Source organism: Nyctibius grandis, chromosome 10, assembly GCF_013368605.1.
Source record: "Nyctibius grandis isolate bNycGra1 chromosome 10, bNycGra1.pri, whole genome shotgun sequence".
Classification (NCBI taxonomy): Eukaryota; Metazoa; Chordata; class Aves; order Nyctibiiformes; family Nyctibiidae; genus Nyctibius; species Nyctibius grandis.
Genome location: NC_090667.1, coordinates 10620998 through 10692314, shown reverse-complemented (window position 1 = coordinate 10692314; position 71317 = coordinate 10620998). Strand labels below are relative to the sequence as shown.

The 71317-nt window shown below is 45.8% G+C and overlaps 1 protein-coding gene across 1 annotated transcript; it reads right to left on the bottom strand.

The window, feature by feature from the left end:
* Positions 1-38228: 38228 nt before the first annotated feature.
* BOD1 (biorientation of chromosomes in cell division 1) lies at positions 38229-44216 on the bottom strand. The gene is made up of 4 exons (XM_068408823.1): positions 43933-44216; positions 42394-42518; positions 40346-40546; positions 38229-39110 (listed from the first exon to the last, which is right to left on the bottom strand). The coding sequence occupies exons 1-3, from the start codon at positions 44161-44163 to the stop codon at positions 40348-40350; spliced, it is 555 nt and encodes a 184-aa protein (XP_068264924.1). The 5' UTR covers positions 44164-44216; the 3' UTR covers positions 38229-39110; positions 40346-40347.
* Positions 44217-71317: the final 27101 nt, after the last annotated feature.

Sequence of the window (71317 nt, the reverse complement as noted above, 5' to 3'; positions counted from 1 at the left end):
TAGATAAATGCAGAGAAATTTGGGGATGCCCCAAATTGCTTAGCTTGTGATTTTTATTATCAGGATTTTTTAACCTTAGTGATTTGCAAATGCCATCCATCACTTATAACTGGTCCTTGCCAGTCAATTGCCAGGCATCTGGGACCTGCTTTGAGTTTCTTTGCCATTGAATGGTCCAGTCTTCACTAGGAAGTTATGTGTCCTTGTGCATAGTGATCCTTCACCCTCTTCTCAAAAACAGGCTGATGGAGCAGTGCTGCACGATTGTGAGCCCATCCTCTAAAGGCTTTAATCCTCCAAAGTAAAAGTGAAATGTTCACCTTGTATCAGCTCCTCTCACCGTGTTATACCTTTGTTTGTGGGCTGCTGGGTTCCTGCTCCCATCCTCTCAAGCATGCTTGGTGAGCTCCTCTAGAGATGGATGTTTCTTTGTCTTCCATGTCTTGATCTTGAAGGGAGTCATTCTGGGGACTATCACAGCATTGTGGTGTTATAATTTTGGAAGAGTGTTAAAGTCAACACGTTTGATGTTAGCTTTGGCAGGGCCAGGATCATATCAATTGATACTGTCCCAAGCTGGGGGAGAGCCTCCACAGTCTCCAGTTATTTACCTTCCACTGACCTGGTGAGTGAACCCATGTTTACACAGAGAGCAGCATGGAAGTGGTTAATCTGAGATGGCTGGGCAGGCATCTCTCTGCCTGTCAGCTTTACATCCCTCCAGATGTGACACCTGATAGGGAAGCCACTGGTGGGAACTGACAAAAGGATACAGAGAAGGCAGATAAGGAATAGCATGAAATTGTCTTTTGCTTCCCTGTGAGTGCAAGGGAAGAAACCAGCAGGTGTTTTCAAGGGGCAAAGGGCCTGAATGGAACACCAGAAACCCAATTCTCATCTCTCAGGATAGTCTTCCTAAGCCTCCTGTGAACCTAACTTCTTGGCTCTGGCCGGCAACTCAGTGTGGTTGTTGAGTAGATTCAGATATCTGCACATCTGTAAATAATGAATGATAGCAATTACATGTTCTTTCTGAAAGACAAAGCAGCACATTGAATACTGTTGGCAGGGAGCAAAGCCCAGGAGGACCAAGCTTAGGGCTGCTGATTTGAACCGTCCCCGCTGTTAAAGGGGCACAGTTGTCACGGTGGACTTGTCTGAAACCTGGTGCTTCTAGCCTTCATGGCTCCTTTTATTTCCACCTCTCCTGTGGCTCTTACTCAGGCAAAGTTAAGGGCTGACTAATGTTAGAAGGATTTGCCTTTCCATTCCCTCCTTCTCTCTTTCGACTTTCTTTTCAGCATGCATTTATTTAAAAAATACAGGCAGCACCTTTGATCTACAGACTTGCAGAACGCAGGTGGGGAAACTGAGGCAGGGGGGAAGGTACAGTGCTGAAAGTGGCATAGCATCAGTGTGGGAGTGAGCAGCAGAACCAGGCAGAAAGCCAATCTCTCCTGATTCCTCGTCCTGTGCTCAAACGTTAGAGATGGATGCCATTTCATTTCTGGCAAAATTAATAAATCCTTGCATGTGTTGTCCCTGGCACATTTCATACTCATTTTCAGCTTGTGAAGAGACACAGATAGCCTTCTGCAGAGCAGTGGATTTCAGAGCCTGGCTTACCTTTTGCACGTTTGGATGCCTTGCACTTGCCCATCCCAGGACCTGTTTGTATTGTACATTTAAACTCAAAAGTGGGGAGTAAGCCTGTGTTGGTGCAATGAGTTCATACATGGAACCATGCCAAAGCTTAATGAGCAATCAGAAAGGTGAAGGAACATTCAACATGCTTATTTGACGCTGCTGCTACTCCCAGGGGTGTCCTTTAACCCTCTGAGTTCAACACTATATTATGCAAGTTTTGTTTTTGTGCTTAGTGGAGTGTGTAATTGTCCCTTTGGTGACTTGAAGAACTCTGAATGTTCAAAGACCATTTGGGGAGCAGGGGGGTGGAGGGGGGAAACCCAAGCAGATAAGTGACCTATTTAGGCAAGGTTCACACTGATTTCACTTTCTGTTTGGTTTGCATAACTACTGCTGATATGGGCACCTCTTCCTTCTGCACCAAACTCCAGAACTGCTGGTTATCTTAGTTCTTGGTTGTTACTGATCTCTGTGTTACGTGGTGGAGCCTGCTAGGCACTGAGCCTGATACACTTCGAGTTACGTTCCAGCTACAATAAAGCTAATAAGTGAAAACTGGCTTTTTTACCCTGAGATGGAATAAAATTCTACAGTTGCTCATTCAATATTCTGCAATATGAAGCGACAAATTCAGAAGACAGTTTGCTTGGGACCATCCGAAAGGATAAAATGAAAGGAGTGCTGTTATTAATGTACATATATAGAAATGTATACGAAAATCATGATGAGACTGTTGCCACGTACTGCTCTTTCTCTGCCCTGCCCTGCCCTGTCCACCAGCAGCGGAGGGCAGCCCCATCTCCTAAGGGGAGCTCCTAGGGGGATACGGGAGGTTAATTCTGCAGTTCCTGGGTGACCTCTGATGGTTATGCAGGTGCTTGGGTGGCAGTGGTGTTAGCCACGTAGGCAAAATATGCAGGGGAGAGATAGGCCAGATCTATGCGTCTGGACACTTAGAAATGTGGGCCATACAAAAATGACAGGTTTGGAGAAGATAGAGGGATGTGCTGGCTTGGAGATTTGGCCCCAGACCAGGAACATTGCTGAAGGCAGGGTGGAAGCTCCCTGTTAGAGACAAATGCAGCTGTGGTTAAGGTGGTTCTTGAGGGCAGTCTTTGTTCAGGCAATTTAAAAAGAAACATGTAGACTTGCACCTGCAAGAAGCGCATTTGTGTGGGTCTGAGCCAAACCTTGTGGAATTCGGGAGGAATCTTTCCACTGACTTCAATGGGTTTTGAGTCCAGGTCCCAGGTGACTGGGGTGAAGTGACATGTAGTGACACGTAGACTGTGATTTTTGTCGGACAATTTTTTCCTTTCTGTATTTTCCAAAAACACCAGTAAAAGAAGAAAAATGAGAACTTCATCTGTTTTGCTAAAGAAGAGCTTAAGGTTGTAGCATTCACTAGTATCCCAGGGCTGTCTTGGGATTGTGGGCTGCAGAGCTGCAAAATTGAGAGGTCTTTTTTTTTTTTTCTTTTTTTTTTTTTCATGAGATAAGTAATCTAAGCTATTTACATTCTTGTTCTACAGATTGAACCAATGGAATGGAAAGATCTCTGGAAACATTAACAAATGTGGTGTTTACTTGCTTTAGCACATTACTGATGGCAGTAGGCGTATGAGATTTTTTTTCTGAATTTGTAGAAACAACTAACAAATTCTGCAATGATCGATGAAACAGGACACTCGCCAGAAGTAGTCTAACGCAATGGCTGGCAATGACTGTGCATTTCAGTTCTGTTTCCTAGAAATTCCCTTTATCTTGACTTTTCTTCTTCACCCATACACGGTGTGGGCTCTCCTGCTGCCATCAGTAATACGGATCAGTGGAGGTCTCCAGCTCTATGATTAAGGCATTAAACATAAAATTCTTCTCTATTGCCTAAATGTTTCAAAGGAGTTCGGTTGCTGGTTTGTGGATAGATGTTGTTTTAAGGGATTTTACAGTTGAATAGCTGCAGATGGGTTGGTATACAAACTGTCCTGTTGCTGTACGAGGAACGTGTAAGAAAGCACTGACTGATGCATCTCTAGAGACATCATGCAAGAGCTTAACTTAGTCCTCTTTTTTAATAGAAACTTGGAACTTGAGCACTACTCTTGTGTAATGACAGGCAAAGGGAAAAACTAACAGGCTTGCTTTCTTTTGAAATCCTTTAGTAGGCTTTAAAGAAGGCTTTGCTAACAGCTCCACATACAAGGGCAAAAAGATGACCGAAATGATGATAAAAAACATTTTAAATGCAGTCAGAGCAACGTGATAGGTGAGCAAGTCATGTCTGGCAGCCTTTCCAAGCAATGTGTGAGTCTATGTTTTCCCATGTCTAATTATTGGGAGTGCCTTTCCCAGAGTCATGATGATCAGAATGACCCGTGAGAGACAGTGGTTCCACTTGAATCCTTGGAGGGGTGTCTGTGGGAGCTGCAACCCCTCTCTCTTGTTCCTCTCTTTTAACCCTGCTTCAGCTAATGTGCATCCACCTGCATGCAGACGTGGTGTCGGTGCCCTCGTGTATGGATCCTGGGAGCAGGGTACAGCAGTGACAACCCTCTTACATGATGGCAGGTCCCAAACCTTTCCTGCATGTCCTACTTCCAGTAGAAGACTGGCCTTTAGAGCCTGTAGCTGCTAAAATCATGGTCTTCCAACATACAGTTTATGCTTTGACAATGCTTTGCAACTCTATCCACAAGAATTTGTCTCTATGTTTAATGTATTTTGCCCTTTGATTAAAGATTCTGCTGACAGCACGCTTGGCTAGGAACGCACCAGCTCACAGAGCAGGGTATATGATGGCAAAAGAAGTGTGTTGTGCTCTGAAAGAGCTATTATTATTGCTTGCATTTCCAGTCACAGAGCTGGACTTCGGCTTGCTACTTCACAGATTCCAAAACCATAATTACTGGCTGCTGCCTCTGCTGTGAAACACTTTATTAAGTCTTTAGAGTCATTAAGGATTTTCAGGAAATTTATGGGAGCTCAGGTCATGTTGCCTGTTTGTTTATATAGCCCAGGATCTGCCAAAAATGTGGCCTGTAGAGGTTCTGTAGTGAAGCCTGCGCTCACCCGCATCTGCTTAAGAGACTGATGGAAACTGCCTGTTTCATCTTACGCTGCCCTATCTTTGCATGAGCTGTCCTGGGCAGCGGGATGCAGCCCTGCATCAAAGAGCAGAGAATGATTCCAGCAAAATTAAAGTGAAGCTGTTGGACTCGGAGCCGATTTCTTGCTGGAGATAGTGACCTCTAGAGCAGCCAGAGTCTGGGCACTGGTGCTATAAGATCAGGTAAAGCTTACACTGCCTGCAGCGGGAGTAAGGACTGAGCTCAGCATGGGTAAGAAACCTGGGAATTGGTCCCAAGTGTTTTAAGGGACTATTGTTTCCTCCCACTTTGGATCTAAGGGAGCCAAGGGCAGTTTGGGGCTCACATGGCTGCTGGAGCCAGACAAGGTACGGCTTTATGTGGGCTCCTGCTTGACTGAGGAGCATTAGTATTCAGCAGGATGGCTCAGAGGTGCAATTCATGACCCCAAGTCCTGTAATTTAATTAATCTGCTCCTTTTTTTTTTTTTTTTTTTATGACTAAATTTACACTTTGGGCTTTCAAATGCCCTGTTGTGTCACAAAAATGTGGCATCAAACATGACTTGCCCAGTTGTCACACAGACTTGTCTGCCATGCTGAGCCAGCTTAGCAATGGAAGGCAACCTACCAAATATATTGTACCGTGATGATGTTGTGTAGTGTTTGGGGGTACGTTTACGGTCCAGTTATAGGGTATGTGTTATTACAGACCTCAGAGCTAGCTTTTTACTCCGCTGTTAGCAATCTATATTTTTAAAGCTGGAATTGGGAGACCAAACTGGCAGCATTCAATGTAAAATAATTGTGTCTTGGCCTGTACAGCATTCATTTATTAAAGGATTAAAAGCACTTGTAATGAAGAAGGCCAGTTACGATTACAGTCTCTCTACAATCATGTGTAGCACAGTCTAAAGATAACTTTACAGCAACCAGCTCACTTCTGACACCAGTCCAGCATGGTCTTTACTAGTGTCAAAGTGGGGGCTGCTGGCTGTCCCTACAGAAAAGGGCCTACCCCATTCTTGTGGAACAGAAAAGCCCAGTGTTTCTGCGAGCAAGCCAGACCAGTGTGTCTGCATCTATGCTACTGTGCAGCTTTGCGACCAGCCTGGATTATTTATCTCTGGGTGCTCCCTGGGATTTACCCAAATGGTCCCCTGGGATGGAGCCGTGGGTCTGCCCTCTGCTTTTAAGTGCCCTTAGCAGCGTGGATATCTGCTGCAGACGGGTTCTCCAGCTGACTTGAAGCTGATAACCTCTGTCTCTCCCATCTGGACTTGCAGCGACAGCACATGTACAGCATCAGGCAGACGCAATGGTCTGGTGTCTTTCCCAGCACGTCTTGGGATTGCCTGCCAGAAGGTCGAGAGCCTGAGCTCAGCTGGAAAGGGAAATGCCAGCATGTGCCTCTGGATCTTGGGACTGCCTCAAGGTGTTCCAGAGACTCCAAAGGTAAGTACAAGATTGTCACTTGCCCGATAATATAGGCAGTTTCCAGTATCCTTGTGTTAATGATAATTGTAGTCAGCTATGGCCTGGAGCTTATAAAGCTTTCCATCCTCATTTGTCTTTACAGACCAATAGGTGTATAATGTAGGCTAGTAATGATACTAATTATTATCCATGGATTTCAAGGATGTAAAAGCCTGTGTCAGCACAGGATTAGATAGCTCCTGACTCTCAGACCTTTAACAGGCCACTAGTTTCTCTTTCTCACCAGTGTTAATCGGAACAGCTTCGCTGACACAATGGAAGTGTCTGCAAAAGCAAAGGCGGCTCTGCCTTGGCAGCGTGCCTCAAAGAGCTCCAGGCAGGGGAGGATGAGATATACCATACGCCTCCATTTCCTGATTTGCAGTATATCAAGATATAGACAGACCTTGATTTTTTGATGTGAAAGCAGAAAGAAAAACTAGGTTAAATCAGTCTTGAGGGATATTAAGCCAGTTCTCAGGAAGGCTGTGCAATTATTTTGCCTCATCCCAGTCTTCTTGATTGGGAACATGCCTTTAAGAACATGATCAGCCCCAGGAGATCTCCCCTGTAGCCTGGGAATTCCACTCTGACTGCTGACGAGGAGGGAGGCTGGGCCACAGAAACTCCCCATTCAGAAGGGAAAGCTTTACTTCCTTTTTTTTATCCCCTTTCTCTCTTTTTTTTTTTGGCAAATTATAAATGTGCACGTTGGATTCTTTTGTCAACCAAATCTAATGGGACTGGCCTGAGCTGAATGGCTGGTCTGTCTGATGCTCGGACTCAGTTTCTTTTCAGGTGCTCGTTGCTTGTTTCCATGAGATGATGATTAGCATCTGCCTTTGGGTTTAGAGCAGCTGTGGGCACTGTGCTGTGTCCCTGGCTGGAGGGTGCTGGTGGGAGATGTAATTTGTCATGTTAGTCTGGCTGGGGTTTGGGGCTGAAGAGGTGCCTCTTCAGCTCCTGTGTTATCACAAGGCTGTGAAAATAGTGTAGGGACAGCAGTGAGGATTTTTTTACTCTTTTAATAGGTGGGAAAGGCCTTCAAGGTTTGGCTTTCATGCGTATTCTCTTCTGTTCCCTGCAAAGAATTAGGCTCCCAGTTCAGCTGGGATGAACTGGTTGTGGGGATGATGAAGGGAGTAAAAAAATTAACCAGTTCTCAAGGATTATCCCTATTCTCAAGGCCAACATGCCTGCAATTTCCTTTGCTTTCTTGTGAAACTCCTGAGCTACCTGGCCCCAGGCTAGCTGGGAATCAGCTCCTGGAATCTGAGTTTGTTTTCCAATGGCATTTAGAGAACAGATTCCCAGACAGAGCATTTTATTGATTTGATATTCTGATAAAATCCACCCAGATCTGAAATTCCAAATGGAGAAAAATAATTCCAGCCACTACAACTGAAAGAATGTGAAACCTTCAACCTGGCAACTGCTGGAGTGGGCTTCCCTCCCGTCCTCCCTGTCTCGCCCGCAGCCCCCAGCCCCAGGGAAACATGTGGTTCATACACACACACACACAGCCTGTTCTGTTGGGAAATTTACAGTTTGCCTTTGAGAGTGACCATCCATTATGGTTCAGTGCAGCTGTTCACGTGAAGACAGCTTTAAACTTTTCCAGCAATTGCTGGCACACATCTGTAGATGTCTCTTCCTCCATCCCTTGCTCAATCCTTTGGGGCAGGAGTAAAGTGCTGCCACCCTCTCCACCCTTGGGGAAGGAGCCACCTTGGCCACCAGGGAAAAGCTTGTGGCTCTGTGCATGTCACACCCGCTGCCGTTGGCCACTTTACCGTGTGCCAGTTCTTTTCTAAATGTACCATCACACATGCACATCTCCATACCCTGCTTGCTGAATAGGACAGGGATCTGCCCCTTGTTATGAACCTCTTGTGCATTTTACGATGTTTAACTTTGAAATAACAGCTTCCCCCAGCTCTGTCCTGATTTCATATTAGACCCTGGATCAGCTATTGTGTAAGGTGCTGAGATGGCATCAACTTTTAGCTCACACTGCAAGATCCCAGCTCAGGGTCTGTCTTCCTCCATATGTCCAGTGCAAAGCTCTCTGTGCACACAAGGACATGCAAACAGCTCTGCACGATTCCCCCTGCCACGCATTGTTGCTCACTCACCTTCCTTTCATCACTGCATTAAGTTACAAATCATCCCAAGCCTGTTTTGATAGGGCCTGGGTGCCTGAGTCACCAGATGGTACAAACATTCAAAGAGGGCATGTTACCGTCTGTGTTCTCCAGGAATAACCTCGTGTCCGTGTAGTCATTCCTCCACCTCATAACTGTAGGAGGAAGGAGGATACATGTATGCTCAGCTGGCTGAATGATGTTTCCCTTCCCACACAGTAATTTTGTCAAAACCAAGTTATTGATGTGGCAGTGAGTTCCCTTTGTCACCCTTGCCCTGCCTGGGTGACAGGATACCCTCCCATCTGAGTGCAGGGATCAGTGCAGTGTCGTGGCAGGGAGTGCAGGGCTGCAGCAGACCTGGGCAACATGAGATTGCTTTTGACCCCTGGGCAACCCTTCCTCCTCCCCCAGGGCAGTAGGGGATGCATGTGAATTCAGAGTTAAGGCTCTGGGAGGGGTCTGAAGTCAGGAATTACACCGCACATCTCCCACTTCCATGGGCAGTAACCTGTGTGGGCACATGAATGGCCAGAGGCTGTTTGGGGTGCTGTGGCTTTTGGGAGACAGAGAACACAGAGCATCTCTCCCTAAGGCAGAGGGTTTGGGTGGCTCTGATCGATATTCATGGCCCGTAGGAGGAACCCTGGAACTGGGCTCATCTTCATGCCTGGCAGCCCAAGGCCAACTGTGTTCTCTGCAGAACAGAGTTCTCTGCAGAGAGCTGAGCCTCCTCTGATGGTTGGCGAGGTGGCACTGGCGTGAGAGGTGGCAAGGGCAGGGGTACTGCAGCCTGTTGAGAGCAGTCAGGATCCCAGAGTGGGAAAAAAATGGACACCCTATAGCCAAGAACTATACTTTAAAATGTAAAGCAATCCAGTCATTTCCAGCCAGCGGCTTTTGCCCAGCTGTTCGTTTCCAATAGAGTATTATGATCAGTAATTGATACTCTCAGATGTCTCTGCGCAATCCCCAGAGAAGAATGGCCAGGGCAATATATTTTTTTTCCCAACTCACTGGAAAATCGAGCCCCAGCTGGGGCTAATAAGTGCTTTCATTAAAATACTGATCTTAATCCAAAGCTGAGAATAATGTCTCCTCTGTGTTGCAGGTCTCCTCAGCTCTGACATGGGCTATGCTTTTTAACAAGAAATGAAAGGAGGATAAATAGACACTTCTCGCCCCAACATCATAATAAGACCAATGTTAGGTCCCAATGAGGTCAATGTTTTTTTGATTGCACCAGTGGAACGTGTTCTTGTTTTTCCATGCAACAAGCTCTTTCCCGTGATGGAGGTGGGGTGTATGGCCAGCGTACCCCTCCATCCTCCTCCTGAATCCATCCTACTCCACTGCCTATGGGTGGTCTCATCAGGAAGAAAATGAGCAAGAGTGCTTGTCTGGGTGCTGTATGCATGCCAAAATGTGTGTGTTGGACTGCAAGGCAGAGGCAAAACTGTTCCATGATTTCCACACAAGGGTTCATTTTGTCCTCCCACCTCTTCATTTTCTTCTGGTCGAGGCAGAGAGATTATTACTAATATTTACTCATTCAGAGCTCCTCAGATGAAGAGGTGATTTGCAAACCACATCTTGAAAGGTTGAAGGATTTTTCCCCCATTCTCACGCTACCTTCATGCAAAGGAAGAGGCGAGATCTCCCCTCTTATCTAGGAATAGGGCCTGTAAATTGCCGGCTACAGTTCAGTAACCAAATGTGAAAGACGAGCATAGTTTCATGTTTTTGGATACTGTCCTGTTCTGATCAAGAGCAGAAGGATAAGGCATGTCTTGCTAAGTGTTCATGTTTTTTGGCAAGCCATCGAGTGTAACATAAGACACAACTCCTCTCCTCCACTTCCCTTGCTCACATTCATCCTGTTATCTCTCCGTTATACCTTTGATTTGAAGATGCTCCTGTCTCTGCTCACATCTTTTCTACTTGTGCTGTTCTGCACCAGAAGGCCACAGGCAGGGATGCTCCATGAGAAGTCTCAGATGTCGTGGGAAGAGAGAGTCTCAAGATATTGTGCAAGTAAGACCAGCTGGAAATCTCAGAAGAGTCTTCTGCACGTGTATCAGGTTTAAAACATATGAAGCTAATGGCTATTTGAGGATGAACTACAGTGTCTACTTGCTGGAACAGGAACATGTATCCTGGTGCCCCTGTGAGGGATGCTCCATGCATGCATAGAGGTATGGGTAGATGAAGTCCTGATAGTTGAGGTGTGTTATAAGGAACAGCTGAACTTTGGGATGCTTCCCTGAAATGACCCCTCTCTTTTTCAGCCGTTCTCTCCAGCCTTATGGCTACAGTTTTTCTTGTAGGGGGAAAAAGGGCATTCCAGGTAGCAGAGTTAGAAAGCAAAGTGCACAAAAATAGAGAATTCATCAGATCCCTCTGAAAACTTGATCATTTTGTCTCTGAGGAGTCATACAGCTCTGGGGAAGACTTTTAACTCCTTTAATGAATGGCTGCTGTGTGATTTATTCTTTTCCCTACTGAATCTTGGATGCCCTCTTTGAACATCAGCACCTCTTTTTCGCACTCGCTGGCCAATAAAAGCAAAGGACCAGGCTTTGATAGTTTCACTGACATCAGATTACACGTTATTTCTTAAGAACTGCCCTTCACTTCATTGACACAATGCATAACTAGTGCTTGTTGCAGGTAGGGATTTCAGATAGATGGGTGTCACCCATCTGTAAAGCAGTCTAACACCCCAAATTCATACCTGATAGAAGGGGCCTCATGTAACACTGGATGCACCTTGTAATGTGAAGGACCATTTCTCCCTGTCCTGCTCATTTCACTGAAGAGGGAGGGTTATCTAATCTCACTGTAGGTTGTAGATTCTTTTTTGAAATCCTCTGGCTTTGTGAGGTTCTATTCAGTCTTAAATGCAGGGATATGACATCTTGTGTGCTGGTTTTGGCTATCCTTCTATGGATCTAAGGAGCTGGCAACACCTTATGTTTTAGCACTGAACCCTCACAAATCCAGTGGATTTTGACCTACACTGGCTGTTCTCAAGTAAGTGAGATAAAGTTCAGGCCTGTTTGACAAAGACAGTAGAACTGTAGTTAAAATTGAAGCATTAGGGACGTTCCATATGGATTTATGAAAACAAGTGGAAAATACAGACATTTCACAGCAATTCTAAAACATTGCACTGCTTAGTCAAAAGTAAAGTTAAGCATTGGGCTTAGAGATCGCAGCTGGAAATTACTTTCTTGAACTGCACTCAGAGACAGACTGCTGGGAGCCCCGGAGCGCTGCCGCTCCTGCTTCCAGGACTTCCCCGTGCTCCGGCTACTGCACCCAGGTCTGGCATCATAACAGCCCTCTAGCTCACAGCATCCTATCCAGATGTTCATCCTACTACTTAAAAATATGTCTGCACATTTATCTTTGCCTGTAGCATCATCTTGCATTTAGTCTGTAGGGTCTTCAGGGCAGGAACTGCCTTGTTTGGTTTTTTTTGTGGAGCACCTGACACTTGTAAACCTGCTCTGCAATACTGCAACACCACTCTGCACTTGCCCGAGTCCTGTTTGGGAGGGCACAGGATGTCTCCTGTTGCCATTACAGGGTAACCTGCAGTGAATATCCGCAGCACAACTCTGCCCCGCTGCCAGATGAAATCTGTTCAGCTTCCCAACCAGCCGGAGCAGGACAAGCCATTCATTTAGATTGCTCGTAACCCTTTATAAGCCAGGAAGACGAGAATAGCAGGGAGAGGGGTTGGCAGACTCCCCTGTGGGTTAAGAAGGAGCTGCTTGTTCTCATAATTACTTGTCTAGGAGAGGGGTCTGTTTGACAGTGCTTTCCTGCAAAGCATCGTGTTTGCCCTGAAGCCAAATAAAACCTTGGTGCAAACTTCTGCCCAAAGAGAAGAAAAGGCAACTCAGAGGGAGTTTATGTGAATAAAAAGGCTGTAGCTGCTTCAAAGCATCTCTTGTGCATCAAGCAAGTGTGATCCCTAATATCTCAGATGCCTAAAAAGCTCTTTAATATCCAGGAATAGGCACAAACTTGGGCTGGTTTCCCTTCCCCTTCACTGAGGGTTTTTAACTCCGTGTATGTCAGTCCCCTCTCCCACCTTGCTCCACTGCCCACCCCGTGGGTTTCCTGACACGTGTTTCAAGAGATACCAGTGCTGAAAACCCGTATATTCCTTTCCATGGGCAGAGCGGCCAGGAGCTGCCTTCTGGGATAGCTGGAGGGATCAGGTGCTCTCCGCTCCTTCTTTCCCACAAATACAACGTCTGGGATGGCTGAGGGAAATTTGAGCAGTGTGGCTGCTGCTTGGCTGGTAATTGTGGCTTTTGGGTTTTGTGTTACCCACTGACTAATCCTGTGCAATCTTCTCAGGTTTCCAAAGCTTAGTTAAAGTCAGACTGTCCATACTCCTCCTCCCTTTGGGCCGTGATGATGAGATTTCACTGTAGACCTGACCTCTGCTAGACCACTGGGCACAGCATCTGTAGTGCTCAAGCTGCAAAAGTGAGGGCTGGGCAAGGGACTCTTGATTTCAGAGGTTTTCTTTTGTTATTTCATCAACTTTTATCACTTTACCATCATCTCCAGTAACAAATGCACCTAATTAATGGGTAGAAGTATTATTGCCCTCTGTGGGATATGGTCCAAATTGCTCAGCTGTGTCCTGCTGGCTCAGTGTTGCTGGAGGCTGAGGGAAATCAGCCACATGGTGAGTGGGGCAGGTGTGTTTTCAAAGCAGGTAGACCTGAGTTCTTGGTGAGCAACTGCTGTGAAATTCAGAGTAGCTGTTCTGTCCTGGTCCGAGGTAAGAGTGGAGATCCTGTTGGAAACGCAGGAAGGAAAACAGCATCTGGACCTCTCTGAAGTTATACTGACTGGCTCTGGGGGGAATCACAAACTGTAGGTTTGCTTTTTGTTGGAAATTTCTGTATCTGTGACTTGAAGACACATAGGGAGCAGGTGCACTGTGCAGGGAAGCAGCAGTTAGCGGCTGAAATAAAGCCCCTGACCATTGAGAGTTGACTTTTGCAGTTTATCAACTTCTTTCTTGCATCCCCTGATACTTCCTACGAAAGACAAGCTTCTTCCTTCCCTTGTGCAAATGCCTGAACTGAGGCTAGCACAGCAGATGCCTGCGGTTGCCCTACCTGCACAGGGGCTCTTCTGAGCCTGCAGTGCTTTGGAGACCTGGAAGGGAAAGATGCCTGGTGACCTGATAGTTGTCTCAAGTTGATATAACTACTGCTTTCCTTGGCTTCTGTGAAATGCTTGGTGGAAAAATAATGACTGGGCCAAATCCTGTTATTTTACATGAAGGTAATCAAAGTGGTCACTTCACTGGCTGCTTCAGAATAAGCTATTTCCTCTCTGAATAAGCCAGTTCAACCTCCAGTTTCTCTCTTCTTTGAAGAGCAAGTGGGTTGGTGGCTGAATGTCCAGATAAAACACCTTCAAATTAAGCTGGGCGTAGACTTTTGAACGTTTGGCCATGTGAGACTTCATCGTGTGCCAAAGTCAAAGCAACTCTAGCAATTCATTAAAAGGGGTGTGTGTGGGGAGGACAATGTAAATGAAATAAAATGATGGACCTCAAGCTGATAGCAAAATCTTGAGGACCTCTGAAGGATGTTTCAAATAAACATTTAAAAGTCTGGATTAACATCTTGGCCACTGACTGTTGTACAAAGCTGATAAAATCCTCTCTGTTTATCAGTTTTACTGTTTCTACAATCTTTCAATCATCTTTTCTGTTTAGATTTGTGAGGTTTTGTCAATGATATGTTGTAAACTGTTTATTTCCGTGTCCAAAAAGCTTTGGTTTCCTTAAGAATGAGTTTTCCCCTTTTCTGCAGGAAAGGGTCTAATTTATCCTGCTGAAGAGACCTTCCTTGCACACAAGTGATTAGGTTGCCGTGCTGGTTTGGTTACAGGATTACGTTTTCAGACACTAATCATAAGAAAGATTTTTGTGCCTCAGTTTCCTTTTCTGTGTATTAGTTCTCCCTCCTGCAGATGGACAGAGGTGGATGCTGGGTGGTGTAGATGCTTAGCTCTCATGAAGTGCTTCAGGATTCATTGATGGACCATTCCTTCTGAGATGGAAGTAATCCCTGGCATATCTTGTGTTACACTCTCTTGTTCATAAGATTTTTCTTACCTTGATATAGGACTCTAAAAGGTGGGTTTACAACCCCCTCTGCCTCTTACTAGAGACCTGTAATGTAACCCGTTTACACTACCTAGGCTAAAAGAAAGGCTAGAGTTGGTCTTTAATATTATGTTTAAAGGTTTCCAATAGAGCTGACCCTAGTCTCCTCTAGTCTGTAAGAAAACCCGGCTTGCATGGAACAGCCATTTTTTGAGTAAGGTCTGTGCTTTAAAACTCACAGTTAATCAGAGTTTGAGAAGCTGTATATGGATAGCATCCTAGCCTTTCAGAGCTAAGGTGTGCTCAGATCAATGGTACAGCTTCAGGTCCTGATGCAACTGAAACCCTTCAAGGATACACTTTCTTCATCCCAACAGATGCTGTGCTATGAATAGGATCAGTCTATACTGATGGAATTTGGCCTTTTGTGAAGATTAATATAACAAAGGAGGCTGGAAGATTTTGGGGGGAGATTTTCTGCTGTGCTGGGCACAGGTGGTGGCTTGTTCCAGTGAGGAGACAGTACAGGACGAAGAGGTGGGGCAGATGGTTCATCAACAATTTGCTACACTCCTTTGTAGAAGAGTTGCTTTTAAGAGGTTCACCGTCCCTTTTGAGGTAAAAACACTCAATGCCCAGGGTCCTTGTCTTTCATGAGAACTAGTCCTTAAAAGACCCTCTTCTGCTTTTCGTGGCTGTGGTCAGATATCCGGCAGTGGTGAGCTGGTTTTCTGTATTTGCTTTATTTGTCACGTTGAGCTGGCAGTGTTGAGTGCCGCGACTGACTGAGCAGCCAAGCTGGCAGCGGAAATGTCCAGACAGCCCATGAACAGCAGCTTAATGCATGTGCAGGTACGGTATGTATTTATATCTGAATGCATAGTCTGTGTGGGTGCACATGTGTTCCTGGGAAAGTTTTTGAGTGAGTGGCTAATGCATCTCAATTACACCCCAGTCTGGAGCAACAGCCTTGCTAAGGAATTGAAAATCTGTAAAGAATCCACTGAAATTAAAAACACCATTTGGTTTTCTTCGCTGGAGGGACACTCATCAATATCTCTTTCTGTTAATATCAGAGGGTTAAAGCCTTGGCAATGTTCTCAGCCGCCAGATGCAGGCAGAGTTCAGATGCAGGCAGAGTGTTTTTGTGAAAGGCGATTTCATTGCTGTTGGGTTAAAGCTCCAATTTTGCCTGACACTGCAAGTTTCTTAAAGGCAGCGAAAAAGAGATTGGTGTACAGACTGCTGGCTTTTTCCCTTTGTATGTGTCCTGCGGATGAACTGGCCTCTTGTTTTATCTACATCAAGATGGTTTTCCTTATAATTTACTCCCCGCTTCACGTGAAATCTTGGGTTCCCTGAAGTGAGAGACTGGTGCTTTGGTGTTTATGCTGCATCTCTGGATAGTGCACAGTACTTTGCGAGCAGCGATGATCTGAGGAACTGAGGAACGGGGAGAAGAGAAGTTCCTAGTCAATCTTCATCAGTTCACACACGGTGCAGGAGGAGGGGTCCTAACTCAGCCTCGAGCTTTTTCCTGCTTTAGATTTAGAAGCAACCTTAGCAGTGCTGAATCCCATTTGTTTCTCTAATATATCTCTAATAATGAATCCCATTTTCTTTCTCTGTCTGACAAAGTACGGTCCCTCGCAGAGCCAGCAATAGAGCAGATTTCAGCGACCCGCTGTGCTGCTCACCCCTGCCTCTTAAAAATTTAAGCCGCTTACCCAAGGTTACGCAGCAACTCTTTGGCTTCACGCTAAGTGACTGAAACGCCCCTGATTGCGTGGTGGTTGTATTCCCATCTCCGCGACGAGGAATTTCCTCTGGTGCTTCTCAGTTCATTAGCGTGGTGCTGTCTGACACCCCCAGCCTCCACCAGCTGCCTCCAGCCCGTGCTGCCGCAGGGGCTGCGCCGCGCAGCCGGGGACACCTGGCCAGTGCAAACCCCCTGCTCCTCGGGGGCTTCGCAGCCCGACCGCGGACATCTGCTGAGAGCTGGCACTTAGAAGGGTTTTGGCCTTGGAAGGAATATATTTACTTTGTAAGGCTTTTCTGTAAAGAAGCTTTGGATGGAGAAGCCCAACAATCTATTTAGTCTAGTAACAGCAGAGCATGCCAGTGCTTCTGGAAGAGCCCCCCCGGCCAGAGCAGCTGGTTACTTGTATAATACTTTCCTATAGGAGGGGAAAAGGATACTTTCTTTCTTCCTCTTTTTCATCCTTGCCCCACAGCACTATGGCACTGTAATTTTGTCTGGCTTGGCAAAGTACCTTGCGGGTTGGGGTGGTGGGGGAGAACAAAACCTTTTGGTTCTGAAGAAACAAAGACATTTTCATGCAGTTGTGGAGAAAGCTCTCTCTTTGGGATAATTTCTATTCTTCTCAACAGGATCTGCTGCAAAAATCTCTCAACATTACTGCCTTTGGCAGTCACGGCTAAACTCGATTGCATACTGCTGCAGGCTTTGCTTTTACAGAGTGACTTTCAGCCAACTAGTTCGGATAGCAGAGCAAAGGTTGACTCGTTGGCATTAAGTATGAGGATGAAAAGCGTATATATGCCCTTTTAATACCAAAAAACATAGCTGTGACCGTTGTGTGAATGAACCTGATGACAGGAACATGCCTGTGTTAGGATGCTGGAGACAAAGCGGGTGTGTGTGGGATGCCTCATCAGACTGGGGAGGACCAGACCACAGGTACTCCATGGAGCTGGAGCCTCCGTCCTGTCATGAGCCCAGAGCAAATCTCTCAAGATTTATGAAGTCCCAGTCCCATGTTATTCGCCCTATCTCAAAGAAACCACTGATCACCGAGGGAGCTGCTGGCCTGTGCTGCAGCAGAGCAAAGGGGATGCCGAGGAAGGTGTTGAACTGGGGAGAAGGACTGGAGAACTGTCCCCTGAATGGGGGAACATAGGGCCAGAGGGGTGCCCTGGGGAGAGACCCTCAGGAGGGGGAGCTTGGAGCCCTGAAAGGACACAGCATTGGGAGTGGGGAGGAAAGTGAGGCAGGGATGGCAGGTGCTGTCTGGCTGATCCATATGGCAAGGCATTCTTATGATAGCTGTGGGGGGGAAAGAGAGGGTATTTTTTTTTAATTAACCTTTTGCAAAGTGTTTCTGTGACAAGCTTCAGTTGTCCCATATCCCTGAGAAGGGGAATTGTCATCTCGGGGATTTCACAAGGCTGGTGTCCTGGGAAGGGGCACGTGTTGGCCCTGGAGACAGGCATAAAAGCAGGGTATGGGTGTCCTGCCAGGATGCGCGTGTGCCCTGAGGACAGGGTGCTGGCCAGACCCCACGGGGTGCCTCGAGGACGACTGTGTTTGGACTCTCTAGAGTCAGAAAGCTCAGAGCACATGTGCCGGGCTTGGAAACCTGACTCTGCGCGCTGGTGAGTGTCCAAGAGAGGCTGTGACCCACCTAAGGCTCCGACACCTCATTTAAACCCGCTAGATGCAGTGTGGGGGGTTTATCCGCTGCGGATGAGCACAGTCGCGAAGGCAGGAGCAGCTTTGCACTGGGCAGGGCTGTGCTGCCTCCAGGAGGGTGGCATGGGGTGCAGGGGGATGTGGCTGGTGTTTATGGGATGGGGAGCGTGCAGTGCCTGCCCGTGTTCGGTTTGGCTCTGCACAGAGCTGACGTCTCCTGGTTTGTATGACATTATGCACTATGTGATAATTATAAAAATGTGAAAATAGGACTCAAAGTACCAAGAAGGCAGCAGGAAGCTTCTAGCTGTCCCATGTGTGTTTTCCTGCTTCCCCTCAGAGTATAACTGCCCCTTTAGAAAAAAGCCTCCTACTTAGCCTAAGTTTCTCATTACTTTGTAGGGGTTCTTCCTTGTAGGGCCCTTAAAGCAGAATTAACTGGCAATGGGTGGCACAGTTCCCTTAGTACATAGTGACCCAGCTCTACATTCAAATGGGCACAGGGCTATTGCTGTTGCTTCTTATTTTCTGCCAAGTGCCAAAGGGGGGTTCATGTGAGCCAGTGTAAATGCTTGGTCCATCTTGGAATGGATGTTATGGGCTGAACTATGGTTTACCATTTGTTCCTCCCTATTATGTATACAATGCCAGTCCCCTCTGAGCCACCTCCTTGGGGAAATTGTTAATTTTCTGTTACTGGGTGGCATCAGTTTGTTTTTTAGCATGGGTTTCCTCTATTTTGCTGGCAACATCCAAAGCCAACATGGAGCGGGAGAAGCGGCTCGGGAATCCTGTTGGGATGTGCTGCGTGGCAGGATGAATATTTTTGTGGTCCCAGCAGACAATGGGACGTGCTGGTCTGTCTCGCCAAGGCAGAGAGGAAGCAGCAGCTGACTGCGATGCTCCAGATACACCCCCAGTGCTCTGTGGGCTCCCTCTCTTGCCACTTAAATGCTTTCAGTGACAGGATGAGACCTCTGAGGATGCTGGGGTCTTGCTCCACAGATTTTGCACAGCAGATGCAAAGCTTAGGCATGAGGTTTGCACTTTCCTTTCTTCTAACTACTTTTTGATCTGGGGGTAAGAAGAACATGGGGGGAAGATGAGTCTGCTCCAAGACTTGCAAAGGTTTGAGCCATCAGCATTAATTCTTACTGATATAATATCGTGACTCGAAAATTTGCAGAAGGATTGGCAATCATGAGGTCAGGGCTGCAGCACAGAATAGTCTGGTTTGCTTGGGAAGCACAAACAGCAGGTTTTAACACAGCTGAAGGAAAGGCAAACATCTGCAAATGTGCTGTTCTGTCCTGAAAGGAGTGCTGTGCTTGGCAAAAGGGGTTAATGGTGTAGATGTGTCTTTGTGTATGTGCCTTATGTACATAGCAGGTGAAGGTCGGACAGTTCCCAGTTATTTCAAGGGACGTCTCAATGGACACTTCTGGACTAACCTGAGGGGATTATCAGAGGAAAAAAAAAGTGTATATGAGACAGAAACATCCTGGGAAGCCATGCAAACAGGTAAGAAAAAGGATCAAGTAAAACTCATCAGATGGCCATTTCTGACCTCAACTGCTTCGTCTTGCAGGTATGCAATCTTCCAGTCGTGGGACAGATGCAGTAGTAGTTCTAAGCTCCCCTTTTGTTTTCCCATAGATTTCTGTACTGGCCTATCAGCCCCTATGTCAACATCATCCTTCTAACCCTCTTTAAATTTGCAATCACAGTCATAGGCTATTTCCAGGATAAGAAAAGGGGTGGGGAGCATCCTCTGGCATTACCAAGCTAGTAGAATATATTGGTGCTCATACTGTGGGTCATTTAATGAGGAACGTGGCCTGACTGTCTGGTTTCTTGAGGAGTATTGACCCGTACAACAGACAGGAGAGTTTTCATTTAGTACTTGTTCCTCTATGTCAAAAACTACAGTTTTTGGCTGTGAGCTCTCACTTAAACTCATGTTCTCTTCTGGATAAATTCAGGATAGTCCTTAGGGAGCTGAAAGTGAGGCACAACTAATTATGTCTTGAATGCCACCCTGTGATAACACCCTACCAAGGACAGTGACTGTGCAGTGTCAAGCAACTGGGGAGAGGAGGAGATCTGAAGGGGTCACAAGCCTTTGTACAGGTTTGTGGCCATTCGGAGCCACTGAGCTGCAATCACCCCTGCCTCCTGAGAACCAAGTGCTAACCTGTTTCTTTCTAAGGCTGACCAAAAGAAACCCCTTATGTTTTTATTCAAGAACAGCAGAGACGAGGAGAGGAGGAGGGCAGATATTCATGGCTGCTGCTGTTCAGGCTCTTGTGCCTTTAGGATGTCCTCCTGCTCTTTGCTGATCTTGTCAGCAGTTCTCACGCTCTGTGGATGTTTAGTTTCACGCGGAACATGCTGCATCCATCCTAGGTCCTGAATCCCATCCTGAAGACAAACAGCTTTTCCATGGGCAAAGCTACATGAAGAGGTTTTAGGTGGGAGGAGTGATCCTTGAGTGTCATAATTGAGTTTCTCCTAAAAACTGGAAAAAAATTGCCCTTTATTCTGAATCTCACTTTGCATTGTTAGGTTTCTGTTCAACATGGGCACCGTGTGCCTTTGCAGTATCAAGAGGAGGATTCCAGGTACAGATCTATTCAGCTCAGCAAATATACTCCCTGATTTTTTTAGCATTCCTAAAATACAGGCAATACATCATTGTCAGGAGACAGCGATTCGCTTTAGTTCCGTGGGCAGACTCTGATTACCTGAAAGGTTTTTTTTGGAAGAAATTAGTTGAGGGAAGGAGAAGCAGCATTATAAAGGATTATAAAGCAGGTACGATCTTCCTACCCACTGATGTAGGAAGCTAATATGTCATATGTGTGAAAACATATGAGAACTTAACAAGAGGAGGGTATAATGACTCCAGAGAAGTTTTGGTTGTTACACAACCAGAAGTCCCAAGACCTCCGAAGTATTCTAGAGCATAACATTTTTCCCTATTCTTTCAAAAAATAAGCAAGGTCTCCTTTTTAACATCCAAGCCAGAGGTAATCCAGTGCTGTCTTGCAATTTGAAACTGCAGCTTATATGTTATCTGGTCTTAAATAGTTGTCTGTTGCACAATATCCAAGCAAATTGAGGGAAAGAGAAATAAAATGCTGAGTTTGGTTTTTTTTGTCTGGGTTTTTAAATTTTTAAAAAAATTTTTAAAAAATATTATTCCATGGCACTGTGCATAGTCTTTGCACTTTCTGATTTGCTGTCACCCTTGAGACACGAGTTCCAAGAAATATGGTATTAGGGCTTTGTGATGAGTAAAACATGACATTATGTTATTCCTAACAGAAAGGACAGTCCTGAAACCCCTGTCCAAACCTACGAAGATGAGTTCAAGTGATAAAGAATGAAACAATGTGTTGATGAAGTGTAATTATGCACTTACACACCATTCCTTTAAAGGGATGTAGCAACGCTGTTGTGACAGCATGCAGGGAAGGGATGTGATACTTTTTTTTTCAGAATGATGATAACTTTTCTTAAAAAAAACCCAAATGCTGTGCTGGAGGTGGTGGATCCGCGATAAGGACCTGTGGGCAGTGACGCTGCTGAAAGTGATAGTTCACAGCAGTGCCAGACCTGATAGTGAGCAGGGTTTGAGACACGTCTCTGCTTGCTTCTGGGTGAAACCCTGCAGCCAGGTGCAAGGGCTGACAAGGTCTCACTTCTGTCACTTCCAGAGACATCTGAGTGTGGTCACTGAAGCTGTCATCAGCTGTGGACCTGCAGACAGCAGGTCGGGCAGCAGATTTCTTAGCCGTTGCTGGAGCTGCTGACTTCTAGCACAGGGAGTGATACGGTAGCATAAGATACTCGCTTTGTGGTGTTGCAAGCAAGTTATGTTTATCCTCTTGGAAAAATTCCCAGCCCACCAGGAGTCATTTCTGACTAACAGGCACCTCTTAATCTGTCTTAATCCCCTCTATAATTTTACACTTATTTAGCCTCATCCAAATAAAAACTTTCATTTGCTTAAGTAACGATTGATGAGGCTTCCCATCTCTGCTGGAAAATAAATATTATAATCTCCCTTTCTAAACAAGCAAACCGTCCCTTGATGAGACAAATAACTTCTCAAGAGAGGGAGTACTAGGTCTGATAACAGATGCGCTGCTGGTGCCCTGAATCAACTAACAGATACCAACACTTCGCCTCCATAAAATCCCGGTGAGGACAGACACCAGCACTTCCCTGATGGGCTGGTTGCAGTGCAGGGAGCGTGCCTGGGCCAACTGTGGAAGGGGACAAACCATCCCTGATTCCTGATGGCGTAAATGTAAGCGGTTCTCGTGCATTCCTGGTGGTGTGTTGGGAAATGCTTGTAAAAATGGAATACTCCAGAGATGCCACTGAGCATGGACTGTAATATATGCAGAATCTGGCATTGTCAGCAAGCTGTAAAACATCCCTGCTAGTTTGCTAGCAGCTGCTCCCAATTTAAAATTTGCCAAAGGTACACAAACACGGGGACCTTGTGCTGCTGCTCGCTCGAGCTGTGTTTGTTCAAAGCAGACGGCAGAGTGGCAAAGCTGGGATGCTCTGCTCAAACATAAGGACCTTGCTCCGGGACTTTTCCAAGCATTTCTCTTTTTCGTCATCAGCTAATCACGATGTAACCGCTTTCCTTTGGCACTGGGAAAGTACAGCATGTATTCTTCATCTGATGCTCTGCAGTGCTCCTGAAATGGGATGTGCTGTGCTTTTGTGGGACTAGACTGTATTATCCAGAACGGGGCTGAGCTTGCACGGACTTCCAGAGAAGCTGGGTCTGTTTCTCACCTGCTGTGAAAAATATGAAGAAAAGTTGCAAGACAAGTCTCTCGTATTGTGTTTCCTGAACACTACAGAGCTGCAGTCTTGGAAGGAAAGGAGTGAAGCCAGCTGTGCTCTGCAGGCACTCACCAAGAATAGCTGAGCACTGGATGGGAGCAGCAGTGTCTGTGTGGAGCACAGGAGCCATTGCTGACAGTCATCAGAAAATTTGCTATTCCCAAGTCCTAGACATAACGATGTTAAAGATAGCTGAGCTTTTAGAGACGCCCTCCGGGGAGGGCTCACTGCTGTGCACTTGCATATTGTTTGCCTTGATTACACAGCAGAACAAATAGCATTGGTTGGGCAAGCAAGGGAAGGGTTTGGGGGCTATCATGTAGGCAACACCTGAACCAAATTCTCCCTCCTGGTTTTATCACCTGAATCCTTGGGCAATAAAGCTGCTTGTGTACAGCTGAGGGAGGAATTCAGTCTCGTTGTACAAAAGTCTTTTCTGATGTGATGGCTTTCTTTCTGCAGCACAGAAAGATTGGCAGATGAAATGGGTATTAAATCGATGGCTGTGGCTGGCAAAGTCATGCTCTGCCTTGCTGGCGTGAGTGCGGTCTCTGGCCATTCCCCCCAACACGGGAGAGAGATGTCAGGATTGACCTGAAAGATTTTCTGGCTGGTGGAAGAGAGTGGAGCTCAGGGTCCCTGCAGGCAGCATGTCTCTCCTGGGGAGCTGCTGGGTCTCACTGTCCTTGGAGGGGGTCACCCCACTGGTTGGCAGCTCAAGGGGACAATGGGGTCCTCTACTAGGCATGATGCTCCCCGGATCTCGATTGCATTGCCCCTCTTCCCTCAGAAGCCCACCAAGCTCTGCTCTTACTGGTGAGCAGCAATGGGGTGGCAGCAGCACTGGCACGTGCTGGGCTGGGCTAGGAACAGGAGCTGCATACTGGGTTTTATGGTCCCTAGGAGTAGGATGGTGTAGCACAGTTGAGGTAGAGCTCCCTTCATCTTCTTCCCCCTGCTTTGGACATGAATCTGCTCATGCCCTTTGCCAGGCTGTTGTCCTTCTTTGACTGGTAAAGATGGCATCTCACGGGAGAACTGTTGTATTGGCTTTTTTTTTTAATTAGGAAAATGGCTTTTTGACTAAAAAAAAAGAGGAAATTTTTGAAGAATTTTTTTTTCTTCCCCTCAAATGTTGTTTCTTCTTATAAAAGTTCCCCAATTTCTATGGAAGATACAAATACAACTAGGAATTATTTGTTTCTTTGGGACCTTTTCGTGGAGAATAACATAAGTTGTTTTGCTGTTTTTTGGGTCTAGCAGCTTCAAAAAACAAGGCAAATCATGGGATTTGAGTTGGGAGGTCAGATTTCCCCATGTTTTGATTCTAAAACATTAGACCTAATTATGTTTGCCATATCTATTAGTGATGCAGAAGAGATGGGCAAACAGCACAATAGATTTCCAGCCAGTACGAAACTGGGGGAGGCACTGCAAAGGGTGGCGAGGAGAGGGAAGCGGTAGGATAAGACTTAACAAAATCAAACTGCACGAGCAGGAAATGTAAAATGAATTTTTAAAAAAATGGAAATACTGTAAAAGAAAAAAAAGGAGAAAGAATCATCCTAAGTTCAAAACTCATGGCTCTGGTAGTCAGGACTACCTAGAAAGCATGAAGAGGAGCAGGAGTGACAGTGTGAACTTGCTGTACAGCTTTTTGGCTGAAGACACAGGCATGAAATCTTGTACAAAAGAAAACTAGCTGCAGGCTACACTTGTGGGTGACAGGAAAGACATGGCTGTGCCGCTCTGTCCATGAACCTCAGCTATGAATGCGGCTCCTTTCTAAGCCACAGCATTCAATATGTGCAGCAGTGTATTGGTCACAGTCTGGACACAGCCCTTGGCTGAAAAATTTGAAAGGAGAGTAGTTAAAGCGGAAGAAGCCGCTTCATATGAACGTCTGGAAGACTGAAATCTAATACTAGCCTAATCTCCTACATTCCGGTCACAGTGTCTGGGCTGGCTCATGCACCGTGCTGGACAGCCATCTAGAGGTATGGCTGTGCTGGGAAAGGGGCAGCGTTTTGGGTTGCTCAGACGTGGTGCAGGACAGAGCGAGGGCAGAAAGGGACCTCGGGAGCATCAGGAGACGTTGCTAAGCAGGGAACCCGCTAGTGGCACAGGAGCATCCGCTGCCAGTGGTGAAACTCAACTGAAGTGTCAACACAGGGAAGACCAAAGCTGGTCTGAGGCATAAACTGGGGCTCTTCAGAGTTATAAGGCCAAGAACTGACCTGACTGAGGTATAAAAGTGATTACTGGGCAGAGCTGGTGCTGCTTTTAGGATGTGTCTTTTGCTTAGGCAAGTGCCAAGTGTGGTGTATCTGTTAGACCTCATAGAAGACTATGGCTGGGCTAATAATATGCTTAAAAGCTAAGGCCAAAATTTCAGGTCTCAGAGAAAGGTAGGAAAACATATGTGGGACATTTTGCAGAATTTAATAGCTGGCAGAAATGCTTTCAAGAAAAGAAAACTTACTCTGGATGGTGAGTCCTGGTCCTCACCTAGTCTCCATCAGGCTTTGGCTCTTCTTCCTTGACAGGAACTTCACTGGTTCATCCCAGAGCCTGGCCCTGGTGCTAGAGCCTGGCTTTTCCCCTTTGCTCTTTGAAAACCAAAGATGTTTGGGAAGTGTAAAAGACTGGTGCGAACCCTAGGAATTATTGTCATCCATCTGAAGGGCCAGATTAGTCCCGACAAATCTAGTCAGACTGCAGGTCCTCTAGAACCATGTGTTGCAGACCTTGTGAAAAATTGGGGATTGGAGCCACCTTGATCCCAGGGCTGTCCGGCCACTGGTGTAGTCCCAAGAGCACAGGGGGGCTGCTGCAGGTTCTTCCAATTGCCAGGTGACTCAAGGGGATGATCTGGCAGCAGAGAAATGCCGAGGGGCAGCTATACTGAGCACAATCCCCAGCCACTGTAACGTGGGTCAGTAGCTTTTTACTTACTTTTTTGATGAAGTTATTTTGGGGATCTTTTTCCTTCAGAAAAGATCTTTGCGGTATTATCTATTGTTCATCATTCACAATTTTTTTACTTTGTTTAAAAATGCTTTAGCTGTAAGTATTAAAAAAAGATAACTCAGGAATGGCCTGGCGTCAGGAGTAGTTATGTGTCCCATTAGTGAGCTGAGGATTTTGCCTTTTCAGTGATATAAAATTTCCTGGAGATAGCTGGCTTATGAGTCAAGGCCAAACATCATCTGCAGATCATCAAACCTGTCAGCCCAGTGCTACTTTGAGCAGAAGGAACTGGTGATTGGCTGGGAGGTGTTAACAGATGAGTGGAAGGTGGTTGTCCCAGCCTGCTCAGAGCGGGGACTTCAGGAGGGCAGTGACTTCTCAGGCAGATGACACGGTCAAATATGCACACAATGTGCACCGCAAGATATGACTTTAGTCTCATTTCAGCCCCACGGAGATGAGGCGTGCATCAGTGCTGTTCTTTATGCAGCTGCAAAAGATTTCCACGGGAACTAGCTGAGGCAGATGAGCGAGCCGCGTGCTGGAAAGGCTCCGTGAGCGGGCACACCAGCACACCTGGAGCAACTGCGAAGACCCAGCTGGTCAATTAGTTACTTGTGTTAATGAAGTAGTTCAGGATTCAGAGATTGTGTCATGGACCTCAAATGAACCTCCACCGTGGGGTGCCTAAAGTCATCCACCAGCTTCCAGATAACCCCCTCTCACGCAGAACATGGTCTAACATCAGGACCTGGCTTCAGCTAGATGCCACTGCTGTGGGACGCTCTCGACTCTCAGAAAATATGGCAAATCTGATATAACTCTTCAAACAGGGACACAATTACGGAAGTTCTCCCCTGGCTTGGAGAGAAACTATTTCTCCTTCTCTTTGAAATACTCTCAGCACAGAGGTTATGAGATAAAGCAGACGTAGACTTGTCCCCAAGCATGCAGGGTTGCAGTTAATATAGGAACTAAATTTCAGGGGCGTTATGTTAGTCTCAGCTATTCAGAAGGGGCTGTCTGTTTAATCAGTGACTTCCAGTGATTTATAGAGGGTTAGTTAAATGTCCGTTAAAGTCAATGGGAGCCTTTTGATGTCAGTAGACTTCAGTTAGGACCACAGTGTGCCCATTCTTGTAGCATCTGGGTACGTGGCAAGCGAAAAGCATGAATGATAAAGCAGGCAGTGAAAGTAAGGGAGGGCTGGAAGAAAAAAAGCCTTCGCTTGAACAAAAGCCTGGCTCAAAGGTACAGTGTTTCTCAGAGCTCTGAAATGCACAAACTGTTGCTTTCTTTTTTGGCTTTTCAATGTTCTATTTTGTTTTTTAACGGACAGTCTGTTCTCGCTGCTGTTATTACTTTTAAGCCCTGCAGCCCTCATTGGTTGGGGGTGTTGTGGAAATGACTTCATTAGCATTTATTTAGATGTCTGCCTTAGGAAGCAGCCTTGATTGATGTGCTCATTGTCTGGACTTCCCAAATGACTCTGCAGCGGCACTTATCTCCGTTATGCCATTCAGTTTTAAGCAACCGTGATGTTTTTGGGTGTGTGTTGGGGCTGGATTTAATCTTCAGAACATTCTTCAAACCGTAATTCTCACAAAGCTGATTTAGGGGGGGGAGGTTGTTGCTGCTCTCCTGTTTTATAAGTTGGGGTAATGGATGCAGAGAGATTAAAAGTGTTACCCCAAGTCAAGCATGGCATCCCAGCTGGAGCTGCAATCAGAACAGCGGAGATCCTGACTCCATCCTCAGTGTTGAGGTTGTGCTTTTCTTTTGTATACTTCTAGCCTAATGAAGCACAGTTTCTAGATGCCATGTGGACAAATGAGCCAGATCAAACAATTGCTAGCTGACACTCTCACCCACACTATTGCAAAAGCCAAAAAAATTACTTTTCCATCAGCAACATGTGAATGTTTGGATTGTCTACATCGACAGCCCAGTCACAGCCCCTTCAACCAAGACATGTCCCTGCACAGCGGACTCTGGGGAGATAGACTGGGCATCTGTGAAAGGTGTGTCATTTAGGGGCAAGGGCCCATTCAGGGGTGGCTTCTTGCAGAAGCCAGGCCTATTTTGGCATTTGCAAAAACTCTGAGAGCGTTTTTCACGTCTGAGTTGCTAAAGCCTGAAAAGACTAGTCTTTTTTTCTACGCTAATAGCAGTAATAACTCTATACCCAGATACCTTTCTTTATTTTCAAGACCCTTTGGTCATTGAAAATAACCCCCTGCTTGAAAACAGTAGATGGCAAGAAAATAAACTTGAAAGGCTTTTTCTGACACAAGAGGTTTGTTGCCTCTCCTAAAGCCAGTGGAGTTCTGGACTTCACCTTTGTAGTCAGCAGAGTTAGAAAACACAAGGATAACAGATATGGGAGTTGGGGGATCAGCTCCTGACTGCTGTGAGTTTTAGGCTGTTGCTCTTTTTTTTTTTTCTTTTTTCCTTTTAAATCCATGCTGCTGTAGTGTTTGTTGACACTGCCTCCTAAAGCATTATGGTTTATTTGTGTTAAATGTCTGCCCTTCTCTGCTCCCAGAGGTGTCTGGATTTCAGTGAAGGATGAAGCAAATTCTACAAATGCAGTCTGATTCTGCAAAATACTGTACGCCTTTGGCCAGCCTTGATTTCGGTGGAGGACAGGGTTATCAGCTGTTTAGCACCTTGCAAGTCTGGAGCTCACGCAGGGCTACGAAAACATGCTATGAAAAAGGAAAAATATGTTGTGTTTGCAAGAACTTAATTTATCACAGCATCTTATGTGGCTATTAGTAGAAATTAGTGCAGGATTAGTACCTAGAGAGGAAAGGAGGAGAAAGTAAGTAGATAAGGGACACCTTACATTAGGCACATGTAGCTCAGACTGTTTCACAGCGGATGGGGACAGCTGAAAATTCTCACTCTTTCCTGTTGCTGGATCACATTCCTTTGGTAGAAAGAGGGCAGGGTGCCCTGGGGAAATATCTCAATAGCCCAAGGCCCCCTCTGACACCAGGTCAAATATTCTGGGTCACATAACTGAAGGCTGCCTGATGAAATTCAATATTACAATGGATCAAGTGCTTCTGCCACATGGAGCTGACGTGCTCCTGCCCTCACGGACTCAGTCTGCTCTGCAGATGCTCGGGGAGAACGGAGGTTCAGCCATGGCTGAGCACAGGGCTCGAGCGGGAATGATGGAGTCGAGGGATGAATAAACCTGAGCTGGACTTAGGTTGGCACTGGTGGTCACCAGCTGCAAATGGAAGGCCAGTGGTGGTAGCAGATGAAACTGTGGCTCAGCTGAGATGGAAGGGGAACAGGGAAATAATGTTGTGGTTCGGGGAGTAGTTTTCTCTGCTCTACATAGAGCAAGAAAAAAAAGCTTGGAAAAAAACTAGAAAAAAAATGTGAGCCCTGATGTGCCCAAAAAGGAGAAAGTCATCTTGTCTAATGCCAAAGTCTAAAATTAAAGCCTATTAAATGTCTAGGTCCAGAGAGTGAAAAAAGTAAATATTGCGCATATTCAAATGTGACTCACAGGCATTCCAGTGAAGAGACTGATCCTGCACCAAGAATGTGAAGTGGCCTGTCCCCTCTTCCAGAAAAATAACGCCCAATGAGTTGCCTCCAAACCCCATTTTGAAAGCTCAAATCACTTAAAATCAATTTCTGCTGCAGATGTCCAAATAAGCCCTGGTTTCTGTCATCCTTTTTTTCAGTAAAAATAGCTTATCCTCTGACATCTGGGAAAGGTGAAGGTGTTGCCAAGCACTGAGCTGTCATAATTGCTGTCATAATTTGCTTTCTGATTGTTTCAAGTCCCATTAGTTAGATTTTGTTCTTCTTTTATGCTTATTACCATCTTCTGCTAGAAATGAGAGAGCGGGGCTGATGGGAAGGACTCCCATATTCTGCAGAAGTGGCACATCATGTTTCACAAACTTATTCCCTGCCTGCAGCCCAAAGCGCATTGCAGGCTGAACTCTTTAACATCTTGAAAGCTCAAAGCAATGTGGAAAAGTAAGACTGAAGAACAATACCCAAAGCTATTTTTACTGCAGAATTGCTAGTTCACCTAATAAAATGCTCAGAATTCCTAGAACTTTTAAGACCTTCTGAAACTTTATTGCCGCTTCGGCTTGCTTCTGATTTTTGTATAAATAAAATTCACATCTTCAGGATGATACGGTAAGTGTCAGCAGTATTAATATGTGTTATTTTGCAGAGTGAGACCAGTGCTGGTGGGAAGTGCTGGATGGGAACAGACCGGTCCCAGGTGAGGTGCTGCTGTGGCACGGGCAGTTTCAATCTTCTTGTTTTCAGTCTCCTCCACCTCATATTCCTTGGACTTTTTTCTGAAGAACCCTATCTAGGGGTATCTGTGCCCATTCAGGCTCTCTTCCCTCCACTGAAACTGGTAAAAGACTCTCCAGTTATTTCTGATGAAAGTCTTGGTGTTTTGACCAATTCTTTGCTCTATATCAGCTGCTTTTCAGTGAGAGTGATTTAATTACTATTACGAGCCAGTATCTTGTAAACTTGTTTCTTTTGGAACCCTTTTCCAGTCCCCAAGAACATTATTTCCATGCCTTTATTTCTCTTGGATGGGCTCTCGCATTGCAACTGCCCTTGGTTAACGCTTGCAGAAGTTTGAACTGCTGGTTTGGCTGGGAGTATTCTCCATTGATCACCTTCCGATAACTCCCAGTGACTCGGTGTCCTGCAGGCTGGTAGCTGAGCTCTGCCTTCGCTTCAGTCCCATTTCATTAGTATCCCTTTGATTTCACTCTTTGCAGTCAAATAGAAAGCTCTCACAGAGGTAAAGGGTGGCATACATATTACATCTACGAAAATTACAAATTATTCATCACATCTAGATTCAAAGCCATAAAGGCAGTTCTGTGATCTGTCCTCCTGCTGCTTCTCAGAGCTGCCCTCTTCCAGATCCTGAAGCCTCCAGAGTAAAGCTGCTGTTCTGGCTAGGAGAGGTTTTTCATCTGAGCATAACAGAAGGAGCTGAGTTTGAGAGGGACAGACTGGGAGGTTTTAAATGTCCTGGTAAGACTGATGTTCAGGACAGCTAATCATCTCACAAATGCTTCTAATGGTGAGATGACAGATAATCAAAGCAAAACCCAGATTTGTCCTTAGACTTGGACTAATCCTGTTCAGAAAATCCTACAGGGCCACGTTTCTTTATTATAAGCTTGGAAGATTTCCCTGACTTTGGGATAGTGAGCACTTCTCTCAAATGTCTGTTTACTAGGGATCAACAAACTGCAAAGGGACCTAATATTTAATTGAAAACATACCCAAATTCATGCTTCCGTGAATGTCCTGTGTCTGCAGTATTGGCCAAGAAATCAATTGCCTCTTTATACGGGTGCTCTCAGAGGTTTCATATAGGCTTCAGTGTGCTTTCTGCTATGCTGCAGACTTGCTAGCCCTTGCCACTGAGGATACCACAGGGTGAAGATGGTTCTTCCACACATGGCAGAACTGCATTCATGTGCTTCCTTGGTTTTCATGCACAAATTCCCCCTATAACTTATTGCAAGCAGCTCTGCAAGACTGTGAGGCTTTGGCAGACCAGGCATCCTGGTCTGCATGCCAGCCCCAGTGCTGCCCATGAAACCCTGACAGCAAAACCTGGGGTGATAAAAAACTTATAAAAACTCAGCCTAACTGATTAGGACCAGGGATAAGTTTACCTATCAGGCTTCCACTTTTTCTTCTGTTTTCTGCAGAGGAGACCAACTTCCCAAAACATCTGATCTGTGAGGAAATTTGATTTGAAAGTCAGTAAGTCTCCTAACCAGGTAAATGTTTTACTTTCCACCCAAAAAGCACCACAACTTTTGGGAGAGCTGTGCTCTGGGGCAACCGACCCCATTTCAGCCCCTCATCGTCCTCAGCAGCCCCACAGTGAGGGTGGTGCCAAATGGCAAAATAGCAGCTTCTTAGGGATGGAGTTTGGTTTCCATCTGAGAAACTGTGATTTTATGGCCCTCTGAAAAAAAACAACCCAAATCGCTCATGTCTTGGTTGATGTCGTCTTTTTCATAAAACTCTCATTCACCTGTTTCCCTGCCCTTTGCAGAGGGCAACCTGCAGGCTGGGGAAGCTGCTGTTTGCCCTGGAGCTGAGCTTTGCAAACCCGTCATCTCAGGGGGCCGCTGGCAAGGGCGGGCAGTTGGGGACATCCCATAAATCCAGCGGCTACAAAATCCCACCCTAATAAAAGCTGTACCCTCGGTCGCGCACGTCGGCAGTGGCGGGCGGGGGGGAGGGTGAGATGGCTTAAATAACGGTTAAATAAGGCATGCTGTTGCCTCAGCAACCCCCTCCCATGCATGTTGGAGCGGGTGTCTGCCGGACCCCTGCGGCTCTCTGACAGCGATGGGGGTCGGGGAGGCTGATGTAAATCTGTTCAAGATGGAGTGACGTTCCCGCCTGCCCTGGTACCCTCCTGGTACCCCAGAGAAACAACACTGGGTTTAGTCCTGTTTAAAAAGGGAAAAGAAATCTGTCCCCATAATAAGGTGCTGAGGGTGGCTGCTGGACACCCCCCACCCCTTGCACATTCCTGGAATCCCTGGAGGAAGCGGGTGGGATATTTTGGGGAGCAGTGTCAGCCTCAAGGACCTGCCGATTCTGCACTCTTGAGCTGGAACTGGCAGGTATCACCTGTGGGGCCAGCAGCTGCCCAGTCCCCCTTTTCCATGCTGTTACATGATGATCATGGCTACAGCCAGGCTCCCCCGTAGGAAGCGGAAATTCAGGCAAGGTTGGAGATAGCTTGTTATCACTTTTTTGCAGGTGAAGCAGTGTGGCTTTCCCCGTGGGAGGAGGTTGGGGTGGGGAGGGAAGGTAACGGCTCAGGTGTGCCCTGGGTACAGGTGAGCTCAATTGCTCATCAGAGCCCCTGCAGCCGGGCTGAGCCCATGGGGAACACAGTGTGTGCCAGAGCCCAGGGGGAGCGGAGCGGATGGCCCTCCAGAGCAAGGTAAGGTTGAAGTGGACTTTATCTGGGTTTTTCTTGTGAAGTCTGGTGTTGGTAGGGTGCTTTTTGCAAGGTCTTATATTTGTAGTGTGTTTTTTGCTGGTTGGAGAAGCCAGTGAGTGGAAGGCAGAGAGCTCAGGCTGGTGTTGGAGGAGACCAGCTCAGGAGCTGGTGTTGGTGACCTTTGAGGCTGCTTGTTTTGGTCGATGCAATCCTTGTTTTGCTGTATTTTGCTGGTAGAACTTACCTGGAGGACTAAGGCTTAGCAGGAGGAGCTGGTGGAAGTGAATGGTGTTACGTAAGGAGATGGAAGGGGGTGATTAATGTGTTAGTGTTTCACAGGGAGTGCTGTGGGGGAAGTTTTATGGCTGGATTTTCTTTTTTTGCTACAGTTGTGCTGCCCCCTTGTAGAAAATGTGCAATTTACGAGTGTTCTCTGAAGCAGGATTATTTTATCTCTCTTTTGCAGAGTTGCAATGAAATATGAAACTCGTGGATGTCACGGTTTTCTATTTCTGTTACAAATCCCTTCCAAAATGGATGTATTTACTGTATGAAGTTGCTTGGACTTCCCAAAGGCCGCAACTCTGCAAAGCAAACTGAAGCTGTCTGTCCTTAGGTGAATTCTTTGTAGAGCCAAGGCCTGAACTGGTTTAGGGATTTTCTTTTCTATTTTTTCCAAGCGAGCAGGTATCTGTTATAAAGACACTAGTGCAAAAGGCACTGATTTCTTCGTATGATAGTCAGCAAGATGAAATCAGTAAAATGCGAGGTCCTCGCATTCCTTCAGCCTGGACAGGTGGGCTGGACTAGTTATGTTCTGCTATGGTGCCATTCCTTGGGCTTGTCCTAGGGCTGGAGGGAATTTTTGGTGGAGCCAGCTCCCAGTCTGATGGCTGAGGTAGTGCATTTCTCTGCGCTGTGGCTTCTGATGGTGTCTAGACGAGGGCAGTTAGTGCTGGGCCGGTTACTGCCCAGTCATGTTTCCGAGGCTGACTTGGCGCTGATGTGGGCTCAGCACTTGAATCACAAAAATGCAAGAACTGAAGCTATGGTTTTGATACGATCTCGTGGCACTACCATCTGGGGCCCCAGGCACTAGTGCTAGTGTTTTAGCCTCAACCTCGTCCATGCCAGACCAGATCACTGAATTACAGATTAGGGAAGGTCTCAGAATTTACTGTTTCACATCTGAAATCTGTGGTTTTGTCCCTGATCATTTGGGCTGTTCGCTTTTCTCCGCAAACTCTCCCTAATCCTAATTGATATTTGTTTCCCACTATTAAAGCTCTTGAGAAGTTACAATATCTGCTGTGTGATTTGCATTAGACAAGTACAGTCAGAGTTCACGGAAACCCTTTGTGAGAGCTGTCTCCACACCTTGCTGAGTTGATTCACTCAGGCATCAGCAACGGCTCTGGAGCCCTGTATCTGCTCGAGTTTTGCAAGGAGGCATCCAGACTGAGAAATGAAGCAATGGTTTATCTCCCTCTTATGGCCAAATTGAGAATGGCTGCTCTGCACAAGCTTTGGGGTATGGAAGAAAGGGAGCAGTGAGTCCCTGCACTTGTGAGCTTGGGTTGTTGTGGATATGAGGGGCCCTGACTGCTCACAAGGAATTAAGCTGACTTTAAGGAAGCTGATTGATTAAAATATATTTTTTCACTACAGTGTAAACAGGAAAACATCTGTGAAAGAGTTGAACTGCTCCAGTTCCTTGTGGGTTTAAACTGGGAACTGGAGAAACTGGTCTCCAGTTTAGCAAAAAGTTGGAGAACAGGATCCTGCTCAGCGGCGATTGCAGCTGTACCCTGTGTGCTGAAAAAGAAGGTGCTGTTAGAAAACTCAGCTGGTACCCAGTGATGCCCATGGTCCTGCAGTAGTGGTGTTCTTGAAGCAGGTGGTATACGAGCAGGGTTGTGACAGTGGGTGCTGCTCTTGCTCTTTCTATTGATGTGGTGAAAAGAGAGTTAAAAGCTCCATTAAATGTTCCTGGTGTGATTTCTAACCCTCCTGGTGCTCCTTCTTCTGGCTGAGATCAAAATAATATATTGAAAACTCTCTCTTCCAGGCATATTGGCTGTGCCTCATTAAAACCAGTCATGCTTGTCCTAAAAACAGGAGAGGAAGTGGAGCTGGATGTGGTTTGGGTTCAAGACCCCATGTTGACTCCTGTGTGGATTCAGAGTGTTTTGGCAATGACTAGCTCAGTGTTTGGGGCAGGGGTTGGTTTGACCCACTATCCTGACAGGGGCCCAAGTTTGCTCCTTCTCTGTGCTAAGGATTCAGAGTTGTGCTTTGGACTTGTCTCCAGTCATGATTATTCTCCTTTCCCAGAGAGCGGTTTTGTTGCCTGATAGGCTGGGAAGCTGGTGTCTCTTTCATCTGGTATCAAGATTCAAAACTGGGTTGGTTCTGAAGTCTGTAATAAACTTTAAACTTGGAACTGCATTACCATGATGTGGGAGTACTTGAGGCATGAGTACTGGTTGGGCTTGAGTCTTTGTTCAGGGAGTTACTTTTTCTATGTTACTTAGTAGCATCACTACCTGATGGTGAGATGTCTCTTGAACTGATTATGTTAAGTTCATGTTATGGTATTGAGCCTGAACCAAACGACCTGCTCAAGAACCTTCTTTGTAGTTGCAAAAGGGCTCGAAGAATGCATGTGTCTGAAATCCAGGCTCAGGTGGAACTGTGGTCTTGCTGATGGTCAGGAGCTGTGGTGACTATCGGTAATCAGTTTCAGGTTAAATTGAAAGAAGTGTCTCTGGAGTTGTTGTCACAGAACAGCTACATAGCGAGCGTCTCAGGGGGCATCAATTTATTTTATGTAACAGTTGCATGAGAAGTTTCAGAAACAAAATGATAAAATGCCTATTAATCATTTCTAGCAAGAATCAGTTTTACTTCAGGAATGTGTTATAAACACATTATTCCTCACCTAACTCCCATTCAGTACTTGTAATTAAGTTTCTCTTGGACTAGAATATGTTATGTTCGTAAAAATAACATCATTGTGATTCCACCTAGACTGCTTTGTGTGTTTGGTGGTATGCATTACATGTACATTTTTCAGGAATAATGGGGGAAAGGCAATGGAATTCTGCGCTTAGTTTTTCTAACAGGACAGCATTTGGGGCACTGTCAAAGGCAAAAAACATCAGAACTGTTGTTCAGGTTTTGACATGAAGGGGGGAAAATAGATGGTGGGAAAGTAAGAGAAGTTCTGCAGTGCTGAAGTAATGTTTGAACCGAGATGTCTGCATAATGTGAGAACTCTCAGAACAACTAAGAAAGCCTCCCCTTCTCCATTTTCTCTAGTAAGACTGTAAAATTTAGTTGGTTCACTCAAGAGAACCTGATTATACTTGTTGACTGAAGAGCATTAGAATTAAGTCTGTGAAAATTTTAAGAATTATGTATCCAGTGGAGTTTTGGATTATCTGGAGTGCAGGACATGGGGCATTTTCTGTTTTGCTGGGACTTGGGTCCGGAGGTTATAAACCCACCAGGACACTCAGCTCTGCAGGAAAGCTACAAAAACCTGGGTCGTATAGTTGGTGTCTAGACTAATTTCTCAAGCCTGCTTTTGCTTTTTGCTATGCTTCGGTCAGCTGGAGAAAGCTAATGAATACAACCCGCTTCCTTGTGCTCTGGCTTAAGTGACCAAAGTGATCCATCAACCCCAAAGGCAGCCCAGGAAAGTGCAGCAGCTGAGGCAGTGCTCGAGGGGAGTGTGCTATCTGCTCCTGTTTCTTTGGGCAGCCATCATTAGTGGCACCCTGCTCTTCCCTCTTCTTCCCCCCCACCTTAAGAGCAGGGTGTTTTTTTGCTTTACTGTATTTTAATCTTATGGGATGTGTGATAATTCCTTTAATAGCCAAGCAACAGCTAGGATTTCAGGCACTGCTTTATATGCCACTTGGGTGTGGTTGATAAGTGCTGGGATGGTTGACTGATGCATGCATACCGGTGTGTATGTATACTGATGTGTGTGTTCCTTTCATTCCGTATTTTCATTGTATTGGGCCTAAATATAGCACCTGACTCTTTCCCCGCTCCAGGACTTATGTAGGAGGGTAAAGTTATCTTCACTTTACAGGCAAGCAAACAGGTACAACAACTAGCTGCAGACATGGTTGTGGGCTAGCAGGACTCTGCAGAGGACTTGTACATCCTAGTTCCTAATCTAGTACCTACCTGCTGAGCTAGGCTGGCTCCTGCAGGCTTTGGGCTCCAGCAGTTCCATAGGGCAGAGCAGCCAGGGAGCGGCAAGGCTGGTTTTCCAAGAATGCAACTCAAACTCCTTGCATGTTTTCTTTAAACCGTAGCTGGTCTTTTGTGACTGGGCAGAAGCAAATGCACAGGGTTGGGACAGGCAAAGCCAAAGAGGCAGAAAATCTTTAAAGCTCCTTCACACTATTAGTGTATCAGATGAAGAAATGGTGCAATCTCTTGAAATTTATTAAAAGCATGAACATATTCATCCAACAAAGCAAATTTGAGGTAATAAATGACTGTCCAGGAAACAGGAACAATCATCGTGAATGTGAGAAGAACTCTGAGATCAAAGAGAAGGCCCATTTGATCCACCGAGGCTCATCCTCCTAATGTACGGTTCTGCTCCTTCAGCTCCACAAAGACATCTAATTGCTTCTTGAATTACTCAAGTGTCTTAGACCTGTCCGCCTCACTGAACTCTTTAGACTATTTAACATATCCAGCATAGCAATGTAAACTGCTAATATGCTGACTTCAGTCTGACATCCTACTACACAAGGGTTTGAAATTCCACATGTCCCATCATCTCAATTTCTGCATATAACTGTGATGAGAGGAGGTACTAAGCAATGTAAGTTAGCTACAGGATTAAACCACAGCATCAATCTTCCCTACAAATTGCCTGTTTTGAAAAGGGAGTGGAGTATAGCTGGAATTGAATCTGTTCACATACAAGGTCTAGGGATAAGGCTGTAGTTGAGGTATTCATATAGCCCATGAATAGCAAGGGTTCAAACATTATAAAGTGTTATTCCATGACATAAGAAGTTATTAGCTTCTTAAAAGACTGCTGTCTGAAAGGAAAAAAAAAAAAATGGAATAGCTCTAGCCTATTGCCAGAAGTGCATTGTATTCACAAGGTCGAACATGCCTTCACCATCACTAGCACCAGACTGAATTTATTTAGGATTTATAGCTCATAAATGATGTGAGGTAAGGTCAGTTCAGTTCTTTCATACTTTAGATTTTTTGAGAGAGACCTTATATGGAGAGGAATACTAATATCCATCTTATTTCATGATAACTTCTACTAACAACCCCATGTTGCCAGACCTGGATTAATCTATGAACTGTGTAAGGTCACACTTCCATTAGGGTTCCAGCAATCGGGACTCCTGGATTTCTTTGAAGTAGTTTTTCCTTAAGAAAAGAATTCTGAAAAAGCTAGGAGTCAGAGATGTTTTTTGAAGTCTTTTATTGCAAAAGGTACGGACATTTGCTGGCAGAATATTTGATCACATTCTCTACTTGACTGTCATCCAGAGGACACTGCATGCATTCAAGCTGAAAGCATAGGACAGTTTCCACTAGGCACCTGAGAAATTTCATGGGAAAGAAGTGTCTTTGAAGTTGAAAGACAAAAGTTTCAAACTGATCACCTACTCTGGTGCCCTTTGCTTCCCAGAGCTACCTAGGAAATAAGAATTAAATCAGCTATAGTCATAGCCAACTGTAAACATTTTCCTGCGATGCCACAGAAATTATCTCAATAATTGATCCTGAAGTGTTCTTTCCAGTTTTAAACAGGAAATGTCCTTCCTAAAGCACACTGTGCAATGAGTTACACCTGACTTGGCATCTACTAGTCAATGCTGTTTTGGGCAGCAGAGGTGTATGATGCTTCTTCTCATCTGGCTTATATCAAAGAAAATCTGTCAGCTCTTACTCGGTCTCCAAGAGACTATCCCACCCCCTAAAACATCTTTTCTTCCTGCTCCCAAGTCTACTATCAGCTCAAACCACTTCCCTGCTCCTTCCAGACAAGAAGCCAAGTCCCTTTTTCTTCCTACCCCCTTGCCTGAAGGCATGACTAACAAGAATACATGCTGCTCTCTGTATTGCTGTTAATAGCAAAAACATCTTCACATTTTGGCTGTCCCTCCACACGCAGAACTCCGGGTGCATCTGAATTTCATTGCTTTCAATGCCTTCTCACACGTCTGATAAAGGTTAATCATCTTTGGCAGACAGCAATCCTGCACCAAATGGAACAAGTAATCCATTGCCAATCTAACAGGACACTTCGTTTGCAACTGCAGCTGCTTAGTATCAGGAACTCACTGCAAGAAAAAAAAGATAGTTTAGAGGATGGTACCTTCACGAGTAAATGCATTTGAATAGAGAATAGATTAGAATATATTAACTAACAGCTGCACTTAGCTGCAGGTTATAATGGACTTTAAACTATTTGAACCGGACAAATGCAAAGATCTACCAAGGCATTAAGGCTGCAAGTCACAGATAACTAAATAACTCGGGATGATACTACAGGCACTTTAACTGCTACTATTAAATTAAAAGTCATGCTAATTGATCTCATAATTCCAAGCATACGAACAGCTATTGTAAGTTACTTATTCCTTCTTAATAAATCAGCTGTAGATTATAAGGAAAATTTTTGCTTTCAGAGAGCCCTAGCAGATAGAACAATTCACAATTAACTTCCTTTCATGCAGTATGGTTTTAAGTTCCCCAGCAAAGCTGCAGATTGAAATTTTCCATCAAGATAGTGGTTCCTCAGTAATGTGAGCACAGGCCTCAATATTCAAATCAACGTTAAGATACAGGGCTTTAGCAGAGATGGGTGCATAGTCATTTGTGTTAAGACAGAGTAGCAATTATAGCCCCCTGAGGCCCCTTGAGTTATTTTAATCACAAAAGCCAGAATGAACTTGTTTGCAACAAAGACACCCTCAGTCCTTTCAGCTGGAAAGATACAGGTTTCTCTATTTAAACCAGTCAGTTTGGAATGAACAGTTATTCACTCCCAGAGCTGTTACCCTTTCTCCAGCAGTGAATATTTCAGTCACTAACAATTCAACACTCCAGTGTATGTTCTAAAGAGGAGCTATCTAAAACTTTCAATGCTAAAGCACAATAACTTGTCACCACTCTACTTTCAGCTGTATTTCAGTAAAGGATATGTATTTTTAATCCATTTGATATTGTTCTGAAAGCTATCCAGCCAATTCCATGTCAATCACTGCTAGATATGCTTTTACAGGAATAAAAGGCCTTTTGGCCTGATTCAAAACAAAACCAGCACTGGCAGAGTCCACAGTGTTCCTTGATAGCTGTTTTACATCATACCTATGTCTTCAGTCCTAATATATTTTTAGCAGACACTTAAGTGGAAGCAGCTCAGATGACTGTCTGACATTGACAACATGCTGATGATCAAAGTGTCCTCCCTGTTAAGCCAGGAAGAATACAAGGTCTTCTCTGTCTTGCATTATACAAACTACAGAGATGAGGTACATGAAAAATGTAAGTAGTAAGTGCAGAGATACAAGACCTTTAGGAGGCATCCTGAGATGGAGCAGGAGGATCCTTATTCTCAGGCTCTGGAGGAGGAGCTGGCACACTTTCCTCTTTCTTTTGTGCAGCCAAAAATTCATGAATCGCCCTCTCTATCTGGGGCCTGAAGATGTGGTTTAGTTTTGGATCCACCACCTGAGAAATAATTCTGTCCACTCCAGCTTCCAGCATTCCTGACCTTGAACAAAGACAAAGAAGTCATTCAGCTCCTCTGAAAAACTTCTCCCCAATCTCCTCCAGTAATTCTCCAGAGCCCTCCTGTCAACTGCAATTAGCATTAACATGGTGAGAACTGCAGTCCACTCAGTAGATCCTTAACAGGGAGTTGTTTCAACCACCTATTTCCCCCCACCCCCTCTCACTTCTCCCTACAGAATTAACAACTGACATCTGGTCTCCCAGGTACTTAAATGACATGTTGGACAAGAGCGACTTTAATAGGGCTCATGCGGAAATGAGGTCAACATGAAAGCAAACAAACATATTTTTGCACAAACAAGGGAAACAAGCTATTCTGAGGAGGAGGGTAGGTGAGAGCACAGTCTTTTTTTTTTTTGGCTGACTTGAGGGAGAAGAGGCCTTCCCCCTAATAACATTACTGTCACTCATCCCTTATAACTGTTAGTCTAGACAGATGGGTATCAATTATAAAAACAAGCACATGTAGCACACAGCAGCATTTCTGGAACTGAACACTAGTAATTGAAGTGACTTATTACTTCAGGGGCTGCGTCAGACTCTTGGATTGTGGGGCACAGGCTGTCTAGCAGGCTTAAGTCATGTCTGCGAGGGAGTGGGGGACAGGAAATGGAGATGTTGCCTGGCACTCGGAGAAGTAGGCACAAAGCTAACAAGGCCGTGAATGCTGGTGAGCGAGGGGGTGCAGGGTCACGGCACATCATGTCACCTCCACGTAACAGCACACCTATACGTGCATGCAACAAAGGACATGCACATCTTGACACCCTCAGCGCTCAGTCTTGCAACTACAGGAGTGACAGGGACTCCTCAAACTCCCTAATACTGTGTTTCTGTTCTTTATACGAATAGCCTACTTAAAGGGAGCACTTTACATTCTTCTCATTACAGGCTGATATAACAATTATCAATTGTCCGCTTCATTCCCGTGGTAGAGTAACATGAAATAAGAGGAAGCATTAGGTGACAAACATGTCTCAAGGACTCCAAATAAAGACAGGAAATTCTGTAGTTCCAGTGGACACCCCTTTTTCTAATTACAGATTAAACAAACAAATGTTACATACTAATGACTTGGAGGTTCTATCAAGTGCTCTGAAATACAGTTTCTTCTGTGTGCAAGACATTATAATAGCTTTCCTTATAAGCATAAATGCCATTATCAAGTTCCCTACTGCCTCTCTCCCCACAACTTTATAGTAAAGCTTTTATCCATGGCTTTTAGTCAAACAAGCTGAGGCTCATGCTGCAGACTGCAATGAGTCAGCAGCAAGAGATACTAAACCTAAATCTCTAAGCAGCACAGTTTAAGCTGGCTTTCCTGTCATGCTGGAAATGTACTGTCTTAAATAGCTGTACAAAAGCTACCCTCTGCTGCATGAGATCAGGCTAGCCCAGGCTGACTACTGCCCGCTAGTGGTCAGAGTCTACTTAAACAACTTTGGCATCTTCAGGATTTTTTCTTTGAGTGATGTAGGCCCTTTTCTGAAAATAAAGGTCAAGGTCATTGAGCTCAGCACATCAGGTACAGTTTTGCTAGAAGGCACAGCGCTGGCTATTTGCAGCAATAACTTGGCTAGACAGCAAACATGAGTACTTCACCATACTGTTCAACTCATGAAAATACAAATTTCAGGTAAAGCAGTAATGTAAGCATTTTAATGCGAGTTAAGACTGCATCTACTATTATAATGAAACTCAGGAGAGCACATGTTGTGCAAAACTTAATTCTGCAAATTCTTATTTCACTTAGGTGATGAGATAAGATAGTTATATATTACTTATCAAATAGCATTACCATTATTTTAGAGAACGTTGCTTACTTACTGAATTACACTCTGCCTTAGGCCATTTCGTAACTGGTTTTTGTTCATTGCTGGATTCCATTCCTGTTTGTCCAGGTGAGTTGATACAAAGTTGTCTACTTTCTGTCTCAAATTTTGATAGGCTGGCTAAAAAAATAAATACATTAAAATCCGGTTAAACAGCTGAAAGATCTCAAAACTATCCCCTGCCAGTCCTTCATAGTACATCTTTTTTCATGTACGATACTGTTCTGTTGTCTATAGTCTCCATCCTTTCACTTTCTGAACAAAGGTAAGCTTGTTTTACCCAAGAACACAACTCGTAATTGCAAAGAACGGTTTGTCAGTGTGCTATTATAATAACTTAAATAGCTGGATAGATTGATTTTAAAATTGTTACCTGCTCGTAATAATACTTAGTGAAATGCAAACTGCCTGTACAGACAGGAGTTGTTTAAGCAGAGTTCTTGTTGTCTGGAAACCCTCCATCACAGAATTCCTAAGAAACTGGCTGAGTAATACTGTCACTAACAAAGTGACAATTATTTGCTTCTGTGACACTAACACAGAAGGTAAGAATTACATGGGTTATATCAGTGGAAACTTAATTTCAGTGAACAGGAATTGAACTAACAAACCCATATAAATACAGAGGACCATCCAGATCCTGGTACCATGCAAGAAAAGGACAAGGCAACATTTAAATTTCAGAATTTGATATGCATAGGGGATAATGAATGAAAGAGGTGGTAACAGAGATGCAGTGTCTGTCCTGGGCAGCAAGATCAAAGGCTAGGGTATGTCTATCCTGACAAAGCCGCTCTGACCGATGGCTGCTCTGAGCAGATGATCTGACAGCTTCAGGAATGGTTTTGCTACAGCTGCTGGGGTGGCCTAGAATGATGATTGCAGGTCCCAGAACAGGACTCTTGCTGAAAGCGTAACAATTTGGGAAAGCAAAACACCAGTTTAATTTTGACATGGCAAATGTGAACAACCGAACTTCAGTATTGCCAACAAATGCTCAGGAGTTCATGTTGTGACTGAGGAAGAAATTAGTTTCAAACAATAGTCTGAGAACATCTACTCAAGAAAGAAAAGTTAAATGTTTGTTTTGGAAATGTGGGAATTATGCTCACGAGGAGCAGCGTTCTTATGGGACGCTGTTTCCCTAATAAGACCTGGGCTAGAAAATGAAAGTCTGAGCCTGTTCTCTGGCCTGTGGGGTGTTGTTATGGCTTCAAGCCAGGACCGTCTCCAGAGCAGCCTGTCTGACAGATGCCGGTCGCTGCGGGGGTGGGAAGCTCCACCGACGGAGAGAGCAGCCCCGCAGGTGCCGCACGCCTGGCCGGCCTCTACCGGTCTAGAGTGCGGGACACCGGGGCGAACCGGGGGGGAGAGGAGAAGGGAAGGGATGCGGGTGCCCCTTCGGCCAACGGCAGCCGGGCTCCAGGGACCGTGCCCGCAGCTCCGGCCCGGGGAGGAGACACCGGCCGGCCCGCCCCGCCGGCGATTCCTGGAGGCGGCCCGGGAGCCGGCCCGCCCGGTTCGTCGGCGCTACCTTGGTGTCCACGTCGGCCAGGCAGTCCCGGCGGAACCCGTCGAAAAGGCCGCGGCTCTTGAGCTGCTCCACGATGATGGCGATGAGCTGCGCGTCGCCGGGCGGCAGCGAGGCCGGGTCGGTGGCGCCGGGCCCCGAGCCGGAGGTCGCTCCGCCTGAGCCCCCTCCGCCGCCCGCTCCGCCGCCTCCCCCGCCCGGGGCGGCTCCGCCGGCGCCGCCGCTTTCGGACATGGCCCACGGCCTGCGCCCGGGGCCCGCCAGCGGCTGCACTCCGCTCGCCCGGGGCCCCCGGCGCCGTCACCGGCGGCGCGCAGCGTTTTGCGTCACCCTGGCGCGCTGCATCACGGGGAGCCGAGTCCCCCACGGAAGGAGTCGTTATAGGCCGTGGGGCCGCCGGGTGGATCGGGGGAACTCCAAATCCCAGGGTGCACCGCGACGGCGTCCCCACAGGGCAGCGGGGGCGGGCGCCTTTGCGGTGCATCTCGAGAGCTGTAGTTCGCGGGGGGGTGGCGGCGGCCGTGCTGGCCTTTCCCCGCCAACTCCACCAGTCCGGGGCGGGGGCTGCCCCGGCGGGCGCTGAGGTGGTGGTGGTGGTGCCGTTATAAGCCAGCCGTGCGGTCACAGGACGCTGAGCGCGCCGTGCGCTGCTCCCAGGGTCCGCCCGCAGCAGAGGCGGTCAGGCCTGCCCGCCACAGGAGCTGTGGCTGGGGCAGAGGACGCCGCTTTACCTCAGCTCCGCGCAGGCCCCTCGAGGCGTGCGGCTTGGGGCTCCCGTCCCGGGGAGGCTCTCGGACTCCTCAGAGGATATCGGCCAGGTTGCGACTTCAGAGTGTTTTTCAGTGGTGCAGTGAGGGCAGCACTAATGTAAATTCAGAAAAAAATCAATTTGCGTGGGATCATCCTGGATTTCCACCGGGACCTGAAGTTTCATTCGTTACACGCTGCTAGCAAGAGGAAGGGCAGCACCAAAGGCCTACCCCAACACCGGTCCCCGCAGAGTGAATGAGCGAGGGGGTCTCTGTTAAAGGCGCTTTTCTCTGTTGTGTGTGCTTAGAGTGTTGGTGTCATTTATTGTTCTGATTATGTATGCAAGCTACAGGGTACAAATTCTATGCATTAGTTTTATTTATTTCCTAGTCACATTGTAAAGAAGAACCGAACTCATTAGGATATTCCCACCTTAACTGCAGGAGGACAAGCCGTGTGTGAACGTAATAATCCAGTCCTCCACAAAGATGCACCGCATGGGTGCATCCGCACCTTTCTTTTTTCATACTACTGAATGAGCAAAAAGATGGCGATGTTTTGTGGACAATACACTGTCCTCCTCTACCTGATTAAAATGCAGCAGCTTTAAGAAGCAGCGTAAGCTGTCCCTTTCCATCTGGCAGCTTTGAGGAGGGAAGAGGGAAAAATGGTAGTGTGTACACAGCCCGAGCTTTCCACTGACAAAAGCATCTTGTGAAACTGTCGTATACTGCAGAGATACACGAGTGCTCTTCTGCTGGAATGAAAAAGCTGTCCCTCCAGCTGGATGCCTTGTCACTGTCACTAGTCCATGTTGGCTATCTCAAAGTCAGATATAAAACCCCTACAACTCATCCAGGCACTTGGAAGTATCCGTGGAATTGCATTCCTGCCTGGCAGCTGCCAGCAGTCCTTTCTCCCGACCACTTGTGACCAGCTCACACCAGCACGGAGTTTGCTGGCATCGTGCTCGTGCAGGCACTGTCCTTTCATGTGAAGATAACCCCAGCTAGGAACGCATTAATCTAATTGTTGTAACGTCCTGCCCCAGTGACATCCAGAGGGATGTGTTGCTTGCTGTACGTTCAAGCACTATGCTGATGCAGTACATACAGCAGCATCGACAGGAGACTTTTCTAACCAGCACGTAAACACGTCTTATAAGACAAAAATCTCGCATGAGCCTGCACCTCCTCATTCTGTATATTTTAGGGGATACAGCCCTGACCCCTCCCGTAGGCTGGGGACCCCAGGGGGATCTGATGGGGGGATTCATGCAGGTGGCTGCTGGCAGGGGCTGGGCCCCGGCAGAGGGCAGCCAACAGTGTTGGCTGCAGTCCCAGGGACAGCAGGGCCTCTTTTGCTGTCACCCCACGAGGCAGGGATGTCATTCATCCATTAGTGTCATTAGGGAACAAGCAGCAGAAGCCAGGGGGGTGGTCCCTCTCTGTCTGCATAAATCGCAGCCGCTTAGGCAGCAGCAGAAAGGGAGGTAAGGAGAAGGTGGTTATTTTTTCCACGGGTTTCCTGCTGTCCTGGGAAGGGTCTTTCTGTCTGCAGGGCTGAAGAGCTGGGCGCGAGCAACCTCAAAGGAAAACCAGCTTTTCAACAGTACGCTGCATTTAGGAGAATCCAGCCCAGGATTGACTGGGGATTGCCACATGTGAAAATTCCTCCCAATTAACAAATTATTCAAAGAGACTGTGAGCATCCGTGATGCAGGAGAGGTAAAGCCTTAGTGCAAACCTCTCATACCCAGGATGTCTTCCAGCTGCAGCACCTGGAGTGGCTTCTTGCTTCGGTTAAATGCTGTCACCATCCCCAGCCATGGCAGCTTGTCTGGAACTGCCTCGATGGTGCTGAGATGGGAGAGCAGTGCTGGTGCTGCCGTATTAGCGTAGCACTGCTCACAGTCCCGATGTTAGGTCTCTTCCTTTCTCTGTAGGTGGATGCAGTGATCCGTTTCTGAGCATGGCACAAAGGGACACGCAATTGGTGTTTGAGGGTGTGGGGGAAGGGGTAAACCTGGTAGTTGGCAGGGACAATGAGGATTCATGGGTTCCGCTTACAAGTTGGCTGGTTGTGTGACCTAGTCAAGCAGTGTTTCATAGTTTTGAGATCTGTAGCCGGGGCATGAGAAAAACATAGTATTTAATTTAATCTAGCTGGGTATTTTTGCCCAACATCATAGCACGCAGGCAAGCGTATTAAATCGTAGGTTGTTAGATAAAGCAGTCTGTCCCCCAGAGAGGAGAACTGTGGACCTCTCCTTGCATCAGATCTCTAGTACAAAATTTGAGAGATCTGTGAGGTCTCCCTATATCCATGCCCTCAAGGAAAGCTTTAGGCAGTTTGCACAGTTCAGGTCAGTAGGAGACTCAGGAAGGGAGAAATCTTACCTGTTTGCTCCTGCTTTTGAAGATGCAGTTCTCACGATGGGATAAATGCTTAGGCTGTGGGGGAAGCAAGCTTGTAAACCTTAGGGAGACCGTTTGTTTCGGGAGGAATAAATGGAAAAAAATTGCTTAGAAAGTTACTTGGATCAAAACGGCAATCCAAGCAATGATTTTTAGTCTTATTTTCCTATGTTATGATCCCCCTGAAGCCCATTCCTTTGGTTGACCAGGCAGATGAGGATACTTAATCGTAATTTCAATTTGTAAAGGAACATCCCTCCAGAGTCACACTTTCTATCACAGATGATCAGAGCCAGAGCTGAGTCCTTTTTTTGTCCGTGTTTGCCACCACTGCCTTTCAGGTTTTGTCTTTCTCAGCCCTCGTTCTCCACTCCCCCTCCTGTCGCCGCTATCACAAGAGCTGTAAACCAGCACCTCTTTCCATGGAAATTCTGATATCACAGGGAAAAAGTTACCCTCTGCTACAGCTGCCTACGAAGAGTTCATGGACGTTGCAATTGGCTGACAAAACCAAGTTGCTCCATAAAAGTGGTGTGAATGAATTCTGATTTTGTGGGTGCTCGAGTCCTTTCTGCTTCTTAAAGCTAACACTAAAAACCGCACCGTTGTGCGGTTCCTGTATGATCCTTCTGTCTTGCATGGGATGGTGTAGCTGGCGGCAGCCTGGTGCTCGCTGTGCAGGATACATAACGCAGGCAGGACTCCACTGCTTTCCTCAGTGACGACATTCATTTGGGTCCCTGCCCACCCAGCTTCTGATTTTCATTAAGTGTCTAGAAATGCAATTACCGTTGAGGGGTGTATCCTGTATTCTGTGTTATTGCTCTGTGGAGATGTGAGTTTGTTCCCTTCCTCGGCAGTCGAGACCAGCTTTCTACCTTTGTTCATGCTTTTGCCTGATACGAGGCCTGGTATAATCTGCCCTTCTACAGTGCTCGGGAACAGGTCAACTGCTGGAGAGGCAGAAAAAGCCAGAGTATATTGTAAACCCTGTTTCATACAGCATTGTTGGCTTTTGCATATTTTACAAGATTTCTGCCTTAGATGACGTGTGTAGCTTTCCCCTACAGAATGGTTTGAGATACCAGCCCCTGACCAGGAGGATTTGGGGTGGGGGCAATCGCTGTGGCTGGGAAGAGGGGAAGGTTCATTTTCCTCTCTCAAGGTTTTCCACCTCCAGCTCCTGTCTCATTGTTAAAAGACACAGCCTTGGCAGTTTTCTCTTCCTTGTCCTGACAGCCTCTGGCCACAAAATAAAAAAAAGCCAGTTACTGAGTGTAGTTTCTAACAGCTTTGCCCTTGTCCATGATTACACAGAGAAACCTGGACTGTGTGGCTGTGGCCAGGCACTGTATGTGCTGAAATGCGGATGAATTACCATGGGGACCATTGCAGAGGCGGAGGGTGGACCTACACATTCACGCACTCCCAGTGCTCTCTCATGCACGCATGTGCACACACATTCAGATTGCTAGCAATGAAATGATGGAACTGGCTATTTTAACTGAAAAACTGTAGTGTTCTAGCAACAGAGCTGAGTTTCTGGATAGACTAGGCCACAGGGACTATGATTTTTGCATTGCCTGTGTGTTTTGGGTTTGGCAATAGGGTAAGGAACTCAATGCGTTTGGGAAAAATCAGATGTCAAAGCTGTAATAGTAAATTACAAGCTGTATCAGTAATTTGGGAGTGGTGTCCAGGAGAAGAGGCTGCTGGGATGGTTCTGAAATTGCAGGTAATGCTCTCGACATAAAGGCTCGGATGACCATCTAGAGACAATCAATGGAGACTTGAACTCTTCGTGCTCCAAGATGTCCCTCATTACCAGTTCTGCAGAGCTTAGCACTGGGAAGGATTTGGGGCAGAGAAAGAGAGACAAATCTCCTCTTCTGAATTGAGGAATCAGGGTAGTGTGAAAGAAAGTCCAGGTTAACCTCAAGAGGAGATAAGACAAAGCTCAGTAGATATGCAGGCATTCTTTTCTCTGAATGGAATTTCCCCTTTGTAAATCCAACCTATTCATAAATAAAGAAGGTCAAAATTAATTTTAAAGAGTGCTTTTCTAATATTCATGTAGGAGAAGCCCCCAGGGAATCTTGTCATGCTATCAAAAAATAAAGGGGAACCATTTCAGGGCCTTACTGAAGTTGCACTTTGGATTTTGTTACCCAGCCTAGCGTGCGCAAAATGGACATCTGACAGAGGCGTATTTTTTGCCAGGGAAAGTAACATCAGTGCTAGGTTTCTTCACCATCTCCTTCCATTTCCTCTGCAGGAAAGGCTTTCTGGGATGGAAATGGGGTTACAGGAGGCGAAGAAGACTGTGAGTGGGGCACACTTCTGCTCCAGCAATTTTGTGTCGCTGTGAGATGCTGCCGAAGGTGGGGTTGATACCAAGGCAGCCGTAGCTTGTGCAATGCGAAAAACAGCTGCTCCTGGGTAGGAGCTGTAGAAGCTGCCTTCCTTTCTCCCTGCACTGGGACCTCCAGCAGTACAGACCCAAATCTGGTTTGCTGTTATTAGCAGGTGAGCTTTTTCCCTGGTGTGTTTGCAACCTAGATACTGCCCTGATACATCTGTGCATGAGAACTATACTGTGCGATTTAGTATGAGCTGACTATGAACCAAGGTGAATCTGGCAGCAGTGTCGATGAGACTAAAATTTGCTCTTCTCTTCTCTGTTAGGAGCATCCAAGTGATGCCTGCTGGCTTTGGGCCAAGTTTGCCTATTTTTTGTAGGGTTGTATCATTTTGCAGAAGCTCAGATTCTGCTCCTTTCACGTGGTAGGATGGAGCAGTGTTCAGGAATACAACCCTAGTCCTCTGCACTGGGGTGGTAACTACAGAGTAGTGCAGAAACCTCTGAAGTAGAGCAAATCCGTGCGTGAGAGCTTGGTCCATTTGGTGTCACCCGTTCCAAGCTCTCTGTTTAATCTTTGTGTCAAACTTTGAACTACTTAAGGCAGTATTCACCGTGTGTTTGGATGGATCGGGGTCAGTGCTGTAGTGAGCTTTCTTTGGCAGCCAGAGGAAGTGCCAGAGTTTTTAGATCCTGTAGATTTACAGAATGAACAGCTTGGCTACACAGGTGGCAAATTATTGAAAGAGTTCGAAGTTGGAGGAATGTTCCCCAGCCCATAATTCTCTCCTGAAGAATGTGCACCGTGCACCCAGCCTGCCAACCTTTCAGAGGATCCAGACCCCTGGGAGAAAATGTGTATTCCCTGCATGTTTGCCATTCAAGCTGGGCAATGTATTACCTATGGACCAGATGCTGTGTATATGACACACTTTCTGAACTGGCCTCAACTCAGACTAAGGCCCCAGTCCTGCAAATGTGCTAATGGTAATGATTCCAGTGCAACAGATTTACTCTTGAGCTTCAGTTTTTATGTACTGCTTTCAAGACTGGGCCCTCTAGCATTATAAATATTACTGGTGCAAAACACTACATTGCAATTTATATATTGGTTTATTTTATATGTAAATATATATATACACTCATGTGTGTGTGTGTATGCATAATACAGCTTTAGAAGTAGCTGGGTGTTATAACAGCAGGTGTATAGAGACTTAAGTAGACAGAATTTGTATACAACATGCCTATCTCCAGAATGGTGTTTTATTCTCTATATTTTTGGTGGTTTCTGTCTTGTAATGGAAACAACTTGGAACTCAAAGTACTGTATCTTTAAGTACCTAAGGAAAATGTATTTGTAAAGCAGAGTTGCTGCACAACTTTTCAGAGGAGATGCATGCTGTGTCCTCAAACAGAAATGTCAGTTGTTCATTCTTATATCATTGTTTCCATTATTATGAAAGACTAAAAGCATGTGGGAAAAATAATATAAATATTATTGCCATATATGCAGAAGGGGGTAATTTTCCATACTAGATCATCAAATGAAACCTTGTAGCGTATCTCTGTAATATAATACGTTGGAATAATTGGCTTTCATTTGAGGTTTTCACATGTTTTATAAATGTTTATTAGAAAAAATTGCTAATTAAGCTCATAAATTCAGTAACTGCCCCACTATGTAGGGAAATACAGGCTTTTTGGTGGTAAAATGAATTGCTTGTGATTGCTCTGGAATGCAGTATCAGAGATGGGAATAAAACTGAGAAACTCAGACTATCATGCAAACTGCTGGACAAAGTAATGTTTCTCAAACTGCATTTACCTTTCTTGCCTGAGCCTAAGAAGTCTCTCACTTTCTATACTGCAGATTGTACTAGTGAGGGCAGTACTGCTATAAAAACCACTATGAGGAGTGATGTACACGGGATAAAGTGCAGCTTATTTCTGATCTTTCCATTTTAATATCTGTGTCAGGATAACATACTGTGACAGTCAGTGGTCCCTTGCTTGTTTCTACTGCATCATCTTTCCAGAATTTCTTCCCTGGCATTCTCTATAGTTTTGAACTTGAACCGAGTTTGACCCTTTTCTTCTCCTTGCCCTACCCTACCTCAAACTGGGGAATGAAACCCCATATGTAGAGTGTCTGAGTGGGTGGAAAGCGTGACACAGTGTAAGCATTTAGGGACCTAATGATGCCTGACAGCTGATGGGAAATACACTGGTGTCAGAAAGGAAACCAGCTGTTCACTTACCTTCTGCAGAGAGGCAAGGACCAGCCTCTGTCACATCCTGGAGTAGAGGAGCAATTACCCTGACATTAGAGGATGAAAAGATGAAAACAAGTAGGCTGAAAATTAATTTATTTTGCCCCTCTGTTTCATGCATCCATCAGCAGTACATCTGGGCATCATGGCTCTAATTTAAAAGTGTAATTTCTGTCCCAAAAGATCATATTCGCTGTACTTCCTGCTCTCAAGTCAAGTTCAGGGGGGAGCAAACGTGGAGTAGAGGTTATTTCTGCCTCTGTATGCTGGTTCTGGAGCTTTCCTTTAGCCTATTTCTTTGTGGATATGTGCACATGTATATCTATGCGTAGCCTCATAACACGTTTTATGCTCCACATAAGTTACTTGTCCCTTATTTACAGCTTGCACTTTTCTTTGCTTCTCTAAGGACCTGCAGCTCTTGACCTTTTAGCCTAGTAAATTATTTACACATGAAACAGTGAATCAAAATGATGGGTCTCAGGAAGATGCTGCTTATTCTCAAGGAACAAAACCACATTTCTTCATGAAGTCTCCTTCCTGAGGCTTTCATTTGAGGCTTGTGTGTCCTGTCCTCCTCATTCCTTCCCATTATGAGAAGGAGAGGCACTCCTTTTTCACACGGCTGTTCCATTTGCAAAGGGAAATGGAAAAATGTTTTTCTGCCTCTAATTTTAAAATATCCCCTTGATATTTTGGGGATGGGGTGAGAGGACGTTAGTTTGATATCTTTCTGGAACTGGAACACAATGAAAGAATGCAAAGAAAAGGTGTGTGTAACAGCCCCAGTTGCTACGGAAATCCCAAACTGAGGGAGATACCAGCAGAGTTAGAAATGCTTAAAGCTCTAAACCAAAAACCGTCTGCTCTGCGGAGCTCCTGGCTGCCCAAACGCTCATTCTTTGTATGAACAACTCCACCTGACATGAGGGCTGGTTGGCTCTGGAGCCCTGAACATTGTGTCTGGAGAGCATGGCCGTGGCCATGATTTGACACACTCAGCTGTGCACTCATCTGGGATTTGAGAGGCCATCTGTACTCCTGTATTTACTCATTGTGGGGCCTAAGGCAGCACGCAGAGGAAACACCTTCCAACAGGTTTGCTTTTTAGGCACATCAGTGTCTGGCTGGCCAGGTGACATACTTTGGGGTTAGTTTTAAAATTGTCCAAAGCCCCCCAGTCTATCTTAAGTCTGTAATTTGCAGTAACTTCCCACTTTTAAAGTCTGAAATAAAAATGCTTCATACTGGATATTAAAAAAAAAAAAAAAGCAAAGAAGTTATTTCACATCAAGGGCTTCTAGAAAAGGTTATTTTTAATACACTGTAAAGTACACATAACACTACTTCTCGGTAAAGCTCTTGCAGATTCTTTGATGAAAGGCGCTATTGTAAGCGAGACAATTATGCACACAGGGTGATGGGGATTTTTTTTTTTTTCCCAGAGCTATATTAATCAAATGGAGAAAGTGGTGTTACAGTCCTTGTAGCAAATACCTTGTTGATACTCACACAGTTTTATCTGCAGTACAGAGAAAACATACACAGAGAAAAGTGAACCCAACAAACAAAGTGGATTGAAAACAGAAAGTTATTTAAATACTATGATTTCTTACCACAGAATTTTGCCCATTGAATGAATGTGGGAAAATAAATAAGAAGACAACATCTGAAAAGCGAAAGTTTGTTTTGGAATTATCTCTATCAGCTTTCTGGTTTTTTTTAAACAGTGTTTCCTGTCACATTAAAAGGTTGGAACATGTCAAGCACCTCCTTTTCTGAAACTGCCCTGGTTCTGAGTCAAAAAAGGAAAAGAAACCATTCTGACATTATAAACCAGAGCATTTTCTCAGATTAATTTGGTTTATTTTCTCAAGAGCATAAGAAATTTTATATTTCATGCGTATTTCATGAGGAAAGCGGCCAGTTTGTGGATATTTCATGAGAAATGAAATTTCTACATCATTAAATGGCCAGAGAATAAAGTGAAAAGAAACACATATAATTTTTATGAGAGCTTTTAAATTAATTCGTTATAGTTTTAGAAACTATAATGTGATTTGATAGTCCTGCTATTGCTACCACTCATGGAAAGGTGAGTTACACCTGTCATATAGTGACGTACAGGGCCCCAAATGTTGTACTGAGGGAAAGACAGAGTTGTGTAAAGGGTTTTTTCACAATGTGGCTCTGAAAGGAATATCAGGTTGGTAATTGTCTCCTATAAATTTTACATTAAAAAAAAAAAAAGCTGGGCTTGATCTTGAAATCCTTGGAGTGAAAAATATCTTATTTCTTTCTTCCTATATATGACTGCATAAAATTGCTGCCTTCTGAGCTTTGTAATGCTCAGCGCTCATCATTTGACTAACGCAAAGTAGCCAAACACACTGCAGCTGGTATTTGAGATCCTTTTATCCATCTTTCTTCATACACACACACACGCAGACAAAAGTTAGTTTCCTTTAGGCAATCCAGAGCCCTGGGAGAGTGGCAATTTCTTTGATTGCTTATTGTAGCTGTAGCACTGGAGATAAAAGTTTAATGCATGCTTATTGTCTCAGTGCTTTTAAGTATTCAGCTGCACTGAGCAATGCATCTTCATCCATGTAACCAACTGAATGTGGTGGTTTAAGATTAACAGATACAATGACAGCGCTGTTACCTGTTTTTGTTGGTGCTCAAGAAACCATTTGCATTCGAGGTAAGCGTCGCTGTAATAGTCTCTGGCAGATGGGGAACGTACAGCTCAGGTACAAGACGATGCAAAGAACCCAGTTAATAGAGGCAAGAGCAGCAATTCACAAATATATTACTGTAACAAATGATGGGCAAATTGGCTTGGAAAAACTGGGACTGACCCAAAATTCACCTCTGGAAATCTGCTGCTGTTGAGCTGCTGGGCTAAGCGTGTTTGTTGTGGGTGAGTGCTGGGCCACGAGTGCAGCTCGGCTGAATGCCCGCTCCTGAGAGCGGAGGCTTTGCTGAGACGGATCCCTTGTCTTCACCATTCCCTCCATTTTCCTAGAGGGATGCGAGAGAACTGCTTTAACCAAGACAGAAATTGCAAGACTGCTCCCATTAGATAGAAACAAAAGAAGGCAGAGTCCAAATTTTAGGCTGTCCTAATTTTAGACCAACATTTAAGTATTTCTCTTGTCTTCTGTCACAGCACCGGTTTTCCCCTGCAGCTCCTAGGAAGATGCTTATTGTGCTATGTTCCTGGCATTTCCTCTCCTCTCTCCTAACCACCATTCAGCTCCTCTTGCAAAAGGGAGGTCAGGAGAATAATGCCCTTTTGCTGACACATGGGTAACCCAATCCTCAGCCCTGTTGGTCTGCTGTGCTGAATTCCAACTCATCTGATTGCACTGAGGGCTATTGTACCGTCCCTGCCATCAGAGCTGGGTAATTGATATGCTTGAAGGGACTTTAATGAGGAAGAAAGCTAATTAGTTAATGTAAGGAGTGAAAAATAAGTCCGACAACCTTGTAGTCCATTTTGTTCCATTGCATCTTCCCACAGTGCTTAGCATGGAACCTAATTTTGAGCTGAGCACTACTGAATGGAAAGCTTGGCAAATCCTAGCAGCAACTGCAAAGAAGAACTGGGGTTAAGTTCAGGGTTTGGGTCTTAGCTGTGCTTGGAGGGGATGGGGTGTGCGCTGGCACACACTAGTGAGTCTGCTCTGGCGAGTGTATATGAAGTGGGGAGGGCTGTGGGGCAGCTGCTGTGCAAACTCTGAAATTAGGAGCTTCCTCTAAAGGGGCTGCTGAGGACAAAAGTCCCTATGTTGGCCAACCAGGCTTACAGCAGCAGGGAGGAAAGGGCCAGTGTGGAGATGTGGTACCTCAACATGGATAGCTAAATGTTTCCAGTAACCTCTGCTATCTTCAGGCATCTCCAAGGCCCACGTAGTTTGGTGGGATACAGCTTTATCTCTCCCATGAGGAACGGAAGGGGATACGGAGAGGGAGAGCAGAGCTGTAGAAGTTGTACAAGTGAGCAAAAGGGATTAAAAGAAAATAAGGCAGAGAATGAAAAAGCATACAAAACAGATGTTGAATCTGAACTTCACATACGAGGTATTTGCAGAAATTTCCTAAAGCTGGGTGAGTGACAAAGCTTCTGGTGGACTGGTCTAGGCTGGAAATTGTGTCTTTTGGGTAGTGTGATGAAGGACTGGAGGTGTCATGGTGGAGCTCAGGATTCCAAGTGACACTGGTGTGAGTGTCTACCACTGTTCCCTTCACTGTCATTTTTTTTTTTTTTTTTGGAAGTTGACATTAAAAAAATTACGGTCAGAATAGTCCACCCTCTCCATCAAATGGATTGAAAAGAATAAGCTCAACCTTCAAAGGTCTCTCATCTGTGCTTTCCTGAAACCTCCCTGAATCCATCCTGGCATAGCACAGTCCTCACTTTTTTTAGCCCTGGGAAAAAAAAGTCTGAACTGGATCAGAGAGATTGACCTAGATAATCTCTCATGCCCTTCATTTTGTTCACTGGTTTAATGCTCTCCCCATACTTGGACACGGTGAAACTAACTGAGGTGATTTGCTGGCCAGGGAGGAGAGGTCTGGTGGTTGGAAAGGTTCAAAGACCACCAAAGTCCATGGAAGTTTCCTCCCTGGCTTCGATGGATACTGACTCTGTCCTTTAGAGAGGAAAAGACAATGAGGAAGGAGAGAAAGAATGGGAAAGAAGAAGGAAAAAGAAATGGGATAGGAGTAAGACAGCAAAGATATACATAATGAAATACAGCTGAATAGTGTTTGTTCTGAGTAAGTTGTGTTTCCCACTGTGGCCTTCAGATTTGTATTTTTTTGTGCAGAAATCCAGTTTCTTCTAGCAAGTCCTGTAAACACCACCTGCTTCTGGTGCTTTAGATAAGGGGATGGGCTGGAACTAGACGAGACCTTGGGCACAACTGGGGCTGAGGCCGATCAAAGTGGGACGGCAGTAAGAGCTTATCAATTATTTGAGAGAAAAGAGTCAATAAAAAGCCTTTTCCAGTACAAATATAATCTTGCTGAATGTGGTGGGACTCTGGGGAGTAAGCTGTTCACACGAGATGAAACTCTTCTAGTTGTTGATGATAGGTAATGTTTGAAGACATCTTTGAGATATTGATCTAATAGCTGCTGCTTTGTCCTTGCTTGCCTCAGCCGTGTCTTGAGCACCTGGGAATGGTGCACAGCCAGGTTCTGTAGATCCTGGTTCCTTTTCCCTTTTCCCTGTCACCAAATTCTTCCTCCCCAGGGGCTGTTCATCCTAGAGTCATATCAGAACAGGAAGGCAATGAGAAGGAAGTCTCCAGGTTTAGGAAGAAGGTATTCACAAAACCAAATGCCTGCCACTCTGCTGTTGGTACTGTCTCCCTCGAGAGTTCCTAAGGCACTCTGGATTTGTGCTCATAAGCATGTCTGGAGTATTGTGTCCAGTTCCGGGCTCTCCAGGACAAGAGAGATGTGGAGCTACTGGAGAGAGTCCAGCAAAGGGTCACTAAGATGCTTAAGGGAGTGGAACATCTCTCCTATGAGGAGAAGCTGAGAGCTGGGACTGTTCAGCATGGAGAAGAGAAGGCTCAAGAGGGGATCTTATCAATGTGTGCAAATACCTGAAGGGAGGGTGTAAAGAAGACAGAGCCAGGCTCTTTTCAGTGGTGCCGAATGGCAGGACAAAAGGGAACGGGCACACATTGAAACATGAGAGGGTCCATCTGAACATTAGGAAATGCTGCTTTGCTGTGGGGGTGACTGAGCACTGGAGCAGTTTGCCCAGAGAATTTGTAGACTCTCCATCCTTGCAGATATTGAAAAGCTGTCTGGACATAGCCCTGGGCAACCAGCTGTGGGTGGCCCTGCTTGAGCAGGGGCTTGGATCCGATGACCTCCAGAGGCCCCTGCCAGCCTCAGCCAGTCTGTGACTCTGTGATGTGTGTTTGCATGGGCCTGCTTTCTCCTGAGCGTGCTTGTTTCCACATTTAATCACGTTCTGTAGCAAAGACCAGATGAGTAGATCAGGTGCACTGGCCTTGTTGCCTGTGCACCCACGTGCGCCATCTTTTGCTCAAAAATACTTGTTAGCATGCACACACACAGGAGAGTGCTCACAGGACTGCAGTATATTCACAGGTGCATCACACCTACGCTCTCCCTGTGTTGCTAGTGCTGGTGCAGCTGAATGTTTGTTAGCAACCATGAGAAATTTTCCCAAAAAGGTCCTTGTAAAAGGAAAGCTTGAGAAAGGGAAGGCTACTTACTCTCTGTCTTGTAGAAGAGGTGCAAAGCTGCCATTAGCCAAGTGGTCAGCTTCAAGGCTTGGGTTTCTCAGACCTTTTCCGTTTGCTTTTGTGCTCTGGACCCTGGCATTTTAATGGTATCTGTGTCATTTAAATTGCAACATCCTGATGTGTGAATATTCATCACATCAGTGTTCCGACAGTCACACTTGCCAGGTCCTAGGTGTGTTCATTAAATAGTCTGTGTCAGAAGACTCATTATCAGATACGGCTACAAATATGATACCGAGTATCTGGGACTTAATGAGATTTTTTTTTTTTTTTCCTGTGTATCTGGTTGCAAAATCTAGGTAGTTCTTTACTCTATGTGCTTTCAGCCTGATTTCCAGCTTGTGCAGCTTGACTGCCTGCCTGTCCACTGCTCCCTTTTCCCCTCAGAAAAAGCTTCTGGCCAGATTTCAGCTAGACTCATCAAATCACAAAGAGAATGAAGTTCCTACAAATTTTATGAAAACTGATGACTGGATAGTAGAAAAAGTCCAAAATTAGTCCCCCAGTGACAGCAAAATAGGCAGAATTTAGCAATCAGCCACTGTTCGTAGCTCCCAGCCAGCCAATAAACAAGTTTATAGCTTTGACCCAGCTATCGCTTCTGCTCCCTCTTGCTCTGCCAAGCAGAAGGGAGATGTGGGAGGGAGATCCTGGCTTTTGGGAGAGGGAGCGGACATGCACTGGGAAAAAAAGTGCAGGGACAAAGGATACAAAGCTGTAGGGAACCAGGCTTCATTACTTCTGGTGCGCATGGAATAACTTGTTTTGATAAGTAGTTCAGAGGCCTTAAAAAAAATCAATAATAGTAACCAGTGCTCCCTAGCAACCCTACAAAAACAAAGCAGTCTGTGCAGCTTAGTTTTCAGGAGCAACAGTGTCTGCTTCATTGCAGTGACAGATTTCAGTTTGAGCCTTTCAAGGCGTTCCCAGTAAGCAGAGAGCATGGGAAGGATACTGGCTTGGCCCTGCGTGATGGTGTCCAATCCCCCCTTCCTTGCATAGAGAAGTTAATGGAAGAACTGGGTGTACAGGGAATTCTGACTTAGGGGTTTGTGTTGTGCTATTTAAGAACTGAGCAGCAGTAGCAGTCGTGTGTGTGGACATGAGACAATTATAAAGCCCCTCTGTTTCCTTGCCTTGCCTCCTACTTTGTCTGTGGGGTACAAAAGACACAGGAACTTAATCTCATATTAAACTACTTCTTATATAATAATTACCGCGAGCATGCCCATGAGATGTTCTCGTTAGGATTCAGCACAGACTGCTTATCTGAGCACGGCGCGCTCAAAATCCTTCTCCTAGGGCTGAAACTTCCTCAATGGCATTTACTTAGAGGCAGATTTATCATTGTAGGAAAGTTAAGTTTAGTGAGTCAAAGGAGCAGGGTTTGACGATGGATCACATGTGGTGCAGGGGTAGAAGAGGCAGAATCCCTTCTGCAGGATTTACAGTCTGGCCTTGGGTGGGAGCAGCAGCCACTTGTGCATCCTGCAGGACTGAGATACTCTGACATTTATCCTGTAAACAGCCCTCATGCTTTCTGTGACCTGACATTTCTGTCCATCCTACATGTGGGTGCAGTTAATGCCAGTTTGCTTCTAATAAGGTGACGAGCAGTACAGAAGTGTCAGCCTCCTCCTTTCCATCCTCCAGAGCTTGGGTCACTGCTGGCTGACTGAAGAGGCACCCCTTGCCCTTTCCCAAGAAATAAGCTGTTAGCTTTTAGCTCCTTTCTGGAAAACGAAACCAGCGTGTGCCACAGCAAGAAACTCCTGCACAGAGGACAGGCCCCTGGCACACAGGAAAAGAGCTGCAAGAAGTGCTGAGCCTGGATTTCCATGGTGCACCTCCCTCGAGGGTTCACATGGCATTTGGGAGGTAGAGCCCTTGGAGGGGAGCACTGAGGTTGCAAAACAGAAGCTTTCCCTGTGCTGCTGTGGCAAAGGTGTCAAATACACATGGGTCTGTGCTCCTCTGCCAGATGCTTCATGTTAGGGACTGCCTGGGTTAAAATGTGACTAAATCTGATTAACTGGGTTTGATGCCTCCTTGCTGGGGTTGATGGCAGGCAAACCACTTGCATTTCTGTTATCCCTGTGTGGCTGGACCTTATAGATCTGCAGTGCAAATTTTTAAGCCTGTCCCAGATTGCAGCCCTGATTCAAGGGCTTGGGGAGGTCTGCAGGACCACAGGGTAACCCGGGCTGCTTCTGCTTCTACCATGCACCTGCTCCACCTCCTCTCTCCTCCAGCCTATCTATACCCTACTGTAGCCCATCCCCCGAATGAAAACACATCCCGTATTTACACGATGAATATTCAGTCAGAGGCACGCATGGGGATCTCTCACTCCATGAGAAAGCAACTCACTCACACGCTGCATGGGATGGACCTCTTGGCATTCCCGCACCAAGTGTGCGACTCGCACCGTTGGCTCCTGCCTTGCCTTCCCCCTTCGCTAACTCTGCCTCTTGCAGCTCCGCCGCGCTCAACACACTGCCCAGCTGCCTCCAGTGTGTGGGGTTATGCACAAACAGAGTCGAGTGTGCTGTGCTGCAAATAGCTGGTGAGCCGTTCAGCATCCCCTGGTCTCTCAGGCTGTGTTCCTGAGCATGTGCTGCAGCCTGTCCCTGGGGTCCCCTGCCACATCCCAGCATCGACTTGCCAAACACAGCCCTTCATCTTGTATGTTGGAGAAGAAGCAGCTTCCCAGGTCTGACACGCTGACTGTACATGCTGTCTTGCAAGTGAGTTTGTTAATATTTGCTAACTTTTGTAGTGACCTCTGGGATCCCTGAACAGATTTGGGCAAACCCTATGAGGCTTCTTTTTTGGCTGAGATTTATTGTGTGCAGAGCAGATTGAAATCTCAGCACAGAGGAGTTTGCAGAGTGGGGTAGAATTGAGCAACACGTGGAACAGACCTGAGGAAACTGCTCCAGCTCTCTGCAGAAAGAAACAGCTGAATTTCACATGCGCTGAGTGGCTACCGATGCGGGCCACGAAGGGTCCCTGGAGTTGTAGAACCTGCAAATCCCATCTCTTTACCCCAGCACGACTTTTCAGCACCATATAAAGATGCTGCGTCACAGCATGCCTATGTGCCGCTGTCACACTACAACATAAGCACTGTTGAGCTGTGGCTTCGTAACCTCCTTCCAGCAGGCGAGCTCCCAAGAGGAGGCATCCCCAGAACACACTCCAAAACAGGCAGCCGGGAACAGAAAGTTCAGCTCAAGCTTCAAGTGCCTGCAAGCTCTGCTGCAGTGTCCTTGAGTGCCCTCCCTCTGCCCCAAGCCTTTGCCTCTAATGCTTTCGGCTCCTACAGCTTAATCCATTTTACGAAACGTTCCCCTCCTGTTTCTCTCTACCTTGTCAGCTCTCCAGCTCTGCTCCATCCCCATCTCTAACAGCCTTTCCTTTCTTCCTTGCTTCTGCCTTTTGACATCACTCTTTCCTATGAGGGCTTGTGATCCGAAGCACAAATCTGTTCCTTGTGTTGTGGCTCTGCATCAGGGTTTTCTCTTATTTTACTCCCTTGGTTGCTTTGTCGTGCAAAGCATTTGGGACAGTGTGGTTGTCAGATGTGATTAAAAATAGCATTCCATCTATCTTGGCACACAGGACTATCAATCCCCATTAAAGCTTGGGCAGGGCAAGATTTGAAGGTGAGGATATTCCAGTTCAAAGGTACAGAAAGCCAATTTGCATTTTAAACTGTTTTTCCCTAATGCTTGCCTCTCTGGAGTAACAAGGTGCTGTTTGCTTCAGTACTTCCTGCAGTATTTATACTTCCCATTGTTAAAATGTAATGAACTCAGCATGGCTTTCAAGGTGAGGATTTCTGTGTGTGTCTCCTTTGTGGTCACTGCATCACGTCATCACAGACTGAAACAGAAACTTAAGAGTCTGAGAGCTGATTTTATCAAGAGTTAGTGCAAAATGGGCAAGAGCAGATATTGGGGAATGCCGCTTAACGCAGTGTTTGAGCATACAGGAACCTCTGTATTGCAGCGTTCAGGAGCTCCACGTGTACTGTTTAGGGAATGCTGGGTTCTGTGGGCTGTGTGTTTGAAAGTGCAATGCAAATGGAAAGCCATCAGTTGGAGCAGTATGCTTTCAAAATTTTCCCCAAACTAGAAATAGGAAACCTCATAGTCAGAGTTTTCCATGAGGGTAGAGATGTGCCAAGCTCTTTTTGATCCTCCTCTGTTGTCTGTATTAAAATGAAGCCAGATTCTGATTTCATTTGCACCACTGGAAATCATGAGCGCTGTTAATTCTGAATACTTAGAAAGCTTTCGAATAGCACATTGACAGTTCTAGAAATTAATACTACTAGCAACTCAACTTCAGTGCAGTTGCTAGTTACTCCAGATTGACACAGGTACAAGTGAGACAAGATTTGGCCCTTATTAAGGAAACGTTATTATGGCTTTGTAGCACACACAAAGAGAAGAGTCTCTTTAGCGGACTGGAAATATTCTTTTCCAAGGCTTCCCCAGGTGGACTTCAGTGCACACATCCCAGTCTAGCTGCACCTGAAGTGGGATCAGTGAAGATGAATGGTGTATGACAGGAAGAGGAGAAGTGAGAATATTAACATGACAATTTCCCTTTTATTGCACCTAAAGCATCTGATCCACAGCAGCCATCTGGACACATAAGCTCTGAGGAGCTCCAGTGTTGTTGCCTTGGGCTGTGCAGACCTTGGGCATTGCTGACTCGGAGGATTCCCCTCGTAGGGACACTCCCCACCTTCCCTCCTGCCTCGCCAGTGCTGCAACCAAGGATGCTGTAGCTGCTTGGGAAGGATGCCAAAGAAACCCTACAATATACGGAGAGCTGACCTTGGGCTGTTTGGCTGTGTGCCATAGGCCAAGACACCATCATCCTGTAAAATAAACACCTCCTCATCCTTAGCACAGCAACATCTGTGAAGGATAAAGGCCAATCTGACTGCTGATGCTGCCAAACTGTCACCCCATTACAGCGTTGGGGGAATCTCAGCCACTCATCCCAGCCCTGACTGATGTCTCCCAGCCTGAGTGATGAGATGCAAACGCTTTGATTTGCACGCCCGCAGCAGACAGGCCTGTCCCAGTGGAGCAGCCATATGTGCAAACTTCAGGTGTCCTCGCCATGGCTGCATATGCTTTAACGTGATTTATCTTTTTGGAACTCTGTTGCCTTTGCTACCAGACTGTATAATGCCTTTTCAGCTTGTCCCCTGGTATCCTAGATTCCATTTTAATGGAGTTTATCTTGTTGCCCTCTAAAATGGGATGTCACTGGATGGCTCCTCACTTCTGTTAATGGAACAGTGACCTCCCTCACCAGCCTACAGAATAGCCTGGCAACACTGGCTGTAGGTGGTAGCTGGGACTCAGCCTCTAAAACCTGGTCCTGTTGGTTTAGATTGAGGAAACACCTATACTTTGATGTTGATTCAGATCCAAGTCATTATGTTCTGTGTCAGCCTTCAAAAGCTGTACTGGGTGCCCATAAGCACAGAGAGTGGGTGTGGGGGCAGTTCAGGGTGGAAAGACCCCAGGTGGAAGTGGCTGTACCATGATTTTTTGCTGAATTGAAGCTTTTGTTAAAGCCAACAACATTTGAGGGATCTTCAGTCCTTATGGCTTGAGGAAGGTCTTCTACAGATGAACCTCTGCAGGGCGCTGCTGTTAGTCTGACTAAAGCAACAGCTTGAAGAAGTGGCCCTTCAGCAATGGCAGGGTATAAATGTCCCACAGCTGCTCTGGCTTTTGTGTGCATGCGTGTATGGCAGGGCTCAGGAGCTCTGGAGCTGCTGGGTTTGCCATCACAAGGACTGGGGGACACGTGGCACTCAGCATTCCCGGGCGATACTGAAAGGTCACGGATTGGAGAAGGGACAGATTGTACACAGCTGCTCCAAACCTGGGCCCTGGGCCTGGATACTGACTTCCTTTTCCTCAGGTCCTCCAAGACAAATCTTCAACGTGACGCCTATGTGTTTTCTGGTTTTACGGGACAGCTTCAAAATCAAGACGTCTAACAGGGGCATTGAAATTTCTGTAGGTTCATTGCCACTGATCCTCCTTTCATGTGGCTGTTCTTTGAATGAAGGATGTTCTATGAATGATGATATAAAATGTTGACATTACAGATTGTTACATCTTTGTGAAGAGTAAAACTTGTGCCTTGGTAACCTTGCCAGGAACTTCAGTTTGCCATATTGTGTGGGTTGCGGTGTCCCTTCTCCTTTAAGTAGCTATGTTTCTCATGTGTTGTGAAGGACTCCGCTATTTTGGAGGACAAGAGAGTCATATATATTATTAGCATATTTATAGATTATGTAAATATTAATATAATTTATACCAAAGCATTGTGTGCTGCACAAATATAGTCTCTGCCACCCCCATCACATCTCATGTGACCCATATGCGCTTCATCACAAAGTACCTGAGGCTTTACTGCAGCCTCAGATATCCCAATCCATCACTAAAAGGATTTGAAGTGCAAAAAAAGACACAGAGCATCTACCAGAAAAAGTCACATCTTCTGTTTTTGATTTTTCCTAAACCCAAACCTCCCCAAACTCATAAAACATGTCAAAGTAACACCTACAGAAATGTTTGCTGCATGAGGGTATGTTTGTGTAAAGTTTCTATCACTTGGTACTTCTGCCTGTCACCCAGTTACAAAGTCAATGCAGAGGCTGGTATCGTGGTGAAGGGTGCAGAAGATTTGTACCTGTACGTGTGTGCACACCATTCATGCCCCCATTAATTTCCAGACATGGTATTTGCAGTGCAAAGTGCCTAGGCAGGCACGTACTACCAGTGCCAGCCGTGCGACATGTGGCCAGACACGTCTTTGGGTTTTTTAATTTTCTGCTGTGCTGGGGCTGTCAGCTTTGTTCTTCTCGGCTGTTTCTGTGCAAGCTGAAACTACCCTCCTGGCCGGTTAATTCAGCTCCTTAATTCAGCCCTTACCTGGGTGGTGACTTCTGACTGGGGGGCCGTTTGCACAGACCTGGGCTCTGTGTGTTCAGTGGAGTTGCTGTTATCCACTTCCCGGGGATAGAATAAGTGCGAGTGATGCATGTTTTGGGCAATCACGGGAACTTTAAGTCTATTGATAGACTGTGGGTGATACAGTTCTGCTTCAGATAAGTGAGGGTCATCCAGTAAGTACTGTGTGAGCAAATGTATAAACAATTCAAATGTCTGATGTGCCTCAACCAAAGGAGCATCATCTTTGACTTCCAGAGACCGTTATACGGGATGTCTGAACACGGAGGGCTTTTCATCCTGGCTTGTTCAGTTAGGTGGAATCAAGCTAGTTAATGAAACCTGGCTGCGTATTTAAATCGCCCCTTGCACATTCTGCTGCCATCTGAAACTGTGGACGCTAATCTCGCTGGAATTAGGCAGGCTGGTTTCCTACTATCTGCTGTTGCTGCAGTTGACAGCAATAATGTATGAAGCAGGGAGCAGCCTACGGTTTGATATTTTTTTTTTTTCCAGGGAATTGGGTTCTTAGGGCTGGCAAGCCGAACACACAGTCCTTCAGATGCACCAAGACATGTGACAGGCCAGTCACGCAGGCAAGAAAGCTATTTGCTGCCATGTTTCCATGCTTCCAAGGTACAAAGGATCAAACTCGTGGAGGCTTTTTTAAAAGGGGGTTACCCCAGGGATGAATTTGGCCCAGGGAGGAAGCTATAAAGTGACAAGAAACAACACAGAGGGGGGAAATGAGAGCAATTAAAAAAATGAACCTGCTTGACCCTAATTTTGCAAATCTCTAGCTGTCAAAGAATGTACCTCAGCTAATTATGTTTGGATGTGAAATTATGGAATCATTATAGCTCTGATTACACAGGTCCCCCAGCTCTTGCCTGCCACGGTGTCTGGGTGTACGTGCTTTCTAATGTGATCTTTCATTTTACATTTGCTTTCTTGTTTTAGCCGTCCAGTTCTCCTGCAGTATCCAGAAATAGGCCTCCAAAAAAGAAATAACTATACGCCACATCTGAAATGTGCTATCCTCAGCTGTCCTCCCACCTCCCTCCTTTCTCCTTTTGGCCTTTGGAGACCGAGTCACTGCTGTAGTTGGGCAATTAGGCTTCAAAGCTGAGAACTGCACTGAACTTTGCCAAAAACTGCTGAAGCAAGCGAAGCACTTCGGCTTTGAACGCATGGTGTGGAAGTGCAATCGCTTCCCAGTCAGATGCTCTTGGGGTAAGAGCAGGGCAGCTAAATTTGAAATATTAAGTTAATATGAATGTTGGGTGGTTGAGAAACTTTGAGGTCAGGTAGCAAATTAAGTGTAATCTCTCTGATGCAAAATGCGTCTTCGGTTCCAGGATAAGGTCTGAGGTACAAAGACTCAAGATTTCTGGGTGTTTCTGAAAAAAGCATTTTCAAATTTGGTCAGCTCAAAATATACCCCTGGTTTTATTTTTAATTTTTTTTTCCATTCTCTAACACAGCTGCTGGCAAAGTCCACTCTCTTTTTCCTTTAATAGTCAGACTGCCAAGATGCTCTGCATTGTATAAGAATAATTTAGGCATCCAAACCTTTATCAGGGACCTTGCTCTAAGAAATCAATATGAACTGCCATCCCCAAGCAACTCTGAAAACAAACTCTTGCCTGAAGCTCTGATAATCAGGAGCAACTCTGCAGCAACAAATTAATGGGTGCAGCCTTGCACTTGCCGTTCTGAGCCTCTGCGTCCTTACTCCAGAGAGGACAGTGGAGCAAGGCGAGCCTGTCAGGGCACAGCATCTGTAACCCTGTCCTTGTCAGCAACTTTACAATAACGAACCAACTTTCTACATTTGCAAGGGAACAGTTGGAGAAAACAAATAAAACAATGGTTTTAAACAGAAAGAGGGTAGATTTAGATTAGATATCAGGAAGAAGTTCTTTCCTGTGAGGGTGGTGAGACACTGGCCCAGGTTGCCCAGAGAAGCTGTGGCTGCCCCCTCCCTGGCAGTGTTCAAGGCCAGGTTGGATGGGGCTTGGAGCAACCTGGTCTAGTGGAAGGTGTTCCTGCCTGTGGCAGGGGGGTTGGGACTAGATGATCTTTAAGGTCCCTTCCAACCCAAACCAGTCTGTGATTCTATGATTCTAACCCTCTGCTGCAAAACACCACTCCCAAAATAGATTTTGGAGAGATTATTACATGAAACAGCAGAGAGAGGAAAGGATGATTCAGAAAATAGCTTGCAACAGTCCTTTAAGCAGCTTGGGACTGGACGGTAAATAATGCAGGAAGGAAGGGAAACTGCAGACTCTAAATGGATGTGCTGGAAGGTCTCATCAGCACCTGAAATGTCTTTGGAGACCTTCCAGCAGCAAGGAAACACACCGCAGACATAACTAGTTTTTCTAACACCCCTCTTGGCCTCCCTGGCTCCTTGGAGAAACTGAGTTTCTGAGCATTTAGGAGAGAGTAGGGCTGAGTCATGGGCTTGAGGGAAACCCTGAGCTTCAGTTCAGTGAACCCGTCAGCCACAAGCAAATGCAAAGTGAAGGCTCAGGTATCTTCCGTGCAATTCCCACTGCAGATAGCAGAGGTGCACGGAGAGGAACAGAGGGAAGGATTTGGTCGTTCAAGGCTCAAAGGTGAGGAGAAGTTCAAATTGCCTCCCTGTTTCATGCAGACCGGGATCCTTCATAGCTCTCTTAGACTTCCTGACCTTCTCAGCGCTCCCAGGAGCACCCTTCGCAGGGCGGCTGCTGGTCTGTGCAGCCGTGGCTCTGCCGAACGACAGGCGTGGGTCTGCAGCTGGTGCTGGACATTTCTTCTCTGGCACCCAGAGATTGCCACTAGCTTTCCAGGATTTTGCCTTCCTGCCCTCCCCAGCTGAGTGATCATATCTGTGTCCCAAAATGACGTGATCTGGCAGCATGGTTAATTGAGTTAAGTGAAATGATACAGAACAGGTATCTTGTACTGTAACCACCGCCTCTGAGAGAGACATCGCCCTTTCTAGCTCTTGTTTGTTGGATGTTTTAGATTTTTTTTTTAATTTTATGGCCATGAATTTAAAAATCCCGAGCTTTATTCAAGAAGGAGATGAAGACCCAGAGGGTGAGTGTTATGTGATAAGAACATAGCAGAGTTAGGAATAGGGCCATACGCCCTGACCTCTGATCACCTAGTACAACGACATTGTAATATGAAAGCAGCCCTTCACTTGCAACGACAAGATGACTGAAATGGAGTTAAAACTTTTCTTTCAAGGCCTCTTTGTCCTTCGTTTGCCCCCTTCTAGAAAGTGGTTTTAAAGCAGTGCCCACATGAGCCTGGAGACCTGCTGTGTTGCTTTCCAGAAAGAATTTGTGCTCATTACAGAACTGGGCAGCAGATTATTTCATGTATATATTTCCTGCATACAGAAAAGTGTTTATGGAAGCAGGTTGCGTGCTTCATCATCGTTCCAAACAGACACTTGCAAATGTATCCTCACTGAGACATTAATGTGTGTCAATGTGCGTGGATAAGCAGCAGCGTTTGCATGCTTAATCGGGCACGTGGCCTTTGTTAATTAGACAGTCAGTTAATGCTTTATGTCTGTGGGTCTGCATGTGCAATCATTTGCCCAGAACCTCATTAATTTTACTGGCTGCCCCTCCTGTTGGAGTTCACAAATCAAGCTGAGCATGCACACAAATCCCTTTGAGTAGGTTTCTGTAATAAAGCAAATCAGGCATCGGAGGAAACTCTCAAAGAATATTGAAAACAACAAAGCTATAAGGGCCGACCTGGTGATTTTGCAAAGCGGCTTTGTGCTATCAAATGGGATCTGCGAAGATCAGTTGAGAATTCCCTTTGCAGCTAAGGGCAAGCAGGACTCTTCTGTCTTCTAGTTACTTGCTGTGCATGTATATGTATATACACCTATATACAAACGTGGTCATTGTCCCTATGAGCTTTTTGTGCGTGCTCAGTGTAGGTGTCTCCTCTGAGACCTCTGCCTGTAGGATGCAGCATCTGCCAAGTACCACATCTAAAGAAAGAGCCTCAGTTCACAATAACCCAGGTAGCACAGACTTGACGTACTCCTTTAGATGTGGACTGTGTGTATACAAGGGCAGATTGCTTCCACATGCTCGTTCTCAGCCCAGGAGAAAGGAGAGCAGCCAAGGGGCTTTCCTGAGAGTGGAATTAGAGAAATAACATTATTGCTCACTGTTCTAGACTATGGTCAAATGCAGCAATGAGGCCCCTGGGACTGGTGGTGGCTGTGGACATTTGCAAGGGATGATTTTCCTTCTTAGTCCTCAACAGATCCGTAGGGTGGAGATGTAGGAGATTCTTACTTTCTTTTCTCCTTGTGTTCTTTCAACTACAAAGCAATAAGCATCACTGAAACACAGCCTAGCACTGATCACGGGGTGAAATCCTCATTCCCATGGACTGCAGTGCAGACAGTATTTCACTCAGGATTTCCCAGACATCATTTCAAGTTATTGTTACCCAGGTAGCCTCTTCTATAGACAGAAAGGTGAAAATGCTTCAGGAGTAGCAGCCTCTCTTCCCCTCCTCGCTGCCGGTGTGTTACGCTGCGTTGAGCTGCTCCACTTGCATTATGCACCTGCATTGGCAGAGGCACAGCACGAGCTGTGGCTGGGCTTTTGCCATCTGCACTGCAGTCCCCATTACGGATGCAGCGCTGAGCAGCTTATTTCACAACTGACTGAAGACAAGGGTATAAGCCCATGTGCGCGTACGAGGTTATTCCTTTCATCATTCAAAACTGATTTGGGGGTTGGCAAGGTAGAAGGTTCAAGTTGGGAAAAGCTGCTCATGTAAATGTTCTCTGCAAAAATAAAAGGACTAGTTATCATTTAGAAAGGACCAACCTACAGCACAGATATGGCCGTAATTAAAAAATGGGTTAGACCTGCACTGTATAAAAGCCTAGCTGCATGTTTTAGCCACATTCCTAAATTGAACTGTTTGTCTGGACTAACCCTGTGCTAGGAGAGTGTTATTTCAGTGCTGCAAATACACAAGAATATATGTGGAAATGTGGTAATTACATGGCTCTGTTCCACCTATATCTCCAAACTGGACTGTGTTATTACTGCGCTAAGGGATAACTGTGATGTAGCAAGGGAAAAGTGACAGTGAAAATGAGCTCTTAAAATAGAGAGGGGGCTATTTTGCTTCCCCCCCGGCCCCCAGCTGTGCTTGCATAAATCTAGACTTAGTTCAGACATTACAGGAGTTCCAATTGCTTTGGAAAAAAATCAGTTATAGTTGTTGTGAAATAAATGTCTCTCTGCCCTGGCTGGGTTGCTGGGAGGGCTGGGGTGAGAGAGACAGGCTGATGTGTTTTTAGCTGCCCTGCAACAGCTCCAGAAGTAATGTTTAATCAAAGCAAGCTGACATTTGTCTATTGAATTGTTATCAGAATTGCTTAGTCATTCATGTGCCATTGTGTTTTAGAATGGAGAGCAAGGGATTTATCCAGCTCGACATGAGCTGCTCCCATCCATTAGCATTTCCCCAACATCCGACCGATGTCTTCATTTCACACTGCTAAACAAGTCACCTTGAGGCCAAGGTACTGCTGACCCCCTCCGCACAAGGTTTCTTGTTAGAGCATCCCTGGGAGATATTTTCTTCTTTATTATCGCTCAGCACGCCAGCTCTCCAGCCTCTTGTGGGCGGTTTAGGGGACGAAGGGGTCTGCCTGCTCTTTGCATGCTGCTTTGGTTTCATGCCACCATAAATAACACTGAAGACCTCCAGTAAACTCTGCTGGCTCTACCTTTGGTGTAAATAGGTTTGGAGGCTCAGGAGACTGGCTGTGGGATTGCTGGCGTTTGAAATCAATTTGGATCAGAAGTCCTTGCCCCCTCTTCTGCTGGGTCTCAAGAAACAGCCACTCTGAATTTTTAGGCTGTGTGTGAGAGGAAGAGTGGAGGTGTTAGTTGGAGTGGAGAGGGGGTGGCTGAGCAGGGAAGGAAGGGATGTCTAGTTCGTGTGTGTCCATGTGCGAGGGAGAGGCAGACAGACAGACAAAGCAAATGTGTTGCTGAATGCAGGAGTGAAAGCTGGGGAAGGTGTAGCCATAGAAACACTGTGTGCTTAGTAGTAATGGCTCAGAGCAATACAGCCCATTTCTTCAGCCTGGGAGAACCAGAATATTTCAGTGGTATTTTAGGTCTGTGCTTGCATGCATCTGCCCCGGGCATGCACATGCATATCTTACACGTGTCTGTGACTGCTAGTAAACACATGAGTGTCCATGAGGACAGAAAGTACCTGGGTAAGCGGCACGGTATTG

Excerpts from the sequence above, each read along its gene's own strand:
- BOD1 (XM_068408823.1), bottom strand. The coding sequence starts at position 44,163 with ATGTCCGAAAGCGGCGGCGCCGGCGGAGCCGCCCCGGGCGGGGGAGGC. Across the intron at positions 42,519-43,932 it reads TGGCCGACGTGGACACCAAG|CCAGCCTATCAAAATTTGAG; the intron begins GTAGCGCCGACG and ends TTATTTTTTTAG. Across the intron at positions 40,547-42,393 it reads CTAAGGCAGAGTGTAATTCA|GTCAGGAATGCTGGAAGCTG; the intron begins GTAAGTAAGCAA and ends TCTTTGTTCAAG.